We start from the raw sequence: 71,194 nt of genomic DNA on the forward strand, positions 1-71,194 counted from the left end.
TGAATTCCCATGTTTTTTTGGGACATTCTGTAGTATAAATTAGATATTAATGTTTGTAATTTTGAAAACTAATTATTTTCAACTCATGTTTCTCTGTTGGAAACTTGGAGGAATTATCAGAAGTAAACACTTTCAAGCTTAAAAAAACGAAAATATCTTCCACATCATATATTAGATAAAGCTTTCGAGAGTACCGTTATGAATTGAGCAATGTCATCTTAACACATCTTAAAGTTATGCTTACAATACCATGAAGTACACAACGTACTTTATCATTAATAATTTCAGGTTATTTAATAAATGCAATTAAAGTATTATAGTCACAGTTCTACAATAAGAAAAAGTGTGCTCAGGTTTTCTACATGGACAATGAATTTGATGAGGACATGAACTAATGTATTTATTATCACAAGAATAAATATGATAAAGATAAACAAATTATGATAAAACATTTTAATATAAACTTTGTACTTTACGAATGAAAATAGCAAGCCAACGTACGAGTACTTTAAAATAATGAACTTAGTAAAAGTTCGAATTTACAGGGATAGATTTACATAAAATTACTGGGATAGATTTACATAAAATTACTGGGATAGATTTACATAAAATTACAAGAATTAGATCTTTGAGAAAATAATTTTAGCACTGGTAGTTAACTAAAAAAACTAATTCTGAAAACGTATCCACCCCCAAAGTAGGAGTTTTGAACGTCGAATTTGCGCTCAAACTCAGGATTTACAGATCTTTAAAAATTTTAATATGTCTCAAATGAATCCGAAAGAAGTTTTCCACAACACTGCATACTCAGTTCAACTACCTTACATAGCCGGTCAATCCATTTAAAGCTATTTTTTTTTCAAACAATTAAAAAGAAAAATCGAATTGCAATAAAAATAGATACAATGACAGAAAAAATTAAGCATGATCACAATGCTACCACACTTCCAAAATTCAACATTCCTTGGTTTGATTCTACGAATTGGACACTTTATATAAGAAAATTACTGAATAGTTTCTGACCAAGATCTGGACAGTTTAAATAATTTCTGCCAAGCTTCAGTTATATTGTCTATGTATTTCACCATTTTCTCGACTGCTCCCTTATAAAAGTTTGTAAATTGTTGAAGAAGGGTTCAAGTCTTTTTTTCAGGTATCTGTAATATTCGTAGTCTCACTGTTTATTACAGTGGTCGGTGATTATATCAATACAATGAAGACGAATTTACATTAATAATGCTTTGATATATATAACACGCATTTTTAGAATTGCATAGTTTACAAGTAAACAAAAAGAAGCTGTTAATTGACAACTTTTCTTTGTTTAAATGTTGAAGTGTTTAGATGTTTGAAAACTTGGAATAAATCAAAATTAAAATAGAAAGTTGTCTTTATTGTATTGATATATACGACGACAACTGTGTAAAAAAACTAATTCCTTAATTCCTTATACAAAATCAGGATGGTAAGGAGGATTGTATCAGGATGGTAAGAAGGATTGTATCAGGAGGGTAAGGAGGATTGTATCAGGATGGTAAGGAGGATTGTATCAGGATGGTAAGGAGGATTGACTGATTGTCTGGTGCTGATTAAAGGACCCGGAGCTGGTTCTGCTAAGAGATGTTACGCTATCCTTCTCCTCACTCAATCTTAGAATCAACAATTAATAATCTTATTAATTTAGGAATTATATATGATACAAAAATTTTGATCAATTTAATTAAATTAAGAATGATGACATTGAAAGCAAAAAATAAGAATATTTGTATTTAAAATGTCCAAAAATTAAATATAACTCCTATCTTTAAAAAAAAGTTTTTTACCTATTTAAAAATACACATTATATATAATTATAGATAAACTCATTATTTTTAGTAATCAAATCGTTTTTGCCAGAAAACCGAATTCATTGATTTTGTGGATTTTGAATAACTTACATATTTAACAGATTTAAAACATGGATTTATCACCTTGTTAGTTATATAATCTCATATTGGACTGCCCAAAATGCAGAATTATTCATGAAATTCAACGTGATTACAAGAAATCCGGTTTTTCATGGGAAAAAAACAGCTTTATTGATTAGAAAGGGTCGATCTCAGGACTAAGCTGAGTCTCTTTGAGCTGTAAAATTGGCTAAACTGTGTTCCTATTTGATGAACTTGAGAATTAGTGAGTTCGTTCCTAAATATATTATAAATTGATCCAACCTGAAGGGTGTCCAAAGTGTAAGAGAGGGTTGAGACTGTAGACTAGATAGGTTCAGAAGACTCCGCCCTAGGGTTATACTCTTACTCATCACAGTTTTACGGGAACTCAGGATAATCTGAAACAGTTTCATCTTAAATATTTATTCAAACCTGAACTATTAAAAGCCCTTACTCCCAGGATTTTAAAAATGTGGTCTACCCTGCTTGAGAGTCGTAAAATAACATTTAGCTACATAATATTGAAAATAACTGTTTTCCTATGTTTTTACCATTTTGCTTAATTTCTCTTGGAATTTTGGAAGGAATCAGCCATGGTAAGATAATGGGATAGGATGAATATGGATCTAACAATTTTGATTAAGAGTGATTTTAATAATTATGTTTTTTTTGGGGCGTAGGGGAGGTAGTTGTTTAGGAAGATTTTTAAAAAGAAAATGGAATGTCGTCTTCGAAGAGAGACCATTTACCTCTACTTTCTGGGTTTTGAGATGGAAGTGTGGGACACAGTACTCCAGGGTTTCCTCGTAGACAGGGTTCACGGTGTTCTTCTTCACCTTTGTCTTCTTCTTGGAGTAGTTATCCCTCCTGTTCCTACCGAAGGAGGACTCCACGAGGTAACACTTGAGGTAGGGGCTGGGTAGGGGAACTTGGGATATCTCCTGAATAATTTTTTCTTATTTAGTTGCTTCTTTTTCTTTTAAGTCATGATAGCTCTTTCCCACCCTCCATCCATGTAACCTGGAGGAGCTCACCCTCCCTAGCCCCCCACCCGCCATCCATGTACCTGGAGGAGCTCACCCTCCCTAGCCCACCCCCCATCCATGTACCTGGAGGTTAACAGCCTTGTGTATAACAATGGATAGAACTGAAGTTGCCTTGTTGAACTTAAGAGTTAACAGAACCTTTGCTCCAGTAATCACTTTGGTCGTCTTCCTTTTCATAACAGACGGTAACCTTTCTAAACCTTTAACTCCAGATACCTAGAAGAATAAGATGTTAGGTACTTTTCTAAAGCCATTTTCCCAAGCGGCAACTGCCCAAGAGTATTTTCCCAAGTGGCAACTGGAAATGAAAGTTATGAAAGTTAAATCTTCTTAATTTCAGAAGCAGATGTTTAATGAGAATTTTTTTAATCTGGTAAATTTCAAGTTTTTAAGTTAAAGTTTAAGTTTAAAGTTAAAATAATATTTATAAACTAATTCTAGCCCTTACATCTTAAATTGGGCCCCGAAACAATAATTTGAAAATTTTACCAAACCTAAAAATTGCGTATGGCCCAACTAGTCGTCTTTCCTTTGTATGTTACTTAGTATTTATTAACTTTGCCCTGGCCGCAGATCTCAGCCCTTTTTGCAGCCTAATCTTAATTGTGCATTTGGGAAGTTGTCGCTTTGGGAATTGTACATTTGGGAAGTGGCCCTTTGGAAAAGGCCATTGGGAAAGTACCTAACACCATGGATAATGTCAATAAAACCATAATATTTATTTTAGTGGTTGTTTAAATATTTAAAATGTAACAGAAAAAGTCTAAGATAATAAAAACAAAAGTATCAAATAAGAGTGTTTGAAATCTGAGAACTAAATATGCTTGACTTTCTTAATATTATCAAAATTTTAGACTTTGTGGAACAGGGGTGGATACAGGATTTAAGTGAGGGGGGGGGGGCAAGATTTTTTAGGAACAAAAAAAATTCATAATTAGGAACAAAAAATCGCGCCGTCGGCGAAAATTTTTTTGACTTAAAAGACTCAAAAAGAGTCAAAATTAATGACTAAAGACTAAAAAACTAGATTTTTAACTTTTTACACATTATAGTTTATTAAGACAGATATTTTTCCTGTTTTGCACTAGGGTTTCTATATTATTTTTATTGCCTTCTGTAATGGAAGAGTGTTAGATCTACGGAAAGGTTGAAAATCTTCGTTATATTTTTTCTCTTCTTCAAGACTGATGTTTCGTTCTGATAAAGAATTCCCCCTTAGAGCTGGTTCAGAGCTTCCAGAGGTAATATCATTAGTCCCGTTGATCTTTCTCCAGTCTTGCTCCGATCCTTCGTCTATAAACCCTATTTGTTCAGGCTGTGACAAGTCCTCTATGATCTCTATTGATCCTAATGAAGGATGGGTTTCAAATACATGCCCCTCCTCCAGTGATTTATCCATGAGATGGTTTTCAGGAAGGATGAATTGCTCCGACTGTAGAAACCGGAGTGCCAGGGATAATCTCAACCTTATCCCATGAATCCTGGAGGAGTTCAGAGTAAACTCTTTGTTGTCCAGGATCAAGTTTTCCTGGCTCAATATCTGTGTTAACTCTATCATAATTGAACCTAGAAGAGAATCATCCTTGGCATCAAGAAGCTCAAACAAAATGTCGTCGTTGGTTGGATTATTTGAGAAAATGATTAGTCTCTCGTCATAAATAGGGTTTTTACAACTAAACACAGTCTGACTAACACAACTTTGGGGCCCAATGGAGATTTTTATTTTTGTGTCTGGTTTTCGTGTTTCAGTTCCAAATATATTTCGACATGAGTCAAGATAGACCACAACCACTGCCTGATCATCTGTATTCCTAGGTGGAGAGATATCAAACCTAGACCAGGAGACACGAACCCTGACAGAACCTTGATCCGTCTTCTCCAGCATCTTCCAATAGTCGTATGTAGTTTCACGTCTGATGACCTGAGAAACAACATCCTTGTAAACACAACTTACTCCAAGCAGATCGTCTGCCCCGTAGGTATCTTTATCACGAATACAAATATTTATCTCGGAAAAAGTCTTCGGATCATCGACGAAGAAAAGTTTATGAAAATTCCATTTTGGATCCAAACAGTTTTTTATAATTTCCGTCCTGAAATTGTGCTCTTTTCCATCTACGGAAAAGGATAGGGTTCCATACGGATCTGAAACGCCTTTCTTAAGGAAGGTTAAATCCGTGTTTCTCAGATCTTTAGCTTCAACCAAGCAGAGAGAAAAAACCCCATTGGGAAGTTCAAATTTGTCTGTCTTCGGGAAATGTTTCTTCTTCTCACTACTTGGGACGGGTAGGGTTATTCCACGTGGAAACATTAGATACTCCTGGATTTGATTAGTTATCCTGGAGTGGATAAAATGTCTTAATCCTGGTAAATCTAGGACGGAGAGTAAACCAATAGGTTCGAAATCTATCTCCGGGATGTTAAGGAAACTGAACCTTACTCCACCCACGAACGGAGTATGGTTCAACAACGGTTTACAAATTATTCTAAACTTTCCTGACAAGGTAAAATTTTCTACTGCGAGAGCAATACTTTGAGAAAATTTGTTGATTCCCAGAGTAAATTCAATCCTGGAGTTTCCGATATAGCTTAAATCTGAATCCAGGATAAGTTCGTCTAAACTTACACCTTGAATCTTTACTCCTCCGAGGCGAGGTGGAATATCTCCAAGTTGGAACTTTATTAACTTTATCTCACCAACACCAAGAACATTAAGGTTGGATTTACTCTCTTCTCCAGCCAGAACATTTTCAATCTCAGCTAATATCCGCTTCTCAGTGCCAGGCCAAACTTTAAGAATGATTTCGTTGATCCACTCCGTTCTCTCTACTCCAGGTTGGGTTGTCCACTCTGATTGCTCTTCATCCTCGATTTCAAAATCCTCATGTTTCTCCTCTGGACGGGATGGAACCTCGTCTCCAGGATTAAAATATAACCATGATAAGTATCCGATCAGTCCTAATATTGGAACTAAAATACTAAAACCGAGCAATCCCAAAAAGTACAAAACTGAAGCCACAAATAATTTTTTTGCATGAGCTCTCAACATTTCTGGTATTTGGATATTAGAAAAGGTCATGGTTATTGTTTAGGTTAGGATGCGGACTGATATATTCTCCAGTAGCAGCTTTAAACAGTATCCTCGGCTCACACCTGTATTCACTTCTCCTCACACCTGACCAAATGTTTTCTACATGTTATCTTATTTTAGACAATACTGAAGGATCGATACTCAGGGCTCAACTAGACCTGGAGAGATACTCAGGACTGTACTAACCTGGGGAGATAAGCCAATACTGTTTTAGTTCTAAAAACTCGCAAGTTCACACAAATAAACATTTAGAAATAACAAATAGTGTATTTTCATACATCATGCATTTTCAATAATAAAAAAAGTTGTTTTGTAGGACGTAGGTACATTATACTATATAGTTAACAAATAAACCTGAAAGGACTGACCCTATACACTTATATCTGATCAATAATGTGAAAGATACTTTTATTTTCTAGCTTTTAAAGTATTTCCTTTATTTTGTAGCAGATATCACTTTTGTAGAGAATACGCAATTAAAAATATTCAATCTTTAAAGTTAAAAACATGGATATCTCTTTAATTCATAGTAATCCGCTAGACATTGTAGTTGAGTTGAGAGTACAGTATAAAAGAGAAAAATGTTATGCTAATAACACGTTTTTACGGTGTATAACTGCTGAGTAAGAGAGAAAAATGTTATGCTAATAAGAAATTTTTACGGTGTATAACTGCTGAGTAAGAGAGAAAAATGTTATGCTAATAAGACAATTTTACGGTGTATAACTGCAGAGTGAGAGAGCAAAATGTTATGCTAATAACACGTTTTTACGGTGTACAACTGCTGAGTGAGAAAACAAAATGTTATGCTAATAACACGTTTTTACGGTGTATAACTGCTGAGTAAGAGAGAAGAATGTTATGCTAATAAGACATTTTTACGGTGCATAACTGCAGAGTAAGAGAGCAAAATGTTATGCTAATAACACGTTTTTACGGTGTATAACAGCAGAGTGAGAGAGCAAAATGTTATGCTAATAAAACATTTTTACGGTGTATAACTGCAGAGTAAGAGAGAAAAATGTTATACTAATAAGAAGTTTTTACAGTGTATAACTGCTGAGTAAGAGAGAAAATGTTAGGCCAATAAGAAGTTTTTACAGTGTATAACTGCTGAGTAAGAGAGAAAAATGTTATGCTAATAAGAAGTTTTTACGGTGTATAACTGCAGAGTAAGAGAGAAAAATGTTATGCTAATAAGAAGTTTTTACGGTGTATAACTGCTGAGTAAGAGCGCATAATCGACCGTTGAAATTATCCCCGATTGTCCATACATTTCGGAGGTTTGATTGGTAACAAATGAATCCTAAAATTTGTCTCTATAATATAATACTGCACTTTCAGCTCAATTACCATGTCAAGCCGGTCACTCCCTTTAACCCTGTTTTAATCAATAGCATTAATGTACAAAGTACATTGCACAGCTTATTTAAACTGAATTGGTGAAAAAGGGGTTAAAATAGATGTTTTTAAATACTAAATCGTTTTAAAAATAAGAAAGAAAAAAGTTTATTTAACAATAAGAATGTATTTTAACAATTTCATAATCTTTATAATCTTACTATTTTGACATTTTATTATAAATTGTCTAATGCGATAAAAAGAAATTCGTACTTATACCAGGTGTACTCAAAGTTAAATATTGATATCATAAATAATATATTTTCCACCTTTGTTTTTATATAATACTAAATTGCCCGACGTTTCCCAGGTTACTCAATACTTATAGCTACTTCCGCCGTTTATCCGCACTTGGTCTTAAATCTTGATTTTTAGTAGTGACCAGGGTTGCCCGTGGAGTTAAAAAATATAATTGTCACCCCTGGGGTACCCAAGGATTTCATAAAAAAATTGTCAGCCAATTTGGTTCAAAAATGAAAATAAATATTTTTATAAAAGAAAATATTTTTAAATTGTATTTATTACTAGGGTGAAATGTTGGATGTGCTACTGGGCTGCTATACAGTATTCATGAATTATTTTTATTGTAAAATTTTTTATTTTATTTTATTTTTAAAGCTAAATATGTTTGTAAATTAACACGTTTCACTTTTATTCTATCCTATTATAAAGCTTGGTAACTAACCACCACTACCCTAGGATGATCATTTTAGGTATTCTATCCGATAGTTATTTAAGGTTTTTTGGGAGGATTTTTCTTGTCTGATTCATTGGATCCATAGTTTACCAGATTCTTAATTCAAAATAGAACTGGGATGTATAAGTATAGCAGTATAAACTTCCACAGTCTGATGATGAAGAAATCTTCTATGGCCATGCTACGCAAGTAGAACATATTCATTTAATATTTTTGAAATACACAATTGACGCGCTGTTCGAGAGTTCAGAGGAACAATTGAGGAAAACTACAAAAATAAGAAAAGTAATGGAAAAGAAAGATTCTAATAAAAAGAAAGTAAGAAAAGAAAGTAACTAAATTGAGAAAGTAAATAGTAAAGTATATTTAAGCGGAAAGGAAAGTTAATAATAGTAACTAACTAACTTGAGAAAGAAAAAAGTAAAGTATATTTAAGCGGAAAGGAAAGTTAAAAATAGTAACCAACTTGAGAAAGTAAATAGTATAATATATTTAAGCGGAAAGGAAAGTTAAAAATAGTAACCAACTTGAGAAAGTAAATAGTATAATATATTTAAGCGGAAAGGAAAGTTAAAAACAGTAACCAACTTGCGAAAGTAAATAGTATAATATATTTAAGCGGAAAGGAAAGTTAATAATAGTAACTACATTGAGAAAGTAATTAAAAAGTAAACTATATTTAAGCGGAAAGGAAAGTTAAAAATAGTAACCAACTTGAGAAAGTAAATAGTATAATATATTTAAGCGGAAAGGAAAGCTAAAAACAGTAACCAACTTGAGAAAGTAAATAGTGTAATATATTTAAGCGGAAAGTAAAGTTAATAATAGTAACTACATTGAGAAAGTAATTAAAAAGTAAACTATATTTAAGCGGAAAGGAAAGTTAAAAACAGTAACTAACTTGGGAAAGTAAATAGTATAATATATTTAAGCGGAAAGGAAAGTTAATAATAGTAACTAACTAACTTGAGAAAGAAAATAGTATAATATATTTAAGCGGAAAGGAAAGTTAATAATAGTAACTAAGTTGAGAAAGTAAATAGTATAATATATTTAAGCGGAAAGGAAAGTTAATAATAGTAACTAACTTGAGAAAGTAAATAATATAATATATTTAAGCGGAAAGGAAAGTTAAAAACAGTAACTAACTTGCGAAAGTAAATAGTATAATATATTTAAGCGGAAAGGAAAGTTAAAAACAGTAACTAACTTGAGAAAGTAATTAGTATAATATATTTAAGTGNTTTTCTATCTACTCTATCTTTTCTATCTATTCTATTTATTCTATTTATACTATCTATTCTATCTATACTATCTATATTATCTATTCTATCTATTCTATCTATACTATCTATTATATCTATTCATCTATTCTATCTATTCTATCTATTCTATCTATTATATCTATTCTATCTATTCTATCTATTATATCTACACTATCTATTCTATCTATTCTATCTATTCTATCTATACTATCTATTCTATCTCTTCTATCTATTCTATCTCTTCTATCTATTCTATCTATTATATATAAATCGAGGTAAACAGATTCATTAATAGTAGAAGATAAGAAATTGTGAAAACATACAACGGAAACATTTATTTACTGAAAAATATTTAATAGATAAATCAGAATCCATATAAGATACATTACTTTTATTGGGTGTTCTAAATATATAGAATTAGAATTAAACATTAAAAATACCAAATATCTACTCATCGTTTCTATTCAATATTACAGTAGTTACAATGTAAGTACTTATTGTTTGAAGAAATCAACCCAAAATATTTTTTATTTAACTCGTTTTTTATAAATACAGACTTCAGTTGACTACCTGTGACTAGTATTTTATTACTATTAAAATGATTAAATATATTTAGATTTTCAATTATGTCTTGATATCTCAGACGGTATCTAGACGTGTTCAGATTCATATTATATTTTCTTTACTTTATTGTAAGACAAGGAGAGGTTTTAGACTTTCTCCGGGAGCTTTCTCTGGTAGAGGATACAGGCATGACGCATGGTTTAGTATTGAGTACAGAATCTCTGCTTACTCTTCCAGTTCATCCTGCATCTTTTCTCTTCCAGTTAATTCTTCATCCTTTCTCTTCAAGTCATCCTTTCTCTTCCAGTTCATCCTACATCCTTTCTCTTCCAGTTCATCCTACATCCTTTCTCTTCCAGTTTATCCTACATCCTTTCTCTTCCAGTTCATCCTACATCCTTTTTCTTCCAGTTCATCCTTCATCCTTTCTCTTCCAGTTTATCCTACATCCTTTCTCTTCCAGTTTATCCTTTCTCTTTCAGTTTATCCTACATCCTTTTTCTTCCAGTTCATCCTGCATCCTTTCTCTTCAAGTTCATCCTTTCTCTTCCAGTTTATCCTACATTCTTTCTCTTCCAGTTCATCCTGCATTCTTTCTCTTCAAGTGCATTCTTCATCTTTTCTCTTCCAGTTCATCCTTTATCCTTTCTCTTCCAGTTCATTCTTCATCCTTTCTCTTCCAGTTCATCCTTAATCCTTTCTCTACCAGTTCATCTTACATCCTTTCTCTTCCAGCTCATCCTTTATCCTTNGTATAACTTAAAATGGACAGGGTATTAGATTGCAAGGGGTTCTGTAATGTCTATTTAATGCATTAAAAAATTACTCAGCTTTTGTTTTAAAAAAGTTTATCTTATTGGCAAAAAAAAGAAATAAAATTTTTTTTATAATTTTCTCTTTTTCCTGATCTCTTTCATATCCCCCCCTCCCACAGTGCATCCCACAGTTCATCCTGCATCTTTTCTCTTCCAGTTAATTCTTCATCCTTTCTCTTCAAGTCATCCTTTCTCTTCCAGTTCATCCTGCATCCTTTCTCTTCCAGTTCATCCTTTTTCCTTTCTCTTCAAGTTCATCCTACATCCTTTCTCTTATAGGTCATTCTCCATTTACTTAAATTTTCTTCTTTTTTCTCTTACTCTTTTTTCATACTTTATCCTGTTACACGCTATCTTTTGTTCTGTATTATTGAGTATAGTTTTCAATCTTGAAAATATCTTTTATCATCTATCTTTTTTCAGATAAAATTCATCTACACAATCAGAGAACGCTTTAAGGTGGATTTATGTTTTACCGGGTTCTCCAGGTTCTTTTCTGTCTCCAGGTTGTGTGCTTAATACCAGGTAAGAAGAATATTGTCCCCGCGTGATTTATTCTGGTTATCCTGGAATTACTGTTCACGATATAAACTTATATAAAATATTTAATATTTTGATAGTTTCCTGGAACTAATATTCTAATATTTTGTGATTTGACACAGGCTGGCTGATCCAGCTTTCTTCCTTACTATTAAATTTTTAAGTCAAAAGTTTAACTGGTTAGGTCTATTTAAACATGAAAAGGTTTGAACTTTCCATCCTATACAAGGGAGGAGGGTATACTATACAAGGGAGGAGGGTATACTGTACAAGGGAGGAGGGTAAACTATACAAGGGAGGAGGGTATACTGTACAAGGGAGGAGGGTATAAAGAGAACAAAGAATTTTAAATTTTCCAGACCGTTGCAAAGACCTAGTGAGAAGGGGAGGGGTGAGAGTGGGGGGATATCATTGTGAACTGTTGAGAAGAAAAAGAGAAGCGCGGTTTATTTGAGATTAGGTCTCCGGGTGCACACAATACTAGGACGCATAATCAGGGAAGAAGATGGGACGAACCTCTCATAATCTTAAACCTTGTCAAACGACAAAACTATCTCAATATTTACAAATCTTTTTATCTTTAAATCTAAATTTGTTCCCATGGATTATGAATATTAGTAGTATTTCACTCCTTCATGATTTATTTCCGTATAAATAGAAATATTTGAGTAAAATTAAACCAATAATAAAGTGCAGTTTACCAAGACTACTTGAGGGTTTAGATTATAAATCTTGAGATTAACCTGAGAACAATAAGATAATAAACTTTACACTTAAGTATCTGTTACTTAACAAATACTTATTAGGATTGGCCTAGTTAGATTGCAAGGGGTTCTGTAATGTCTATTTAATGCATTAAAAAATTACTCAGCTTTTGTTTTAAAAAAGTTTAGCTTATTGGCAAAAAAAAAATAAAAAGATTTTTATAATTTTCTCTTTTTCCTGATCTCTTTCATATCCCACCCTCCCACAGTGCATCCCACAGATGACACAATAGTTCTTCCCCTTCCCCCTTCCTCTATCCTTCCCCCTCCCCATTCTACCCCTAACTACCCTCCTCCCCCCCCGTATACAGCTGGAGTCAGACCTAACCCTGGAGTTTAACCCAGCTCAGGATCCGCTTTCACCAACCCGGAGCTAAACCATTCAACCTTCAAATCAAACTTTTCATCCTTTCCCTTTATCCCACCCTTCCTTCTTCTCTTCACGTCATCCTTCCAGTACTCCTTTCCTTCTCTTCCTTTCTTTACTCATCCTATTTATTGTCGCCATTTATTCCTGAATTCTTTCCACCCTTCCTTCTACTTCTCATGTTACATTTCCTTTCTTCTTTCATGCTCCCCTTAACCTCCTCTTTCGTTTCCCTTTATGTTTATCCTGTTTTCCCGTTCTTCATTTTCCCTTTATTTGTTTTCTTCTTTCTAATCTTCCTTTTAACTTTCCTTGCGCCCTTCCCTTTTCCCTTTCTACCTGATTTCTCCTAACCTTCTTGTTTTTCTTCCTTCCAACCTTCCTTCGTCCTTACCCCATAACCTTTTTCCTTTCCTCCTAACCTTCCTTCTTCTATTCCTCTCTTACAACCTTCCTTCTTCCTTCCTTCCCACCCTAGCTTATTCTCTTCCTCTCTAACAACCTTCCTTCTTTCCTCTCTCCCTCCTTACCTTTTCTCGTCATCCCTTAACACCTTCCTTTTCCCTGTCTTCCACCCTAAATGCCACCTTTCTTTCTTCCCTTTATCCCACCAATTCTCCTTCTCTACATGGTAACAAAGACCGTGAGAAAATTGAGAAAGAAAAGACAAAAACATATAAAAGGTTGCGTCAAGAAGGAAAAGAATTGATAAAAATATAAAAGTTGGAGAAATTTCCTTTCTCACCTTCCAAAAAATGTAAATGAAAGGGGCCGGGAGGGAGGGAGAGGGGAGAACTTGGTGAAAGTTTGACCCTGACTTTAGTTTCAATGTACTTTAAATTATATCTTGTATCTCGAACCTGCAGCGCGGAGTTTCCAAAGTTGGATCGTGGATGATAGTTGACGCTTGGATCTATCATTATTAGAACTATGCACACAGAGAGGGTTTAAATTGAAACAGGACAAATATTCATGAGACTTACAATGATCAAGACAGATATATATATTAATGTTATTTTTTACAAACCTTAGTAATGAGATTTGGTTCATGCTCTAGCTACAGGTTGGGAGCAAGGAGAAACCATTTCTCTCTCTGGGTATACTAGTCAGCAGATGGTTTGGTTCACATCAAAAAGTTATGTAAATTTTGTTTACGCCAGGACACAAGGCCAAGGGTGGCGGGAAAGGCTGACAAGGGGGGGGAGGATAATCGAGTTTGGTTTGTTAGAATATTTAGTTAGAGATGATGTAAATACTGTTATTTGAGGATAAGGCACTGTGTGACCATATCTACGTATCAAAGATTCTTTGTAGTTTCTATATATGTTTTTATGTACTATCTGTATGCCATAAAAATATCACTTTTGGTTGATATTCTTTAAACAAGAAAATAAACTGATAAAAAGAATAGAGAGAAAAAGAGAATTTAAGCGAAGAAACAGGATAAGAGAAAAAATATTTAGAGAATTTACAGAGAAGAAACAGGATAAGAGAGAAAATATTTAGAGAATATACAGAAAATAAACAGGATGAAGAGAGAAAATATTTAGAGAATTTACAGGGAAGAAACAGGATAAAGAGAGAAAAGATTTAGAGAAAATCACAGAAAAAAATAATAGAGAGAGAGAAGAGAATAAGAGAATTTAAAGATAGAAATAATAGAGAGAGAGAAGAGATTAAGAGAATTTAAAGATAGAAATAATAGAGAGAGAGAAGAGATTAAGATAATTTAAAGATAGAAATAATAGAGAGAGAGAAGAGATTAAGAGAATTTACAGAAAAAAATAATAGAGAGAGAGAAGAGATTAAGAGAATTTACAGAAAAAAAATAATAGAGAGAGAGTAAAGATTAAGAGAATTTACAGAAAGAAATAATAGAGAGAGAGAAGAGATAAAGAGAATTTACAGAAAAAAATAATAGAGAGAGAGAGAAAAGATTAAGAGAATTTAAAGAAAGAAATAATAGAGAGAGAGAGAAGAGATTAAGAGAATTCACATAAAGAAATAATAGAGAGAGAGAAGAGATTAAGAGAATTTAAAGAAAGAAATAATAGAGAGAGAGAAGAGATTAAGAGAATTTACAGAAAGAAATAATAGAGAGAGAGAAGAGATTAAGAGAATTTACAGAGAAGAAAAAGATGAAGAGAGAAGAGATTTAGAGAATTTACAGAAAAAAAGAATAGAGAGAGAAAACAGATTAAGAGAATTTACAGAAAAAAGAGAGAGAGAGAGTAAAGAAATTTAGAGAATTCACAAAGAAGAGGAAAACGGAAGAGAGAGAAAAGCTGAAGAGAGAAGAGTAAGGTTTAGAACGAGGAGGTATGTAAGAGGAACTGAGAGAGAAAGAAAAACAGGAAGAAAAGTAAGAACAAAAGAACAAAATTTAAAGATGAACACAAATTAAACAAAGAAAAAAAGCAAGACAGAGGAGGAGCGGGATCAAATTTAATCAAAATGTTAAAAAAATTAATTCGATTTGCGGCTTTTTCAAGAACTATGTGATCCCTGGATTTATGGGAATTTTGGATATAGTATTTGAGCCCATGAGATAATCCATCCTAGAGTTTAAACATAATCCCTGAAAACTCAGCTCTACCCGAACTCTGCACATTTAAAAAAATAAACGTTGGATTTTGCATCAGTTTGCTTTATTCTTGATATGTCCCCTCTCTAACCCCCCCCCCCTAGGTCCCTTCTTCCCCCTCACACCCCCCTTCCCATATTCTATACCAAGCTAATGCAGTTATGCAGTCCACCTCCCCTCGCCCCTCCTCATCCCTCCCCCGTCTCATTCCTCTCCCTCCCTTCCTTTCTTCAACCTAGTCTTGAATTGATACGCGAGTTAAAGCAGAGAAGTTTTAAACGTAACGAAGCTCGAAATCAAACCCTAGCATATTCAAATAAGTTGCAAACTGTCGTCTTTATATATACTTTGCTCGTCTGTTTGTTTGTTTTTAACCGATAAAAGTGAAAACGGTTGAACCGATCGGGCCCAAATATTGTGTGGGACCTCACACGACCCCAAATGATTTAAAATTGCCAAATTTCAGAGTAACAGTTAAAAGCTCAAATTATTTACAAGACAATGGGCGCGAAGCGCCCTATAAGCTTTTTATATCAAAATTAGTGAATAGTTGTATATTGAACCCTAATGAATAGTTGTATATTAAACCCTAGTAAATAGTTGTATATTGAACCTCTGAATAGTTGTATATTGAATCTAGTGAATAGTTGTATATTGAACCTAGTGAATAGTTGTATATTGAACCTAGTGAATAGTTGTATATTGAACCTAGTGAATAATTGTNGTTGGATATCTAAGTTTAAGGTTCTATGACTAAGTTTTAGTATATTAAAGTTTCTGTGAGTTAGCATGTTAGTATATTAAAGTTTCTGTGAGTTAGCATGTTAGTATATTAAAGTTGGGGGTATGAGGAAACCCCGGGAAACCTAGACCATATCAAATGCACTAGGTCCAATGTTGAACCGAATTCAACCTGGGGGGAAATGTACGTAAATTACTGAAATTATAAATGTGTAAATATTTGATCAATGATATTATCACAAAGTTCGATAGTTATTTTTTCCTAAAATATTATAAGTCAGCTTTAATATTTTTAATTGATATTTCAACCCGAAAACTAAGCAAAATTATAAAAATTGCTTCTTTAAGATCTTCATCCGAGTTTCAAGTTTATTATCTCTCTGTAATTGGGTTCAATTTGCACTTGGTTGGAGAAATTAGTTTTATCTGAACTCTCTGAACCCGAATAAACTAGAATAGAGATAAACTAGAACCTCGTATCTGATATTAACATATATTGTAGAAATCATAAGAAGTATTGAGCTAATAATTCTTTATCGTGCTAATCCCGTTCATCAGTGTACATGGTACAGTAAAAAAGTACACTGTACAATTAAAAGTGTACTGGGTACCGTAAAAGAGTACACTGCGCGGTACATTCCAGCTCATTTCATGAACCAGGCCGAATTTCTATTAGCAGGGCATTCAGTTCATACAAATACAGACTTTATCAGGCAAAACGGGACCATAGGCCAAATGAATATTCCCCTCTACAGTTTAAAGGGACAGGGTATAGTTTAAAGTGGACAGGGTATAGTTTAAAGTGTACAGGGTATAGCTTAAAGTGTACAGGGTATAAATTGAAGTGGACAGGGTATAGTTTAAAGTGGACAGGGTATAGCTTACAGTGGACAGGGTATAGCTTAAAGTGTACAGGGTATAACTTAAAGTGGACAAGGTATAGTTTAAAGTGGACAGGGTATAGTTTAAAGTGGACAGGATATAGTTCAAAGTGGACAAGGTACAGTTTTAAGTGGACAGGGTATAGTTTAAAGTGGACAGGATATAGTTTAAAGTGGACAAGGTACAGTTTAAAGTGGACAGGGTATAGTTTAAAGTGTACAGTGTACAGTTAAAGTGTACGGGTAGTTTTTATCCTTCGTTTTATTAAAGTGAGTTAGCATGTTAGTATATTAAAGTTTCTGTGAGTTAGCATGTTAGTATATTAAAGTTTCTGTGAGTTAGCATGTTAGTGTATTAAAGTTTCTGTAAATTGACATGCTAGTATATTAAAGTTTCTGTGGGTTAGTATATTTCTATGAGTTAAAGTGTCCGTGAGTTAGTGTGTCCGTGAGTTAGAGTGTCAGTATGTCAGTTTTCATATGAGTGTTTGTGAGTTATTGTGTCCGTGTGTCGGTTTGTTATAGTGTCTGGTTAAATAGTTTAAACCCTGGGCTAGTGTGAGGTGAATGGGTTCAATGTTTACCGTACTCCGTGTGAGATATCTGGCAGGAAAATTCCCGTAGGAGAAAATCTGTCCTAGTCAACCCAACCTAGGTTTCACAACCTAACCTTGAGCCAGCATCTCGAGCTCCTGGAGCACAGAACTACCAGTTTTACGCCAAGGTTCAAATCTCACATACAAAAATTCATTATAAAAACTAGCAAAGTATTACTTTTCATCACAAAAATACTATTTATTCTTTTAAATTATCTATGTATTATGACTAATTGTACCAATACAATTATATAAAAAGTAAAAATGTTATAGTTTAAAATGCCGTTAAAATCAGGTCCAAAGTTAGTTTCTATCCAGCTAGTCATATTTATTTTTAAAAATCATAATCCTTATTTTAATTCTAATAATCCAGCAGAATACTTTTAAGCTATAAGATTATAAAGCAACCTTATCATTTGTATAAAAAAAATATTACATTTGACCGGCCCATTATAATATTAACATTAGCAGATTACTATATTATTAAAAAAATTATTATATCCTCAAAAACAGATTGTTTTTTCACAAACAGATTAATTCATAAAACAGAACTATCAAAGAAACAGATGATGAGGTAACAATGTAATTAATTTATTATCAAGAAAGTATTTAATCTAATGATCAAACATGATTTCTCAATCAGACACTGGACAGTGGACAGTGCCCTATACTGTATTAGAAATAATAATAATAATATTCACTTTTGATTTGATTAGGTCGTACAAACCGGATTGGAAGAAGGGGAGGGGGGGGGGGGGGTTAATGGAAATTTAATAGAGGGGTTGGAAAAAGGGAGAGTCGTAGGGGGACGAAACATAGAGAGTGGAGGGGGTAAAGGGTTAAATGGAGGTAGAAGTGTGGTAGGGGGATTAATGGAGGAAGAAGGGGTAGCCGGTAGGGAGGTTAAATGGAGGTAGAAGGGGGTAGGGAGGTTAAATGGAGGTAGAAGTAGGTAGCTGGTAGGGAGATAAATGAAAGTAGAAGGGTGGTAAGGGGATAAATAGAGGTAGAAGGGTGAAAGGGGTTAAATGGAGATAGAAGGGTGGTAAGGGGTTAAATGGAGGAAGAAGGTGGTAGGGGAAAAATGGAGGTAGAAGGGTGGTAAGGGGTTAAATGGAGGTAGAAGGGGGGTTAGGGGTTAAATGGACGTAGAAGGGGGTAAGAGGTTAAATGGACGTTGAAGGGTGGTAAGGGGATAAATGGAGGTAGAAGGGGGTAAGGAGTTAAAAAACGTTGAAGAATGGTATGGGGAAAAATGGAGGTAGAAGGGGGGTAGGGAGGTTAAATGAAGGAAGAAGGGGGGTAGGGAGGTTAATTGAAGGTATAAGAGGGGTAGGGAGGTTAAATAGAGGTAGAAGTGGGTATCTGGTCGGGAAATAAATGGAGGTAGAATGGTGGTGGTGGGTTAAACAGAGGAAGACGGATGGTAAATAGACAAATTGAGGAAGAAGGGGGTAGCCGGTAGTGGAGACAAATGGAGGTAGAAGGGTGGTAGGGGGTAAAATGGAGAAAGAAGGGTGGTAAGGAGATAAATGGAAGAAGAAGAGGGTAGCCGGTAGGGGGATAAATGGAGGTAGAAGGATGGTAGGGGGTAAAATGGAGGTAGAAGAGTGGTAGGGGATAAATGGAGGGTGGTAGGGGGATAAATTGAGTGAGGAGGTTAGCGGAGGGTTAAATGGAGGGAGGAGTGTGGTATGGGGTTTAATTGAGTGAGAAGGGTAGCGGGGGGTAGAATGGTTGAATGACAATTATTATGAAGGTTTCCACATGTTCCAGAAGCCTGGAGCAGAGTTATTATTCTTCATATAATCGTTCTCCAAGAATCCTGCGTCCTGGGTCCTGCAAGGTCTCGCTTCTATCAAAATTATGCAATACTTCTAGATAAGCGGAGAGAAATATGTGTCAATCCTGAACCTACAGGAGACAAAGAGACGTTTAAACTTATTTTCTTGGGTTTTAAGGACTGTCATTAAAATATTTTTTACACCACAAATGTTAATAATGTTAGGGCATAAAACCTCTTTGTTTTAGTTCTCTCTTTCTACGTTTAAAGTTCTATTATCTGGAGATCTGAGTATTCTAGTGTAAAGTTTTGCATCTAGGTTTTAAGATATCATCTAGGATAAGGGTATCCATAAATATAAGGTTTTGTATCTAGATTTTAAGATATCATCTATGATACGGGTATCCATATATATAAGGTTTGATAGCTAAGTTTAAGGTTCGATATCTAAGTTTAATGTTCTATATCTCTAAGTTTATGGTTGGATATCTAAGTTTAAGGTTGGAAATCTAAGTTTATGGTTGGATATCTAAGTTTAAGGTTGGATATCTAAGTTTATGGTTGGATATCTAAGTTTAAGGTTCTATGACTAAGTTTAAGGTTCTATATCTAAGTTTAAAGTTGGATATCTAAGTTTAAGGTTCTATATCTAAGTTCAGGGTTCTAATATCTAAGTTTAAGGTTGGATATCTAAGTTTAAAGTTAGATATCTAAGTTTAAGGTTCTAAATCTAAGTTCAGGGTTCTAATATCCAAGTTTAAGGTTGGATATCTAAGTTTAAGGTTCTATATCTAAGTTTAAGGTTCTTATATCAATGTTTAAGCTGTTGGATATCTAAGATTAAGGTTGGATAGCTAAATTTAAGGTTCGATAACTAAGTTTAAGGTTTAGGGTTCTCTGTCCAGGTTTATGGCTTTGCAGGTTTATAATGATAAGACATGAAGTGTATCCATGTTAAAAGTTAAATATAAAAACTTGAATATATAAGGAATAAGTTCTAATTGTAGTATATCCTGTTCTAACGTCCTTGAATCTTGCTTTCTCTCCTTCTCTCGTTCAAATTCCTTTAGGACAGAAGAAACCCGTTAGAATTTGACAAGTTTTACAAAAATAGAAACCCCCCCTTTCCAGCAACCTACCCAGCTTTGCTATGCATAACCTCCGGGTCCCCTGCTTTCAAAAAGAGAGGGGGGGGGTGGAGGAGGTGGAGAGGGGTCCTGCAGGGCCAGGTGGTCCCCTCACCAAACTAGGGACCAGCTGCCTCAAATATGCAGCTGCCATTTTCAATACAAGCAGTAACAGAAAACTTTTTATTTATTTATTTATTATTCATAAGTAGAATTGTGTATTTTTGGATTAAATGAAGTTTGTGTTCATAAACTTTTATAATGTTAGCCATATCATATTTTCCAGATTTTTGCCACAATTATCAACTTTCACGCGATTAGTTGAACTACTGATCATTGAATTATCATAATGGAAAATCAAGGACGTTTTGAACAAGGATGCAGGAAATATTTTACATCTATTCCACTGAATCCACTCTCCCCCCCGGGGTCAGATCGCTGGCGGGTCCTTCTTTCTCTTCCCGCCAGAATTCAGTTGGATGGATCCTGGAGCTTGCAGAGTAAACCTCTCCAAGCGCTCAGTTCAAATCCAGATCTCACGGTGTCCACGTCTCTAGATTTTATCCCGCATTTTCCGAACTTGTATCTTTTCCCTTCACCGCGATTAAATTTACTTTTTTGGACAAAATGTTTATTTTCTTTTGTGAGCAAACTGCCTGCACAAAAATCAATTCTAGTTTTTCCTTCTCCAAGCTTGACGATGAAACAGGATATATTTTTAAAAATAACTTGGATAAAAAATCAACCAAACTTTCATCTCTAATTATTAATGATCCCCCTCCCTTCTCATCTAAATATGCCTCCTAACCCTGAAAATGCATGGCATATATCCTTATTGCACCCCGAGCCTAGAAACAGCTGATGAACCTTGCCGTAGGCTGGTGAAAGTTTGAGGTATGAGAAATCTCGCAATTCTGTCGTAATAGAGTACAGCCTGGATCCTAATCCTCCAACTTGCACTGTAATAATTAGAATGCGTACAGTGTTAACTCCTGTTACACTTTCTAACCTTAGCGCTTACACAATGAGAGATTCTTGTTGACACTTATTACAGTCTGCAAATTGACCTTAGTCTATAATATTTATCCTAAATACAATCCTTGTTCGTAGAGTTCGTATCATAGTTTGTATGTACACATAAACATTTCTGGAACCTTACGCTCAATGTCAACCAAAATACTGATGTCGTTTTAAACTAAAATTTTTTAAAATTTGTTATACTTCTATTACTCATATACACAAATATTTATTTATAAAATATATATTTAAGTTTATATAATTGTTTTGATGAAACCATCTCCAACCATCCTTCCAATCATTTCTACTCCACCTTCCATTTTCTTATTCGTCTCTTCTCCTCCTTCCATTTTCTTATTAGTCTCTTCTCCTCCTTCCATTCTCTTATTCTTCTCTTCTCCTCCTTCCATTCTCTTTTTCTTTATTCTCCTCTCCTATTTCCATTCTCTTATTCTTTATTCTTCTCTGCTCTTTCTTCCATTCTTTTAATATTCGTCGCTCGGCATTCCATTCTCCGAATCTTCTCTTCTCCTCATTCAATTCTCTTATTCTTCTCTGCACCTCTTTCCATTCCCTTATTCTTCTTATCTCCTCCTTCCATTCTCTTATCATTCTTATCTCCTCCTTCCATTCTCTTATTCTCCTCTCCTCCTTTCATTTTCTTATTCTTCTCATCTTCTCCTCTTTCCATTATATTATTCTCCTCTCCTCCTCCTTCTATTCTCTTATTCTGCCCATATCCTCCTTCCATTCTGTTATTCTCCTCTACTCCTCTTTCCATTCCCTTATTCTTCTTTTCTCCTTCTTCCATTTTCTCACTCCTCTTTTCTCCTCCTTCCGTTATCCTAACCTTCTCTTCTCCTCCTTCAGTTCTCCTAACCTTCTCTTCTCCTAAGCTTCTCTGTTCTCCTTCACTTCTCGTATTCCTTCTTGAATTCTACATTATTTTCCTAGTTTTGACAAGTTTTCTCAACTTCTTATATCTCGTATATATCCTTTCCCCGCCCAGACTCCAAAAGTGTTCATGTTTTGTCATGCTCCAATCCTCCTTCCCTTTTCTTCAATTCTTTGTCCGTCACATTCTTAATTTACAGATTTTCCCCGTTCTCTTTCCCTCCCTTCTCCCATCCTTCCTGTTTATTGAGGGATTAGATGTACAACATCCGTCCCAACCCAACAAATATTTTCATCCTGGTGTTGTTTGTCTATAAACCATTGCATCCTGGTTTTTTATTACAAAACAAATAGATTTTTAATCATTTAAACCAGTTACATTCGGATATTCATCCCAATACAAGTTACTTTGATTGATTTTTCTTGAATATTATCCTTGTTCATCTTTTCTCCCTCTATCTCTGTCCATCCCGTCCTCCTACTCTATTCCGTGTCCCTACTTTCACCGGATGTAGGTTCTATATCTCTCTGGTCTTTGTCTGGGTACCCTATACAGACTTCTCCACCCTCTGGGTCAAGTTGGGGGGGGGGGGCGGTATACCCCCAGCCAGTATCCACCTTCCCACCTCCCGACCTCATTTAAAATTTTGAAACGGTGAAGTTTCCTTTTTTACTCCAATAATTAGGGGTTTTCAAGGTTAAGCTGAGTTTTAGTTTGATAAAATTAGGAATTATAAAACTTGTATAAAACTAGATTTTATTAACAACGTTCATAAAAAGTGGTTTATAGATTTTGGCAAATCAATACTTGATAATAACGATGTAATTAAGGGCGGCCACACTTTATAATTCTATGAAAATTATAATAATCGAGTCCAACCAGTCCCCAGGCACTATTTAATAATTCATCTATGTATATCGATAGAAAGCTCCCCTTGTTCCCCATAACTTTAATATTTCACCCAGTTTTTATTAATGAAATATAGGGGGGGGGGGATTTATAAAACAGAAAATATTTTCATTTCAGCAAGCCGCTGAATTAAAGGTTCCTTGGTCTATATCTTATTTGTGAGTGTGTGAATACGTTAAACCCTGTAAACCTGGGGTTGATAATATCTAGGTTATGTTTGTTTAGGAAGCAAGGACAAAGTACTTGTAAAAGGATGTGTGTACGTATATATGTATGTAAGGGTGTATGTATATTGTATGTCAGTATGTAAAAGGATGTGTGTACGTATATATGTATGTAAGGGTGTATGTATATTGTATGTCAGTATGTAAAAGGATGTGTGTACGTATATATGTATGTAAGGGTGTATGTATATTGTATGTCAGAATGTAAAAGGATGTGTGTACGTATATATGTATGTAAGGGTGTATGTATATTGTATGTCAGTATGTAAAAGGATGTGTGTATGTATATATGTATGTAAGGGTGTATGTATATTGTATGTCAGTATGTAAAAGGATGTGTGTACGTATATGTGTATGTAAGGGTGTATGTATATTGTATGTAAGTATGTAAAATCTAAGACAAATTTAAGAGTTCTCTTTCTTTCTTTGAAAAATCTTAATAGTTACAGGTTTGTTTATCATGACAAAGTATCAGTGTGGGTGCACTTTATTCATTAATGAATAATTGCACGAGAATACTTGAGGGGATGGGGGGGGAGGGCAGGCGGTCTCCACAAATACTAATTGGTCTTTTCTCTAATTTCACTTACCAAAACCTTGGTGTATAAAGAGAAAGAACAGGGTTGGGCGAATTAAGGACAGTTAAAGATATGAGAGAGAAGTAGAGAAGTAATAGAAGGAGAAAAGGAAAGGAGAAATGGGTAGAGAGGAAAAGAAGTAAGAAAGTAGAATGAGATATTGAACCAAAGTTAGAGAAAGTATATGAAAAGCTTGGATATATATATAAATTCTAAAGTTGTCTGTGCATTTATCCACTTCAGAAACCTCCTGTCTTGCTTATTTCAATTTAATTCTTAGTTTTGTGTTTAATATTAAAGAAATTACTATTTTGACGTCATGAAGGACAGGGTCTATTTTTATCTCAAGTTCTGTCCCATTGTCTAACTGTCTCTCCGAAGGAGAATCTGAAGAGCCTAAAAACCTCGGAAAAGATGAGAATAAAGATTTAGCCTTTCAACAAACTGAGCAACCATATTTCCGAGTGTCCGTCGTTTCCGGTCCATGAAACATAGGGTTCCTAGAGCAGGGGGGGNATTAATGTGATATATGTAGAGGGGTAGGTTTGTCCGTCTTTTCCTGGTGTGTGTCTGTGTGCGGAGGATTGGTTACCTAGATACTTACATTCACAACATACACATCCATTCACAGGGATCAATATTCTCTCTTCAAATATTCCCGTGTTCCTAGACCTACCTGGAGCAACAAGGGGGGTGGAGGGTCGTCAAAACTAATTATATTTTGTTTAGAGTTGGTTGTAATGGTTTCCCCTGACGTTGGCTTCTCTGTGACCAGGTGTGTTAAACTCAGTTTGATTGGACAAACCATCGGAGAAACACACTAGGAGAAGGGTCCCGGAGAACCCGGAGTAAGAACTCAATCCTCGCTGTCACAAAAACCGAAGACAAAGAAACGTTCTAAGAAACATAGAACACTTTTCCCTGGATGAAGATGAAGGCAGGACGGAGTAGGATGGTTTCAGAAACCCTTGAAATACTCTAATTTCGGAGACAGGTAAAACTTGCTAAATTCTTGTAAAATTACACACTGACATTTCGATTTTTATTTGATAAACTTTGTCCTTCTTCTTACTAGTTTTCGATCATTGTACTAAACTCTTGATATTTAAATATTTCTGGAGTTTGACACAATTAAAACTTATTAAAAAATGTTACATCGTGACATTATGCAACATTAATTTATATTGTTAACATGAAAATTCATTATTTTCACTAATATTACATGGTTGTTAAAGTATTTTGTAGTAGCATGCTATATAATACTTTGGTCGACGATAAAAATTAGTCTTTGTGGTTAACCCTGTATTTATGGTGCCATTGAGTACATAAAAAACTGTTGTACTCATGTATTGTAAAGTATTATGTCCAGTCGTACTCAATGGGACCACAGGATTAGTTCTTATTGTAAGCGTAATTTTTGAGAGTCCAACAATCTTTTTTTTGCTGATTTTATTAAACTTGACTTTTTTATAAAATGATTATTCTAACATATCCTACTGGCTTACGTAATAGATCTTTATTTAAATCCTTTAGTCAAAATCATTATTTTATGTGAAAGCTATAATTTCTTATCAAAACCTTGTTATCATATTACAATCCATTTTTCTTATCCTTGTATACATCTCAAGATGTGCCAATGATCTATATAATAATCAATATAATATTATAATGCTTTTTAATATTTTTTAATTTAAACCCATGGGTCTTTCCAGAATCCTATCCCCAGCTTAGTGCTTTCTTATCAAAATTACGGAAATATTAATGCTGTTTAAATTAATGTAATTATTTTTCCTCAAAGACTTATCACGAAATTAATTTGGAATTCTGAAGGACTCATTTATTGTGCGTTATATCCCGGGGGTATGATACGTTTCCCTAGGGGAGGGGTGGGGGGGGGGAATTCTGACTTTTATATGGAAGACTAGTGATTTTGTTGTTATTTAAACAATGAATCTCTTGTCTCCTTATAACGGCCAGTTAATCATCTAAATCAGAGAGTATTTTAAACAAGAAGAAACTCCACACAGAACGAAGGATAAGTCCAGAATAAAGAAAACCTTGGAATGAATCCCAACAGCTAGAGAAACAAAAACTGGAAATCCAATCATGGTAAAAAAAATCCAAACTATCTTCTCCTGCATGACCTTACACAAGTGTGAAATGAATTGTCAAGTTAGGGAGTAAAATATAAAATGGTAGAATGGATTGGTAAAATCTGAACAGCCAGCTTGCTCAGTACTGGAACTCCAGTATGGAAAAGAACACCAAGGAATAACTACTCAAAATTTACTTCAGAGCCTAATACAGCTAGAGAAGAACTTATCTACATCTACGACGATTTCTCCAGTATTGGTCTAGTATTGCTCTAGTTCTGATTGCTCCAGTATGGAAGACTAGTGATATTGTTGTGTTCTTTAAATCGAACAACGTGTCTCTAGCTTCCGTACTGTGGTTTTCACATCATCTCCTAGAGGAGTTAAATTTACACCCGGAGCTTACACGTAACTAACTCAACCTGTTAAAAATCTACCCTGAGATAAGGACCTGAATAGCAAGGTTGGGATTGGGTTTGCCCAGTTCTCACACTTTCTCCTGAAACCTTGAATTACTTTCAGAATTCGTTTTCATTAAAATCAAGTTACTAATAATACATGTTTAATCCAGTGCAATTTTTATTATAAAATCTGTAAATCCTGTTTTTCTCCGTTTATATAAGATATATTTTTTTAGAAACTTGACGAGACCGTGTTGAATCCTGATCCAAGATGGAGGACGGAACTGATCCTTCTGCTGAACTAATCCAGCTCTCTTCCTCCTCCTCCCCCTACGGCAGCCTAGATGGGTTCACCATCGACCGGAAGATCGGGAAGGGACAGTTTAGCGTGGTGTACAGAGCCAAAGCTGTACACAACCACGAGACGGTGGCGCTGAAGAAGGTTCAGATATTTGAGATGATGGATAGTAAAGCTCGACTAGACTGCATGAAAGAGATTCAGCTGCTGCAGGTCAGAAAATCACGCGGCATATTATTGCCATTATAAATTTCAAGGAGATTTATATCCGCGTCATGCGGGTGAATTCTACTACGCAAGTTGGATTGGGATTGCGTTATTCCGGTTCGCTTCGTACCATTGAGGAATGTTGTGTGGTAATCATGAAATTTTGAAATCACTATTCACCTTCATATATTTCCACATTCTTCAATTATTTATTCTCGGTCCTGCGTGCACCAATAATTACCTATTGATTATAGCGGTATACCATGATATATATTAAAACAATTATTACATGAAATGTATGTAGAAAATGTTTCAGTTAAAACTTCCAATAAGGCGGTTTGCAATAAAAGAAAAACTTCTGATTATTTATTATTTTGGCAATTCTATAAAATCATTATTTTCTCGTGCCTTTAAAAGTATATTAAGAAGATTTTGTATTAATAACTATATTTTCAGCAATTGGACCATCCTAACGTTATCAAGTACCTGGCGTCCTTTATACAGGACAACGAGCTCAACATCGTCCTTGAGCTGGCAGACGCTGGGGACCTCTCCAGGATGATCAAGCACTTCAAGAAACAGAAGCGACTTATCCCGGAGAGGACGATTTGGAAATATTTCGTCCAGCTCTGCTCGGCATTAGGACACATGCATTCGAAACGAGTTATGCACAGAGGTAGGAAAGACGACATTTATAATGAATAAATTTGTATTGTTATTATCATCGACTACTTAATCCAACCCGTTTTATAAATCCTTTTCTATTTAGATATAAAACCTGCAAATGTTTTTATCACCGCTGAGGGAGTAGTTAAACTTGGAGATCTGGGACTAGGACGTTTTTTCTCCTCTAAAACCACAGCTGCTCACTCCCTGGTTGGGACACCCTACTACATGTCTCCGGAGCGGATTCATGAACACGGATACAATTTCAAGTCGGATATCTGGTCCCTGGGATGTCTCCTATATGAGATGGCTGCTCTGCAATCTCCGTTCTATGGAGACAAAATGAATCTTTACTCCCTTTGCAAAAAGATTGAACAGGTATTATCTCAAAACCTGGAGATATTCTTTAAAAACATGGAAAATAATTTTTTATCGATTCTAATAAATCATTTGTTTAGTGCGACTACCCTCCTCTGCCATCAGACGAATATAGCGAGGAGCTGAGAGACCTTGTTGCTGCTTGTATCAACCCGGAGCCAGATAAACGTCCCGATATCGAGTATGTTCACAGTATTGCCAGAGAAATGCATTCAAAGTAGGTTTATTAATTTAAAGGTTGTATATAATGTTAGATACTCTGGATGCGCTCTAATGTAGGTAAAGACGACTTTTATAACAGGATACTCTAATACCAAATATGACGTCTCTGATACTTAACTACATTTAATCACATTTAACAAATATTGATTATACTCACAAGTTTGAAGCTGAAAAATGCAATTCTAATTCAAATGTTCAATTGTTTTAGTTCGTTTAAATTAACTGAGCCGAAAAATTTATTATTCTTTCAAATAAGCAGTGACGTCATGTGAGGTATATAGAGTGTCTATTACTTTAAAAGTCGTCTTCATCTACAACGGAGCGCATCTAGAGTATCTGACCTTATTATATAACCATGATTATTATACAAAAGTCACAATCTCTAGTTTACGTTTCCCTAATTTTCTATTCTTAATCTGGATTGTTGTTTAGAACCCAACCCCCCGCTAGTGCTGTTAGTACCTACAGCTATGATCCGTCCCTCCAGGATTCAAATGCCGCGCTGTCGGAGAACTTTAAGAAGATCAGCTTGGAGGAGAAATAGGACAGTGCACAGACTAGGAGCCGGAGACCCCGCGTAGAGAAAGTAGCTCAGGAAGCTTGGAATCTATTCCAGTTCACATCCAATACATCCAATACTAAGAGAAGAATTTCCTTTAGCTCTGAGAATAGTTCTAGAAAATCCTCCGGAGATAGAGATTCATCTAGAATCCGAAAGAAGGATCGTTCAAGGAGACGTACGCTTAAACAAACCTCCAGTGCTCCGAGTATAGGAAAACATTCCGAAGAACCTGGACGGAGGATATCAAGTACTCCGACCTCGGCAGTAAACTGGTATTCAGGAGATCTTGAAGCCTCACATAGTCTCAGGGGAGGAATAGCCTTCCAGTAACCTGAGCCTAATCCTTGAATCCTAATCCTAGTCTCTCTTCCTCCTAGTCTGTGCAGAAGAACAAGAAGGCTGTGTTTAAATATGTAACCCTGTGATTTTTCCGTCCTCCGTCATATATTACAATTTTCACGGAGAATTATTTTTTTCTCGTTATCCGCTTTATTTCAGCCACCAACGGCCTTCCTCCTATACTACTACTATACCTAGAGCTGCTGGTTGCTGAGATACTCGGATTATTCTAAAACAATAATAAAAGTTAACTATTGATGATTTCATGCATTTTTATAATTCTTAAAATCATTTTCAAAATCTATATTTAAACAAAAACATCTAATTTGTAGATGAAAATTGTATTTTTATGGAACTGCAATTTACAACAAATATTTAAAGAAGTGTGCAAAAACGGCCAAATTATGCGAATCAATTTTTAAGCTTAGAACTATTGATAAATCAGACTCTTCAAATATTTCTGAAATTCTGATGGAATTCAGAGGATAACTGAAGGAAAAGTAAATAGAACTTAATACATATAAAGAGAAACCTAATAAAAAAGTGGTAAAATTAAATTTCATAAAAAGGTTGGGACAGAACAAAGAGAGATTGGAGGAGAAAGAGCCGAAAAGAAATGTGTTTGAAACGACGACGAAAATTATAAGTGAACTGAAGAAAAAGGGTGGAAGAGACCAGAATGACAGATAAAGAGATAAATGCAAAATAAATAAAAAGATTGGGAGATAACATAAAAGAAATTAATTTAAAAAAAAAGATTGGGAGAGAATTAAAGAGAGAGATTAGGAGAGAACAAAACAGAAATATTTGGAGAGAACAGAAGAGAAATATTAGGACAGAATTGAAGAGAAAGATTGGGAGAGAATTGTAGTGAAATATGGGGGGAGAATTGAAGAGACAGACTTGGAGAGAACTGAAGAGAAAGATTATGAGAGAACTGAAGAGAAAGATTGGTAGAGAACAGAAGAGAAAGATTATGAAAGAAATGAAGAGAAGGATTAGGAGAGAATTGAACTTAAAAGAAAGATTAGGGGATAACTGAAGAGAAAGATTAGGAGAGTACTAAAGAGAAATATTAGAAGAGAACTGAATAGAACGATTAGAGAAGAACTAAAGAGAAAGATTAAGAGAGAATTGAAGAGAAAGATTAGAAGAGAACGGAAGAGAAAGATTAGAAGAGAACTTAAGATAAAGATAAGTAGAGATCTAAAGAGAAAGATTAGAGAAGAAATGTATAGAAACATTAGAAGAGAACGGAAGAGAACTAAAGAGAAAGATTAGGAGAGAACTGAAGATAAATATTAGAAGAGAACTGAAGAGAAAGGTTAGAAGAGAACTGAAGAGAAAGATTTGAAGAGAACTGAATAGAACGATTAGAAGAGAACTGAAGAGAAATATTAGAAGAGAACTGAAGAGAAAGATTAGAAGAGAACTGAAGAGAAAGATTAGAAGAGAACTGAAGAGAAAGATTAGAAGAGAACTGAAGAGAAAGATTAGAAGAGAACTGAAGAGAAAGATTAGAAGAGAACTGAAGAGAAAGATTAGAAGAGAACTGAAGAGAAAGATTAGAAGAGAACTGAAGAGAAAGATTAGAAGAGAACTGAAGAGAAAGATTAGAAGAGAACTGAAGAGAAAGATTAGAAGAGAACTGAAGAGAANGATATATATATATATATATATATATATACATGTTAGTTTTAGCTACTTTAGCTAGTACAGTACCAAGTGTAATGGGTAGTAGAAGTTAGAACTAGTGCTCCGGGTTCAAGAGATCAGCTGAGAAGAGGTGTTGGAGCCGGGACGGTTTAGGTTTACTTTACTCTCTCCAGTTCCTCTAGACTGCAGAACTCACAGAACACTGTTTACATCTTGGTGAACACTTATCGTTATCAGTTTGTAGAAACATAAAATAGTGATTTGATCATTTGTTCACATTATTTGTAGTTCTGCAATATAAGCTAGACAGAAGATTTAAAGGAGTGAATAGACTTAAACAACTGTGATTTACTCACCTTGAATCGGTTTATTAATTTGACTAAATATCTAGTAATATGTATTTTTCTTACGACGAAATAACGAAATATTTTCATTAATTTTATAAAACCTTGATTTTTTAATGTTAACATACAGCATGCAATTTATCCTTAGATACATGTAATTTTTGTAAATATGTAATGTATATACATTTATACAAAAGTATGTTCACATATATATGTATATTGATTTATTTAATACAATATAGATTCCCCAGTAAATACTTTTTTTGGGGGTGTTAAACAATTTTAATTGAATTTTGCTTATAAAAAAACTTATGCCTACAGGTCCTACAGGTCCATGTTAAAACCAGCTGTTTACAAAGGAATGTCATTTACTCTCAGAAAAATCAGAACTAATGGAAATTTATAACACCTCCCCCCCCCCCCAGGAATTCAAAGATAAACCCGATTGAATCCCGATAAATAATTAGTGTGTAGCTGTGAATAAAAAAATAAAAATATAGTTTATATTTATACTTTTTAATGAGTCACTTCTTTCTTAAAACTTGTGATATTACTCAGAGCTTTCAGCTGGTCCAATTACTTACAACCCTTGTTCCAAGTTTCAGTTGGTTTTACAGTCTACTCGGAATAGAGAGCTCAAAAAATATTTAAATTCCGAGAAAAATATGTATCTATATATAAATTTGGCTTGTCTGTCAGTTTGTCTGTTTGTCTGTCTGTTTGTATCCAATAAACGTCAAAACGGCTGAACCGATCGGGCCCAAATTTTTTGTGGGACCTCACATGACCCCAGGGAAGGTTATGAATGATAAAAAAATTTAAAAATGTGTTTTAAAGGTTTTAAATTTTGTAAAAAAACTGAAATTCTTGAAAATCCGCGAATTATTTTTTAAAAATCCGCAAAAATTTTTTCTTCTTTGTTTTAAAATGTAAACAAAAAGAACATGTTCAAAATTTAAATAGAAGATATAAAAAGTTATACATATTAACAGAGGCGTAAACAGAAACTTCCTCATTGCTATACTGAGATAAAGGTTTTAAGGTCGGGTACCATTGTGAATAAAGCATGTAACTATTCTACTGCTAGATCAAGTTTTACGTTTTTATTTTCAGGATTAAAGCTGATACAATATGTCTAAGTTTAAACCCCGGCGTCCTGCTCCACCTCCACCAAATATGCCTTCTAGCACACTACTTAAACAGTATTTTGACAGGTTGGATTTATTCATATTAATGCTATTTGCCTATATATATATATATATATATTAGCTGGCCTTTAGGAGACCCTGAATGGGTAACATAGACTAATTTCTTATTGAAAATCATGAAATTCCACAGGCAACGCCGGGCACTTCAGGAAGTTTACATTTTATATGTAAATATTTGGCTTGTCTGTGTTGTTGGTTTAATTTTGCTAGATTTAAATAATTTTGTCTAGAAAAAAATTTCGGTTTAAAGGGCAATATTTGGATCTAAAATTGTAACTGTAGAAAAAGGGGCGCTCAGCGCCATAATATACTAGTGTGATAAATTACAAATTCATTTAACAAATTAACACTTCTTTATCGCTTATAGTTATTCGTACAACACACAGTTTTAAATACATATGTGTAATATTTATGTTGTATATTGTATGTTATTAAATTATGTTTTATCTACAAAAGTAGTAGACATACAGTGATTACCAGAAAACTCTGGAATAAGGAGACGACTTTCAGACTCAATTCATGACTCTAAATAGTGCAATGAACATGAGAAAACACAATTGTTCGGTGTAAAAAGGCCCAAATGACTTAAAAACTGATTTTATAATGTTCTCGAAAAACTGTTTACTCTTTAACCGCATCAAATACTGTTTATTTTTGCTATAATGTCGTCTTCCTATTCTACAGTTTTCTGGTTATCACTGTATTATTACAAACTAACTTAATAACTTAGTACTATGGTACATACTGTTTTTTCCTTTGATATGCCAATCTGCCAGATTTGATAAATGTGATTTATCAGCAAGGCTTAAGAATAGGAATAAAAATATTAATCATTATTTACCCATTTTCCGCCTTTACCAGTTTCCAAGCACTGTTCAAATCATACAGAGAGAATCGGAAAACTCTGGAATAGGAAGAGACCTTTTAGTATCAAGTTATGACTTTAAATAGCCAAATATTGGACATGAGACACAGAATAGTGCAGTGTAATCAGACCCATTTATCTTAATAACTTAATTTATATGTTACTGGTAAAACTATTTGCTTTGTAAAAACGTGAAATACACTTTAAGTATTGCTATAATGTCGTCTTCCTATTCCAAAGTTTTCTGGTTCTCACTAAAGACTTATTCAACCTAAGGTCTGATTTAAAGAATAGCAAGAATTAGTTGAACTAGGTACGAATAGTTTAACTAATTCTTCAGTGTGGTAAGGAATGTATTAGGAAAGGAGTAGCTATACCTAGTTTAACTGTTTCTAACTATACATAAAATCCTACCTGTGGTTTCTTTTCCTTTCTAGTTGCAGTATAGTTAATTACTAACTAGTGTTCAAAGAAACTGATTACTCTCCTTATTATCGATCTAGTTTTCTAAGCCTTATATCTTTGCAACTTGTTATCTTATCTTTGAAATTTGAATTCTGCCATATCAATTGGTCAAAGTCTTAAAATAAATCGACATATCATATTTAGGGTAGATAGTGATAAATCAGGAACTATTACTCCGTTATAACTATCTGTATTTAGGGTAGATAGTGATAAATCAGGAACTATATTGTTATAACTATCTGTATTTAGGGTAGATAGTGATAAATCAGGAACTATATTACTCCGTTATAACTATCAGTATTTAGGTTAGATAGTGATAAATCAGGAACTTTTACTCCGTTATAACTATCTGTATTTAGGGTAGATAGTAATAAATCAGGAACTATAACTCCATCAGAACTACAAGCAGCGCTATCTAATGGAAACAATACAGAGTTCAACATTGGGACTGTTAACTTAATGATTGGTTAGTTTCATTATTCATTATTTCATTCACCATTCATCCATCTTCATCCATCCGTAAATCTTCATCCATCCGTAAATCTTCATCCATACTTAAATCTTCATCCATACTTAAATCTTCATCCATCCTTAAATTTTCATCCATCATTCATTCATCCATCCTCATCCGTTTATCCTCTTCATCCTTTCATCCATCTTCATTCATTCATTTGTTCATCATCCTTTCATGAGACTTTCATCCATTCTCTAAAGACTACTTTAATTCTCTACTCTAGTTGTTTAAGTTTCTAATTTGCTAATTCTCTAACATCCTGTTTTCTAGTTCTCGAGTTCTCTAGATCTTAAATTCTCTAGGTCTTAAGTTCTCTAGTTCTCTAGTTCTCTAGTTCTCTAGTTCTCTAGTTCTCTAGTTCTCTTGTTCTTTAGTTTTGTAGTTCTCTAGTTCTCTAGTTCTCTAATTCTCAAAGTTCTCTAGTTCTCTAGTTCTCTAGTTCTCTAGTTCTTTGGTTCTCTAATTCTTTGGTTCTCTAGTTCTTTGGTTCTCTAGTTCTCTAATTATCTCTACTATCTCTACTATCTCTATTATCTCTATTATCTCTATTATCTCTAATATCTCTATTATCTCTAATATCTCTATTATCTCTAATACCTCTATTATCTCTATTATCTCTATTATCTCTAATATCTCTATTATCTCTAATATCTCTATTATCTCTAATACCTCTATTATCTCTATTATCTCTATTGTCTCTATTATCTCTATTATCTCTATTATCTCTATTATCTCTATTATCTCTATTATCTCTATAATCTCTATTATCTCTGATATCTAGGATTGTTTGATACTGAGAAGACTGGTGAGATAGATTTCAAGGATTTTGGTTCTCTGTGGAGATATATTGTAGATTGGCAGAACTGCTTTAAAAACTTTGACAAGTAAATAGTTTATTTTGAAACTCGCGATAAAATTTCTTATAGGAAACGTCTTACAAAAGGAGTTGAGTCTTTGCCACAAATTCAATTTTTTTATTCCTTTATCTTTGGAACCTGATCATGTATACCTTTGATATTTAAAACTTAATTATCTGATCTAACAGCATTCATAGTTTGAAATGTCTAAGGTCTACGACATTGTGTTGCAAAGATATCGAGATAAGAAAACAAGAGTTTGTGGCAAAGACTCAATTCCTTTAATTAAAGATTTTTTAATTAGAACTGATTTATTAATTAAGAAGTGCACTAAATATTTTTAAAGATATTTCAGTTACATAATTTTACAGTTATAAAATCCGTACTAACATTTTACAATTAAAAGAGATAATGAAGACGACAATTCAAATCTACCGTTTTCTGTTTTTCACCGTATATCCCGTAACCACCAAAAAAACAACGTACATATATAATCTTTTTTCATGAACGAATTTTTTTGGTATATTTAAATTCCTTACCGTATTCATTTCGGATATTTTTAGATAAAACCCCAAAAAAATACTCTTTCTGAAATTCTACTGATAAGAATAAGATGTTTTAAAATTTTCAGTTGCAACCAAATAAAGGAATTAAGTCTTTGTCACAAACTCTGAGTTTCTTATCCCTATATCTTTGCAACCCAATATCGTAGACCACAGATTTTTCAAACTATGATTTCTGTTAGATTAAATAATCTCAGTTTGAAATTTCAAAATATAAAAGGGATGAAAGTTTTAAGTTTATCACTAAGACTCAATTCCATTTATAAAATCTTGCTTGCATGGAAAACAAAAACTATAGGAGGTTGCAAAGTCAGATATAACCAAATAGGTTGACAAGTACAATAGATGGCAACACAAAAATCGACCAACTGCGCACAACGTCATATGTGGCAAATGAAAAAAGAAAGGACATGTCCTCTAATTAGTTGGTAGGATTTCCAAGATTTGGTGGAGATAAATGTCGTCTTTGTAGGAATACGTAAAAAATAAATACAACTCAAAATTAGATAGAGTATTTTTTCACTCATTCGAGATATAACTATGTGTAGGGATAAATCTGGAAGTATAAACCTGGTTGAGCTGGAGGAAGCCCTCACTAGCTTCGGCTACACCCTCTCCAGGGACGTGATGCAGCTCCTTCTCCGCAGATTTGACCGAACCAACTCACATGCTGTCAAATTCGACGATTTTATTCAGTGCTGTCTAGTACTGCATGTTAGTATATTTGATAATCTATGTACAATGGTCGGCATTTAAATCAATACAATGAAGACGACTTTTCTATTAAAGTTTTCATTTCTATCAAGCTTTTTATTGACAGTTTTTTTCATGTTTATGTGTCTCTGCTGTTTGACGGATTGATAGAAATCAAAATTAAAATAGAAAGCCGTTTTTATTGTATTGATATTAACGATGACGACTGTATTTCATTTGCTTTGTGTTTAGGGAATGACAGATATATTCCGAGCGGAGGATACGGATCAGGACGGAGTTATTCAAATCACATACGAACGTTTTCTCGTCCTACTACTCAACTCAAACCTTCTTAACCTGTAAACACCACCTGGATCACATACATGCGTATTCTTGTCCTACTACGCAACTCAGACCTTCTCAACCTGTAAACATGACCTGGATTACATACAGGCGTATTCTTGTCCTACTACTCAACTCAAACCTTCTCAACCTGTAAACATGACCTGGATTACTACATGCATATTCTCGTCCTACTACTTAACTCAAACCTTCTCAATATGTAAACATGACAGCTGGATTACTTTATGTGTATTCTTGTCCAACTACTCAACTCAACCCTTCTCAACCTGTAAACATGACCTGGATTACATACAGGCGTATTCTTGTCCTACTACTCAACTCAAACCTTCTCAATATGTAAACATGACTTTGATTGTAATTGTAATACAGGCGTTTTCTCGTCCTAATTCTCAACTCAAACCTTCTCAATATGTAAACATGACCTGGATCACATGCATGCGTATTCTCGTCCTATTACTTAACTCAACCCCTTCTCAATATGTAAACATGACCTGGATTACTACATGGGTATTCTCGTCCTACTACTCAACTCAAACCCTTCTCAATATGTAAACATGACCTGGATTACATACATGCGTATTCTCGTCCTACTACTCAACTCAAACCTTCTTAACCTGTAAACACCATCTGGATCACATACACGCGTATTCTCCTCCTATTACTCAACTCAAACCTTCTCAACCTGTAAACATGACCTGGATTACTACATGCGTATTCTTGTCCTATTTCTCAACTCAAACCTTCTCAACCTGTAAACATGACCTGGATTACTACATGCGTATTCTTGTCCTACTACTCAACTCAAACCTTCTCAATATGTAAACATGAATTGGATTACATACGAGGGGTTTCTCGCCCTAATACTCAATATTTGAAGCATTAAACCTGTAAACAGAAGTTATGGATCTAATTCGAGCGTTTTCTCATCCTACTCTTCAACTCAAACCTACTAAACCTGTAAGCATGACCTGGATTACGGTTCAAACAAGACAGAACTTCAAAAGGACGACTTTCACAGCTTTATATTCACAAAGAACAGAAAGGAAAAGAGTCAGTGCTGTGATTTTGAAAAAAGTATCCTATGGGAGGGATGATGGCCTTCCCCCCCCCCCCTTCACTAAGATTCTCATTTTCCCCTTTTTAAACTTAGAGCCATAAAATTTTGCTATTTATGGTTAAATTTATATTCAAAAACTTTATTCTTTTTTTACCCAATCCCAGCCCCCACCCTCTCTTCATTTTGCTTGCTACAAAAGCAAAATTAAAATTCACAATTAAAATCACCTCCTGTTTTCAGAGAATCAATGGATAAAATTATACCTCATATGTAGTATTATCTTAAGCTGCTTATTATAAATCACAAATGTTTTATTCTCTATTTTAACAAAGTCAATAAATAGTAAACAGCTTCAGTGCAAAAATACATAAAACAATAAATTTCCATTATTTGTATTTTTATGCTATTATTTATGTAAATGATAATTGCTCCAAAGGAATTGAGTTTTTGCCACAAGCTCAAATTTTCTAATCCCCAATCTTAGAAACTTGACGGTGTAAACCTTTTATATTTAAAACTTAGACTATTTAATATAACAGAATTTATGGTCTGAAATATCAGAGGTCTACAACAAGATATAGTGATTATAAAATTAGAGTTGGTGGCAGAAACTCAATTCCTTCGAATAAACTTTTTCATTACACTTTTACGTTCTCTTATACGTTAGAAAAGGCCCAAGTAAGGGGTTTAGGACACACCTATTTAAAACTCTAAAGGGAAGTGAGGATGTATGAAAGAGACGGCTGGGATTGATAAAGGAAGATAGTTGGGATGCATTAAAAGAGAAGGTTGGTATATGTAAAAGAGACGGTTGGGATTGATAAAGAATATAGTTGGTATGAATAAAAGGAATGAAAGAGAGGGTTGGGATGCATAAAAGGAGAAGGTTGGTATAAATGAAAAAGGAGATAGTTGGGATGCATAAAAAGAGAAGTTGGGATAAATGTAAGAGACCTTTGGGATGCATAAAGGTAGAAGGTCGGAAAAATGAGAGAGACGGTTTGGATTAATAAAAAGAGAAGTAGGGATAAATAGTAGAGAAGATTAGGGTTCATAAAACAGAATGTTGTATTACATATAAGATAATGCTGTAATATATATACAAACCTAAAATTGTATCAGGTACGATTGAGCTGAGTAGGTTAGGTTGTCGATTTAAATCCGTATATAGACGCCCAGGGAGTTGAAACTACTCGAGATAGAGATCGATTAGAGCAGTATGAGAAATCTTTTGAATGAATTTCCGCACATTTATGGAAAAGGTGGGAAAGAAATTATACATAAATATTTTTATTGATTCAAAAAAGAATTCGGAAAAACAAAGGATAATGTTGGGAAGGATGGAAGAAAAGGTTGGGATGGATGAAAAAGAAGGTTTGGATGGATAGAAGAAAGTAATGGGATGGTTAAGGAGAAGGATGGGATGAATGGTGGACAAAGGTAGAATGGATTTAAGAAAAGGTTGGGATGGATAAAGGAGAAGATCTGTGGTTGAAGGAAAATGTTAGGACTGATAGAAGAAAAGGATGGATAGGAAATATAATAGGAAAGGATGGGGATGGATAGAAGGGAGGTCAAAGGAATAAAGGAGGCGGTTAGACTCAGGTAACCGATAAGCCCCCCCCCCTGAATACGCCTCTGGTTAGAATGGATAAAGGAACTATAAGATTGCGATGGATTTATAAAGTAATGATAGCGTCAACTTTCTAAAGATCGCGGGTCAATAATAGGGATAAAATCAAATGTGGAGGGACGGAAAGGAACGGCCGGTTGAGATTATGAAGGAGAATGTTAAGGAATTATAAGATAAGATAAGATAAGATAAAGTTTATTGCTAAAATACATGTATCTGTGAACAGAATTACAAATTGATGATTATATTAACAGTACAAGTATAAAGCAATTAGGTGGAAAATAGCTCTTGGCTGTTTTGATTATTTTTTCCACCTAATTTTAATAATGATAACAAAACATTTCAATTAAATAGATTTAAGGAGAACTATTAGAGATCAGGGTGCGAATTTATCTTATGCAAAATATATTATACATTAATATTAGAATAACTAGAGTTTAAAGTAATTTTCTGACATGTACACAACAAATATCAAAGCATATTAAAACATATCTAATTAGTTTTACATGAATAGCAATTCGGTTGTTAGAGTTAGTTAGTTCTGGAAGACGTTTCTTATAGAATAGGGTATGTTACATCGTCTATAATAGTCTACACGTAACATCCCCCCTACTGAACTTCTAACCTACTAGCTTTCCGACCTGCTACAATATCGGACCTACGCCAGCTGTTTAATTTTGTATTATTTGATTGTTATGTTAGGTTAAGACAATTTCTGAGCCGAGCGCTGCGGCTAGGGCGGCTAGGGGGCTGAGCGCCGCGGCTAGGACAGGCTAGGGGCCGGGCGCTGCGGCCACAAGTCAATAAAGCAGCTGTAAAACCATTTGCTAGTAGGTCGGATGTGTAGTATAGCGGATTTGGCGTAGGTAAGAAGTGGAGTATAGCGAATTTGCGTAGGTCGAAAGATACAGAAAAGCACGAATTAAACAATTTTCCTGTAGAATTTGAGAAAATTTCCCCAGAAAATCAATGTTGTAATTAAGTCACTTATTCGATATATCTCCCGCGTTAAATCCAACTTTTAATAAATATCGGTTATTCCAGGGCCCAAATCCCGCGTCTATACAAAGACGACTAACTCAATTTACTTATTACTGGGGCAACTACAAGAAGCCGCCCCTGTAAAAATAGTTTATCAAAAATGAATGACAAACTGCTAGTAGAGGTCCAGGGACAAAACGGAGCCTACTATAAAGCCTATGTAACCGATATATTTGAAGATGAGATTAAACTCGAGTTTGAACTTGATTGGCAGCCAGAAAGCCGGTTCCCATTCTCTAGAGTTCGGCTACCCCCTCCCACACCGTCCATACCGGCCGAATTTACCATAGGACAAGAAATAGAGGTAAAACTACTTTAATTTATCATTAATACATGTTTTATTGTTTTTGTTTAGAAAAATGATTTTGAAATTTCTTTAAACTATTCAACAAAACAATGTAAGGTACTGAAGATAATACTAAATCGTATTTTTTCAGGTTTTCTCTAGAGCTAGTGATCAAGAATCATGTGGATGGTGGAAAGCTGTTGTAAAGATGATCAAAGGAGATTTCCATGTTGTGGAATATCTAGGTGAGCATTTACATTCATAAGGAATCCAGTTCTTGTCATAAACTCTGCTGACAATTTCTTGATTGACTATCATGATTGACTATCTGAATATAACTCTGTTTCAACATGTTAGAATGGGGTTTTAAGGTTGTGAAATAACCTCTTAATAATTGAATATCTTATAATAACGATATTTTGAGGATGGGAAACTACATACACAGAGATAGTCCCCTCTGATCGGCTGAGAACCAAGAGTACGGAACCTCCCATCACCAATCGGACGTTCTTCTCCTTTAAGCTAGATGTACCCCACGAACTACAGGTTAACAGAATTTAATGCATTGTAATTGTTGATATTGTGTCACATTGTGTCATATTGTGTTACATTGTTTGTATTTTGAAATTTTCAGTATTTTAAATGGTGTATTTTTTAAAAACGGGCTTATTTTTAGCTGTTCAGTGATATTAATATTCATAGAGGTGCGCTGCATGCTAAAGAAAAATTAGAATGAAATCTTAGAATTTTTAATCTTTCTTGACTTAATCTCTCCTTGTTATTTACCCTATTTTTAGTCTGAAAATTCCCTTTTTTAAATTTTAATTCAGTCGGAAGTTGCGCCTAGATGTTTCCGGCCATCTTTTTTCTCACCTTTTGATTCGAATTCTGAGGGAATAAAAAAGTATGAAGTTCAAAATATTGTGTTTTGGTGTATAAGTTAATGAGTTTTCGTGTTATCTTAAATCCTGTTTTACCATTTAACTAGTTTTGAAAAGTAATGCTTAATAGTTAATAGGAAATGAGCACAACCAATAGGCAGTGATTTTAATGTTCTGCTTTAAAACTTTATAATTCAAAGATGCAGATTTCTTCTTTTTATTATTTTAAGTAAATAATCATTAACCAATGAATATATTGAATAATAAAATCATAATTTCAGGAGTTCTCTAAAGATGAGAAGGCAGAAGATATTCATCAGGAGTTTAAGAAAGCTATTGATGCTTCTCTAGTTAAATATCTTCCAGATCAGGTTTGTATTAATTGTTAATGAATTAACCCCCCCCCCCCCCCTTGGTACCCCTCTTCTATCTAAATAGGTCTACAATCTATATGTAATCAATCAGACTAATCCAGAACTAACTTTATTTCAGTGTTTTCTATCTTTGATCAATAAAACTAAATATTTTTCAGGTTGTTATATCTTGATCAACGGAACTAATTATTTTTCAGGTTGTTTTATACGTGATCATCTAAACTAATTATTTTTCAGGGTGTTCTATTTTTGATCTATTGAACTAAATTATAATTAGGGTGATATATCTGGAATCAACTAAATATTTATGTTTCAGGGCGTTCTATCTGAGTGATCAACCAAACTAATTATATCTTAGGGTGTTCTATCCGTGATCAACTTAACTAATCATATTTCAGGGAGTTCTTTATGTGATCAACTGAACTAATTATGATTCAGAGTGTTCTATCTGTGATCATCTCAAATAATTATATTTCAAGGTGTTATCAAGTGAACTAATTATAATTCAGGGTGTGATCAACTAAACTAATTATATTTCAGGGTGTTCTATCTGTGATCAACTAAACTAATTATATTTAAAGATGCGATCAACTGAACTATTTATATTTCAGGGTGTTCTATCTGTGATCAACTAAACTAATTATATTTCAAGATGCGATCAACTGAACTATTTATATTTGAGGGTGTTCTATCTGTGATTACCCGGTACGAGGGTTCTCAGAAGAGAGCTGGTATATTGCAGGAAATGCATTACCGGAATATATCTCAGCGACTAATGCTCCTAAGGAAGTAAGTATGTTTGAGTATGGGGATCCGGGCATTCCATTTTTTGGGTCAGATTTAGATTTTACGCTCAAGTTTTAGATAAAAAAGTTAATTGAATGATGGGGTTTCATTTAATCGTAAATCCAAGAAAGAAGTAAACAAATATTTTAATCATTAAGTAAATCTAACAGGCAAAGTTCTTGGGAAAATAAATTTTTTTTATTTTGGGCAAATTTTTTATTCTTTAAATTGTTATATACAGACGGACGATTGTTTGAATGAGACTTTTCCCATTTTTGAGTACTAAAGAATCAAAATCCTTATCTAGCTATGGGCCCCTTGTCAGACCTAATTTAGTATAGTTACTACGGGGTTGGGGAGTGGACGTAGGGCACCCATAGAGTCTCATCTGATTTTTTTTTCTTCAGCTTTTAAGATGAGACCAAACTCAATTCCATCTGATATACTTTTAAATCAGCTTACAAGCATCAGGGGTGTATATTTTCCTAAAAATAATCATCCCCCTTTTAGAAAATATCTTCTTCCCCGTAAGTTCTATTAGATTTTTTAGGGATTTTCGCTGAATCAGGGGAAAATGAATGATTTTTTAGGGAAAGTAAATGATTTTTCAGGGAAAATGAATGACTTTTCAGGGAAAATAAATGTTTTTTTTCAGGGAAAGTATATGATTTTTCAGGGAAAATGAATAATTTTTCAGGGAAAATGAATGACTTTTCAGGGAAAATGAATGATTTTTCAGGGAAAATAAATGTTTTTTTCAGGGAAAGTAAATGATTTTTCAGGGAAAATGAATGATTTTTCAGGGAAAGTAAATGTTTTTTTTCAGGGAAAGTAAATGTTTTTTTCAGGGAAAGTAAATGATTTTTCAGGGAAAATGAATGATTTTTCAGGGAAAATTAATGATTTTTCTTGGGAAAATAAATGATTTTTCTTGGGAAAATAAATGATTTTTTGGGTAAAAAGTATTAAATAGACTGAAAATCTTGCATTTTGATGTCCCATTTGTTCATTTTTCTACCCCAATCCATTAAATATATATATCCATGTTAAACTTGCAGTTGTATTTTTAACTAATTTTTCTGTTATTTTTCTTTTTTTATCTCAATCTTTATTTTTCTCCCTATTCTAGAACAGAAGAAGCTGCGAAGTGTCTTGAAGCTACTAAACTCCAATCTTCTACTCAGTTTACTCAGGAGTTTACAGTCATGGAATCCTTAATGGGGTGAGAGTTAATACATTTTTATTCATTAAAGCGACTGCAATTCTCCACAACGGTAATTTTAAAACCTAAATATCGGAGCATTGACGGCAAAGAAATCTGAGTTTTTATCTCATAAACTTAACCGGAGATCTGGCATTCACTAGCACGCATACAGTTAGACCTCAACACAGCTGACTTATTTCACAAAAATCTCGAATAATCTATGACAACCGCGGGTTTGAAAATTTAAATGATTATAACCGTTTTCTGAAACTTCCGGAAAATATAATAACAATAACTAGCGTTTCTTTGGATTAAATAAGGACAAGTCCGTCAGCCTGGATCATTCAACGTTTAAAAGTTACTAATGTGAATCGGCCATGCCACTCTTCGAAAAGGGGGGGGGGGGTTCTGCTTCTGCAGTAAAGTGAGAAAAGAACCAATTCAAATTTCATCTGCAAGGATGGTGGTTTTTTTTTTTATAAAAATAGGACTGAAATTTTGTTCTATTGTTTTGTATAAATAAATATTGTTAAGTATTTCTAAATTATTTAGATTAGCGATTGGTGCACACGGACAGAATATCCAGCAAGCAAGGAAAGTTGAAGGAATACTAAATGTTGAAATAATAGAAGATTCGTGTACATTCAAGGTAAACCTTTTAATCAACCCTCTTGCCATCCTATTCTTAATTCTTAGAAAATTCCGGAAACGCCATTCCTGTAAGATAGTTTCCGGAATTTTAGACGCATTTTAGACGCACCGTAGCCTATCCAAGCCGCAGCGCCGCCCTCTGTCTATCCGATTCGCAACCCTCGGCGCCTTCTAACTAAAATAAATTGGAATTTAATTTGATCATTTTCCGTAATATTGGTCTATTCCGGATATAGCCGACTTTTATTACGCCTTTCTTACATCTCCTTGGTTCAGGTGGTCGGTGAGACGAAGGAGAGTGTGGATAAGGCCAGGTTGATGTTGGAGTACTCCGAGGATGCTCATCAGGTTCCCAGGAACCTTGTCGGGAAGGTTATAGGGAAGAACGGTCGGTTTATTCAAGAGATCGTCGATAAATCTGGTGTTATCAGGTAAAAATCTAGTTCTATTATTTATTACATTTGAATTTTAATATATATTTAAAAGTTCCCCATTAATAGCATCTGATCAGCTGTGAAGTATGTACTGTGTTCTAAGACCTTTTTCTTATTCCCAAACCATTGAAAATCACGCGTATGTATTGTACCCGCCCCCCTTTTTTAAAATCATTTTTGCCACCTCGATTTTAGGTATGTTTGCGTAAAGCGGCAAATTTTTTTAGGGGTTTATTGGCTGAATTGGGGGGAAAAAATTTAAAGTAAGAAATTAAAGTATTTGTGGGTTAAAAGCAGTGCTTAGGATCCAATTAATTTTGATGCGGATCCGGATCCTGGATCCGCACTGGAAAAAAATGGATCCGGATCCAGGTCATTTCTTTAAGATTTACTGAAATTTTTTAACAAAAATAATTTTCAAATTTTTGTTTTATTTTTTTCGGTTAATTTTATCCTTAAACTTGATGAACCATTCAAAAATGAGGAAATTTTAATAATCTCTCTATTTTCAAAAGTTCAGATTTGGGGTTTAGGAATAAAAAAGGTTTTTTTTTGCAGTTTTTGGTTGATTTTTTACCCCTCCGGGATCCGGATCTAGGAAGCTAAAATCTTGAGGATCCAACGGATCCTAAGCACTGGTTAATGTATTTAGAAGTTAAAAAAAAATTTCCCCAAGAGCATCGAAATTAAAAAATTCTTGCAAAAATATCCCCCTGTTAGAAATTTTCCCGAAGCTTTTTTTTCTTTTTTTTCCCGTTCAATATTGTAAATTATTTCAGATTTAATTCCCGCTCCTGATACACTCAGAGGAATGCATTTTGTTGAAAGTATCAACCCCCTCCCCTCCTCCCTACCAACCCACGTCTACAAGCTTAATTTTTCCCCAGTATGTGTTTACTTGGATCGTATTCTTATTTTTTGTTTTTCCAAGTGGGAAAATAATGAATTTCTGGGTTAAAAGTATAGAAGAAAGAAGAAAAACATGGTAGTTCATATTAAATTTTAATTCCTAACCCCCCCCCCCCCCCCTTCCATCGTCGAAAATCATTTCACCCTCACTGATGGGATTTCATTCTATAAAACACGCTCCTAACTGAACCCCGTTTAGCTGGTACTGACTGCTCTCTAATATTGTAGATTGAAGATAGAAGGGGATAATATAATTTATATATCTAGAGTGAAGATAGAAGGGGATAATATAATATTGTTTTTATACCTAGAGTGAAGATAGAAGGCGATAATGAACCTGAACCCTCTGTACCCAGACTTGAAGGAAATGTACCGTTTATATTTGTAGGAACTAAGGTAATAACATTTTTTGGGATTTGCATACGATAAATACAGGGTGTCCATTTTGTATAGAATTATCTCCATTGCATGGGGGGGGGGGTAATTTAAAGAACTTTTTTTATGGAATTAAGTAAAATGTAATTAGCTTTGAAATCTTGTTTCCAATTCTTCAGTGCAACGGAAGGATCGTTGGCTTCTTAATTTCTTAATAAAAATATCAACTGAGCTTAGAACTCTTAGGTTGGTTACTCATAATCCTATTGCTTGATCTCGATATCCACTGTGGGCATTTATATTTTGAGGATCAGTGCCCTTAATTCATATCAGTTATCCCTTTAGGGTACAATTATAATACGGTTATCGAATAAAGATTAAATTAATCTGCAGATTACCGAAAGCATTGTGGATAGGTACCTATCCACAATTCTAGAGTTCCCAGCTCTGAACATAACTAAAAAGATATCAGTTATAACAATTGTAAGGTTTAGAATCCTTGAAGACAGTAATCATTCCACAGTTGTTTTCTGATTGTACTATTTTAGAAAGTTTAGTTCGATAAGAAAAGCATTGATTCAAGGAATAATTATTTTCAAATTTAATTAATAAACCTGAAATTTTACGAAACCACTTTAACCGAAAGTTTGTTCAATGGATAAAAACTTAATTTTAAAATTAAAATTCTGATTTTTAAGAAAAGTAAAGGTATCCAAGTAGTGACTTAAAACTTATAATACAGTAATGATTGTTTTAACATTAGCATTACTTTAAAATTAGCTTTAAAGCAATATTTATCATTTAATTATTATTTAATGCTTTCAGGACGCTATAGAGAATGCAAATCTTCTTCTAGAATATCACATTAGTCATCTAAAGCAGGTAGAATATTGGGGTTTTATGGGTATTTTTAAAAATTGTAAAAATGGAATTTACTTGACGAAAACTAGTAAAATTTTGGTGAAAATGACATATTTCTCAATGGGATAATACTATTACCACTAAATCTTCGTATCATATCACACTTCCATCTATCTAACTATTAATCTATCCATCTATCTATCTATCTATAAATATATCTTGCAACCTATCGTTATCAATTTTATTTTAATCCATCTCATCAATCTATCTTTTTATCTATTTATCTATCATCTATCGTTATATCTATCATCTTTCTATCAATCTATTTATCTGAAGGTTGAACAGCTGAGGCAGGAGAAGCTAGAGATTGATCAGCAGCTTAGAAGCGCGGTGCGCACACAATATCAACATTCCAGCACACAATCATACGAGGTAAATATTAGATAATTAATACATTGATCCTACACTTACAGGGGGCATTGGAAATTTGGCCCCCCTCACCTGGCAGTGGTCGGGGACGGGGGGGGGGTCTATTCGATTCACTAAAAATTAATCTATTATTTTTAAGGAAAATGTAAGAATTTTTGTGTAAAAAATAACAAAGGGATGGAAAATCCTTCTCTGTTCTCCCAGAGTATCATGAAAATCATAATTCTTGTAAATATATACCCCAAAATCAAAAATGTAATCTGTCTTATTATTCTTGTATATACCGTAATGTTTTAGTTACATGAATTGTGAATTTCTTTACTCAAATCCATGTTTTTTTCAGAACGAATCTTCCAGGGGCTATAGAGGAGACAGGGGGCGTGGTCGAGGACGAGGGAGGGGGCGAGGTGGATTTGACCGGGGTGACCGGGAGGGTAGTGAGATGAGTGAACGAGGTCGAGGAGGATATCGAGGTAGATACTACAGAGGAGGGGGTAGCGGATACAGAGGTAACAGAGGTCGGGGGGATTTCAACAGAGAGGAGACCAGAGGACGAGGACGGGGTGCTCCGGATAGGAAGGACGATAAGGACAGGCGAGGAGACGACAGACGGGACGAAAGACGCGGAGATGATAGACGGGACGACAGACGTGGCTCTGAACCCAGAGTAGATAGGCGGGAGAACGGGAGAGATGAGAGACGGGAGAATGGTCGTGATGAAAGATGGGAGAATGTGAGAGAGGAGAGGCGGGAAGAAGATAAAAGACCCGCCGGCAGCGGCGGCGGCTTGAACAAGAAGAAGGAAACGGCACCGCGGAAGTGACTTAACTCATTTTTCCTGTACAATTTTTCATATTAATGCACGCTGTAGTAGCGGCAAACTTATTTGTACTAGTCCTAATTTCTTTTATGTGTAAATTACCCATTTTCAAATGATACATGAAGAAAAGTTAAAATTTCCCGCACCCAACACATCATATTCATACACGGGTTTTTACTATAGTACATGTTGCATACTCCCGTATTTGCTTACTCTCTTGACTCCATTTAAGTATTGTTTAAATCAAATATAACTGCCATTTATTAAATTCTTTTAATTCGGAGGCAATGAAGAAATCATATTCCAGTTTAAGAAAATATATGTCGTGATTTTCCTATGTGACATAATTGTAATTATTTCAGAAAAGGAATTCCAGGGCCCACGAATTTAGCTCAGATTAAAGACGACATTTTGTCAACTGCAGAATCTTTCTTCTCTAACTTCCGGTGAGAGAGTTGTTGGAACTTGTCTGGAGTGGACACAACACAATTGGAGCAATGTCGGGACAAAATGAAATTTTGTCGAAGGCCGAAGATGTTGCCGACAAGGTGATTGTTTTATCTTATCCTATTAAAGTTTATATTTACAGTGACGTGTGAATCTAGAATGAAGATCTAGGAAATCTTGTGAATACGTGTTGTAAGATTTCTTCTACAGATGGTTTCCAACTTTTTCTCTCCTTTTTCTTAAACATTTTAAAAATATTTTTCTTTTGTTTTTTAGCAGCTTAATAAAAATGACTTTTTGTGTACAGCTTTAAATTGTTAACTGGTATTTTGGGGTTTCGATATATTCAAATGTGAAATGTGTAATAATCATTATTTAGAACAAATTTGCTGTTTTTCGTTTTCTAACTTTCGAAAATCGATTTGTTCAATGGGGTCTGTCCTAGAGAACATTGAATTTTATTTCTTAGTATTTTAGGGTATAGTTAGGTTAAGACAATATTTGGGCAGAGCGCTGCGGCCAGGACGGGCCTTCCATTTGTTGAATTTTAAATTAAAATTAGTATATATTTAGGGTTAGGTTAGATTAAGACACTTGCTGGGCCTAATATTTCTCAATGCGCCAACTTGTTTTTAACTGAGCTGCAATTTTCATTTTAATTGATTTAAATGTTAAGATTTATTTATTTATATGTTTTTACATCTTTTAGTGCAATCGCTATTAAATTATGGACATTATGGACAGACGTCATCGTTCTCTCTTATTATTTACCTATATTTTTTTTTGAGTTTTCTTCGTGCCCCAGTTTCCATTAACGGTTTCAAATATCTCAAATTTAATTTGTCCCAAAATTTTCATAATTGGCGTTTTTTATCAATAATAAAAAAATTGGACCTAATCGGTTCAGTCCTTCTGACTTGAATTGGATCCAGAAGAACAAACAGACAAACAAATATAATGGATAAAGCTGTTTTGTACGTAGGTTTCTTCACTGGTGCGTCTATCCATAGTAGTGCGTCCACCTGTGAGCACGTAATTCTTAGTAAATAATACATTTCCTCCGGATTAAATCAGACTATTTATTTAAATCTGATATGTTTAGGTCACCCGGAGCTCTAAACACATCCTACCCCACTTGGCCAGGTTTTGTCTCGTCTCAACCTTCTTCGAGGACGGAGTAAGAATGTGGGTTCAGTGGTCAGAGCAGAGGGAGTACATGGATATATCTTGGGGATGTGGTTGGTAAGATTTTAACCCTTAAAGGGGGGGGGGTTATCATTAAAAATGATGATAACTTCTCATTGTTTTAAGCACACACTGCCCCTGTTATTGTACTGTGTCTTAATCAAATAGTTGCTTGTTAAAACTTCAGAAGTTATTTTTATCAGAAGCCCAAAATGCCTCAAAAGTTCGGAAATATCCGAAGAATCTTGCATTTTCTGAATGAAAATTTGTATACTTGATACTCCTCATTTTGTTATTGATCAGAAAGCATTCTGTTATGATTAACAATTCCAGTGTAGAGCTGTTAAAATTCCAATTTATGACACCATACATTTACGAACCATTTTGATTTATTTATTCTAAGGTTTTGGTTAATTTTTGGCGCTACCCGTAACATTTTTATTCTTTTTTTCTAGTTATTTCCTTTTTTTGCGCAACAAGATGCTTTGTGGTGGGGGGGGGGGGGGGAGAATAGGAATTAAATATTCAGGTCCATGCCCACCCTGTTTTCCTGTAATATTTGAGTTTATCACCTCCCTGTTTATCTTCAATATTTAGGTTTATTGTCACCCTGTATTTCTAAAATATTTAGGTTTATCGCCACCCTGTTCGTGTGTATCAACCTGGTGGGTCAACTGGGTGCTGTAGCGATGGTTCTAACCAGATACAAGGTTGATATCGCCTGCGGGGTTCTTTTCTTCATCGTTGTACTCCAGGTATACGTTATTCTTGTACTCTAGGTACACTTTATCCTTGTACTCCTGCTACTCTTTATCCCTATACTTCCGGTATACTTTATCCTTGTACTCGAGGTACACTTTAGTCTTGTACTTTAGGAACACTTTTCCTTGTACTCCTTTTACACTTCTTCCTTGTACTCCAGGTACACTTTATTCTTGTACTCAAGGTACACTTTATTCTTGTACTCTAGGTACACTTTATTCTTGTACTCCAGGTACACTTTATCCTTGTTCTCCAGGTACGTACTCCAGGTACACTTTATCCTTGTGCCCTAGGTACACTTTATCCTTGTACTCGAGGTACACTTTATCCTTGTACTCCAGGTATACTCTAACCTTGTACTCCAGGTACACTTTATCCTTGTTCTCCAGGTACACGTGACTTTATCCTTGTACTCGAGGTACGTACTCCAGGTACACTTTATCCTTGTGCTCTAGGTACACTTTATCCTTGTACTCCAGGTACACTTTATCCTTGTACTCCAGGTGGTACACTTTATCCTTGTACTCCAGGTAAACTTTATCCTTGTACTCCAGGTAAACTTTATCCTTGTATTCCAGGTAAACTTTATCCTTGTACTCCAGGTAAACTTAATCCGACAGGTATACTTCAACCTTGTTCTCCAGGTATACTTTATACTACTCCAGATGCACTTTATCCTTGTACTTCAGGTACACTTTATCCATGTACTCTAGGTATACTTTATCATTATCATTGTACTCAGGTATACTTTATCCTTGTACTCCAGGTATATTTTATACTACTCTAGGTACACTTTATCCTTGTACACTAGGTACACTTTATCCTTGTACTCAAGCACTGGCTTGCACTCCTGGTGCTACGAAATACTTTAAGAATTCTAAAAACTGTCTCAAATTACAAATTTAATTGTATATCATTCTTTTTATTTGTATTCTCGTCGATTAATCCTGTCATATAAGATAAGGGTTAATATGATAATAGAAACTTTAAATTATAGAATTTATATCTAGTTCTACTGTTTCGTTAAAGAACTGAAACTCTGATGTTGTTTGCAAATCCCCACATTTTTATCTGTTTTTTTTTCGAAAAAGCTGATAAGGATTTACTTTTTCAAGAATCCCCTCCCTTGTTTAAATAATAAGGTTTGGGTCATCAAAGAACTTTACCGTTCATCTCAATATTTACTACTGCGGTATCTCCATCTCATGCAGACATACGAATCCATTTATCCAATGTGGGTCATTATCCTATGAGTCGAAATCCAGGTTTCACGACTAACTATACTTCACTGACAGTTCCGATCTCCGGAACAATAAACCCGCCCATGTTGAAAAATTAAAAACAAGAAATTTTAATTAATTATTAATTGTATGTGTTTAGACTATAGCGTACAGTATCCTATGGGATATCCAGTTCCTGTTCCGAAACCTTGCTCTGATCGGGGCACTGCTCCTAGTCCTGGCGGAGTCTAGGGTTGAAGGGAAATCTCTGTTTGCCGGAGTTCCATCCCTAGGAGAGAACAAACCCAAGATGTATCTCCAGGTAAGAGTTAAACCCAGCTCTAGGTGTGAACTCAAATGCAAATAATCTCAGCTTAAAACTTTTAATTACAGTTCTTTCAAGTGAATAATAGAATGAAAGTCGTCTTTTGTTTGTTTTATTTATATTTAAAGTTATATGGCACTGTTAAGAGTTGTGAGGGGGGGATTCAGTTTTTGGGTTGCTACAGATAATTTATTCAAATTTTTTATCCTTGCAAGGCCTCAAATTAACATAAAGTTTACTGTTATTCACTTCAAAAAATGCGTAAGCAAACGCTTTCGTAGAAAGTTTCGAAATTCTAAGTTTTCATTCTAACAACAAATATTTCATGCAAAAAAGAGCAGTTGTGCTCTGTTATTTACAATTTATTTAATTTAGTTGGCTGGTCGTGTTCTACTAGTCTTCATGTTCCTTACTCTTCTACGCTTCGAGGCTTCAGCAATGCAGGTTTTCAAGTTTTTAATTTAAAATTTACAAGTTATGCTATCGAAAACATCGTGACATAAATTTCAGGGGTGTATAATTTCTTTAAAAATCATTTCTGGACGCAACATTTTGTACGGCTTTCTTCTCTGAATGGGGGAAAGTGTTTCGGATCCATATCATTTTGATTCGGATTCGGATCCGGATCCGCGGATCCGCATCCTTGATGATGGATCCGGATCCGGATCCTGATACAGACCGGATCCGGATCCGAAACACTGAGGGGAACATAAATTATTTTAGTTAGAAATTAATGAATTTTCGAAAAGGATGGAGAAAAACTTACTTTTGAATTTCAAATTTTTTATTTTTCCCTCAATTTACCAAACTCCATTTGTAATTCTTAAAATTATACACCCTTGATGTTTTTCGGAATGAATCCTAAAATCATTTGACTTAACCTCGCAATCTAATTTAAAGCTGAAAAGTTTCAAGGATTCAATAATTCTTTCGCAGATTTTACGTTAGTCAAGCTAAACAAAATTTATGATTCGTAAAACTAGAAAGCTTTTTCAACATTTCCTATTTGGGCATTAATCCAAGCATCTTTCATTTACATAAATCTACAAACAAACAAAACTGTTGGATTTTTGAATCAGCATTTTACCAATTTAGATGTTCTTTTTTCTAATTTTTTTATTATATTCAGCCACTCATTCACTCGTAATTATTTTATAACTTTACAACAATTCAATATTTGTTTTTCTGGAAACAAATAACATTTTTTATCCTAAAACCTTTGTATTTGAAATCTTGGGATCAAGTATTGATCTTGATCTTATGCATACTTACGGATAAATTTAACTCCTTTGTTTTCCCGTCTTGGGCATTATCTTGTTAATTGAGGGAAATTCATCCCGAAATTTGTACGTGCCCACATTGGATATCGATATCAAGCATCATTCAAGATTAATGATACGTTTTTATAATCTTAATCTAGGATAAACTAACGAAACAAAAGATAATTTTTGACGGAAATATTACTTCTAAGGTAAATACGCCTGCACCAAAAAAACGCACAAAAATTATGTTACAATAGTTCGAACTTTTGCCTTTTAATTCTCCGGATCATCTTATTCGTATTCGGACTTGGTGATTAATTTAAGAACTCTTCGTTTTCCTGTGTTAGTCGATGGTCCTACCCCTCACTTTACGTTTTTTTAATCTATAGCGAATTGGAAATATTTAAGATTTTGTTGTTTAGATTGTGCAAAACCTGGTTGGATCTCTCCTGATGGTTCTGGTAGCTGTAGGATACAAGACGAAGCTGAGTGCCCTGGTCCTGGTCACCAAAAATGTACGGATCTTTAAAAAAATGTACGGATTGGTTTAAAAAAATGTACGGATTGTACGGATTTTTTAAAAAAAAATTGTACGGATTGTTTTTCGAAAATTGTACGGATTGTACGGATTTCTTCTGAAAATGTACGGATTTTTGTACGGATGGGTTCAAAAAAGTTTTGGCCACCCTGAAAATTTGATTTTTGAAAATTACAAAATCCACGAAATTTTTTGTTCGTTTTTGTTTACAATGTATTCTAAGAGAACATGTTCAAAATTGAAATGGAAGATGGTTGCGAAGCGCCGTAAAAGCCTAGTCTATACATATGCTTTGCTTGTTTGTCCGTAAATGTCAAAAATGGCTGAACCGATCGGGCCTAAATTTTGTGTGGTACCTCACATATCCCTAGGGAAGGTTTATAGATGATCAAAATTTTAAAATTTTGCCTCAACAAAATTCGATTTGCATTAGACTTTAAAAATCCACGACATTTTTTCATAAAATCCGCAAAAAAGAATTGTTTTTGTTTTGCAATGTATACAAAGAGAAAAAAATGTTCAGTTGAATTAGAAGACGGGTGCAGCCTAGTAGATATATATTTTAAAAAAATAAAAATATCAGAAAATCACTTACGTTCAGAAATAATTAACAGTAAAATGGCAATCTGTTTCTGAAATTGATTTTGATTAATGATTGTTTAGACCCTCTCTGTGATTGGAGGCCTACTGATGGTGGTATCCCTGGGTCCAGGAGGAGTATCTATGGATGAATCTAAGAAGAAATGGTAAAATCTCAAGTCCTGCGTCACAAAGCATTTATCTCCTTCAATGACTGTTCCTGAGTGTTGTGAAACATATCTCAGATCCTTCTCATCCAACCTTTCTCAGCTCCGGGGTCCATGTTAGAATAATTCAAGGATCATACATAGCTTCCTCTTCTACCCGGAGTAAGGTTTCAAGATTTCTAATGAATCAGCTTTCTCTCTTTATAAAAATCAAAAATTAATTAATGTTAAATCAATGTCCTTATTTTAATTAAAAACGTGGTTCCTTTTTTGAAATAATCTTCTCTTCATTCCTTAATTCCTACTTTACCCTTCACCGCCGTCAGAGCTTAACCCAGTTGGACGGTGTTGTCCTTGTAAGTACAGTTGCCAATGTGATTTATATGTTTACGAGCTGTGAAAAGTAAATTTTACCAGATGTTCTTTTATTTTTAGGGTTTGGGTTAACTTCCAACAGATTTATCTTTATTATTTAATAAATGTTTTATTGTGTGCTGACAGCCGTTTGTTATGAAACTTGTAATATGTATTTATTAAATGTGTTTTTATATTAAAACTGGTTTCTCTTTTATTGTATTTTTTTAAAGTGAGTTTGCTACTTCTGAAAGTAGATTTGTTATTTGAAGTGAGTTTGCTACTTATTTAGCAAGTTTCCTACTTCTAGTTTACTACTCACAAAAGCTAGTTCGTTACTTTTTCAAAGAGAGTTTGCTAGTTTTTATAGAGAGCATCTATTTAACAGAGTTTGCTATCCAATGACCGGAAGTAGGTTTAAATATAGATTTAGTCTGGTAAAGGTAAAATAAGGCATTTAAGCAGTGCGGCTGAGGACTCGGGCAGTATGTTTAAAAGCCCCGATTTGAGCCGAAAGTTAGGGGCTAGTGTCAGTCAAAAAACTTGGAACAGCCTCAGACCAATACTTTTAGAGTCGTCTTTAAAAACGTAAGGGGGGGGTCCAAGGCTCCCCCCTCCAAAAAAGTAGAAAGAGGAGGGTAAGTTGTCTTGTATCAAAAAAGTAGAAAGAGGAGGGTTAGTTGTCTTGTATCAAAAAAGTAGAAAGAGGAGGGTAAGTTGTCTTGTATCAAAAAAGTAGAAAGAGGAGGGTNATTGCAAAAATAAAACTAAACCTTTGCACAAAGAAGTGAGAGGAATTATTAAAATCAATCAAAAAAGTAGAAAGAGGAGGGTAAGTTGTCTTGTATCAAAAAAGTAGAAAGAGGAGGGTTAGTTGTCTTGTATCAAAAAAGTAGAAAGAGGAGGGTAAGTTGTCTTGTATCAAAAAAGTAGAAAGAGGAGGGTAAGTTGTCTTGTATCAAAAGTTAATTTCCTAGCTCTAGTCTCTAAGATCAAGGAAATCATTTTGAATTTCTAGTTGATCTAATAAAGATTTATGATATTCCATTCAAGATTGACTCCCTATGTTTTATTTCCATTAGATAACAAGCAAATACATCAAGGGAGGTAAAGGAAAATGAACATATAGTCTCCTTGAGAACAATAGAAGGTTAAGAGAGGGATATATGGTAAAGGAAAATGAATACAAGGATATTAATAAATAACATATATTATTTTTAAAATTTACAAGCTTTGTAAACTTTTTCCTGTTTTTTTTTGGTATCTACATTATATATGGATTTTATTAACCTTTTGCACTCGTAACTAATGGCAAGAAATTTTTTTACGATTTTTACGAGAAGATTGTACTGATGTTATTGGTCAGAAAATTCAGGAATCGCTAGAAAACTTTTTTGGCGGAAAATTTTCCAAAATTTCCAGCTTCCGGCGGAAATTTCCGTTACGGAAAATTACCGGAATTCCGTTTTCAGACTCATCTTTTCCGGTAGTAAAAATTTCCGCTGGACAAATTCTGGCGGAAAAATTGACTTTTAAGAATTAGCTCCTTAGACCATTCAAGCTATCCCCAAAATCTTCAGAAGGCGTGTCCTCCGCCTTCGCCTATGCTCTTTCCCTAGCAAAATAATATTTAAACAACTTCTGGCAATTTTTGTAGATTATTATAAATGTCGTCTTCGTAATTTTCCACCTAAATATTTTAGCGAACTATCGATTAAATTGATCGATGATTATTTTTTTGTATTACTGCAGAGCCGTACTAAGGCGTCAATGGGGGATCAGCCCCCCCGTTGTCTTGTATCAAAAAAGTAGAAAGAGGAGGGTTAGTTGTCTTGTATCAAAAAAGTAGAAAGACGCTTTCGTAGAAAGTTTCGAAATTCTAAGTTTTCATTCTAACAACAAATATTTCATGCAAAAAAGAGCAGTTGCGTTCTGTTATTTACCATTTATATAATTTAGTTGGCTGGTCGTGTTCTACTAGTCTTCATGTTCCTTACTCTTCTACGCTTCGAGGCTTCAGCAATGCAGGTTTTCAAGTTTTTAATTAGGGGGGGGGAGGAGGGACGTAGTCCTCTTGTTCCCTCAGTATTTCAAAGAGTAATACAGAACTATACAGAGGGATATATTATAATAAATATAGGATCCTTGAATTGAGACTACAATGGGCTACATAGGGGACATGTAGTAGCTACTTAATATAGAATAACAGCATTTTTAAGGAAAGGGGGGAGGGATAAAAAAATTCCGCGCTTCGCACGAAAACTGAAAATTCTGTGTACGCGACTGAATATAGCATCATGTGATAATACGCAGAGACATCAGACAGTTTATAGGGGGGGGGGGGGGGTTCCCCCCTAAAACCAGAAATATCTTCCCTATAGCTCTGTTATAATTGAATAATCCCACTCTGTCAATTTAGTAAACCATAAAGGGGGAGGGGGAGTTATACATGGTTTTTTTAATGTCAAAGAAAAAATACTAAATATTTCGGCTCAACACTTAAACATTGTGTCTTTGCCACAAACTCTGATTTTCTAATCCTATAGCCTTGCATCTCAATTTCGTAGACCTTTGATATTTCAAACTATGAATTCTTTTAGATCAAATAATCTAAATTTGAAATATCAAAGGTTCACAATCACACCATCAGGTGCAAAGATACATGGCTAAGAATAAGCGAGTTGTTTGTGGCAAAGGCTTAATTCCTTAACAAATAGTTTATTTAGAGAATACGAGATTAATAAAACACTGTATATGATATTGCATCTAAAACTTGTTCAAACAAATGTTGAAAAAAAGCATTTTGCAAACACGTTATGGTGTAAATAACGCTGAGTTTTTGGTGGCTGTCAAATTTTGGGTCTTAAGCAATTTTTGATCTCAAATTTGTTAAGTTTAAATATCAACCGATTTTTACGACTTAAAATTTCTGAATTTAGTGTTTCAATATACAGCTCTTTTGATAATTTGATTATTCAATCTTAAAGGAATTAGATGTCTTTGGACACAAACTTGATTTTCTATCCCTTTAAAGTTTGAGATATCGATGTTTAACACCTTCAGGTTGCAAAAATAAAACTAAACCTTTGCACAAAGAAGTGAGAGGAATTATTAAAATCAATCAAAAGATTCTCCGGTTTCTGCATGTTTAAGGTATCTCTATTAACAAATCGTTAAATCTTTTTTATAAATACTTTTTATTATTAATTATATATATATATATGACTAATAATGGTTTGGTATAAACATATTGGGTTTTCCAGCTATATTGGTGTATTCCAATTTTAAGCTGCAGCCTGAGCCTAGAGCTAGGCAAGTTCCGACTTTTAAACCGTTCATTTACAGTTCGTTAAAATAACAGAACCAACTCTTCGTTCTTTAACTAAGAATTAAATGTTTCATTCTGTTAACAGTTTTTAAGGTTCTTTATTAAGGATCTCAGTAATATAAACAGCGTTAATGGTCGATATTTTAAAAATTGGCGAGTAATTCATGTATTAAAAAAAGAGTTTTCACAGATTTTTATCATCGATAATAATAATAAAATTGATTACATTTTATTCGGGAATGAAAAACTTATTTTTAAGGTTTTTTGTTCCGAGATAAAAAGTAATCTGAACGGAACGGAACGAAAAGTTTCAGGTCTGATTGTTTGGAGCAGAGGAGGAAGAAAGGAAGAAACTGAACAATTGCTCAAACTCCAAATATATAAGGATATAAATTTAGTGAAACCAATCCAATAAGGCAATGGAAGAACCGGGTTTAAAGTTGTAGCTAATGATTATCATTGCCACAAACTCAGATTTTTTAATCTTTGCAGCTAGTGCAACCCGAATCCTGCAATGTCCACCTTAGATATTTTAAACTATAAATTCTAAATAATCTAATTTCAAATATCATAGGTCTATTCACCATCATGTTGCAAAGATATAGGGCCGGATTAGAAAATTTAAAGCAATCAGGATACAGTAATTTAAATTAAATTCTATGGGATTCTTATTTCACTCGGGGGCAAACTAAAAAAACTTCGGAAGAAGTAATTAGTAACCTTTGTGTTTTAGGAATTTGTCCTTTCTACAGTTTGTGTTTTAGGAGTTTGTGCTCTCTACAGTTTGTGTTTTAGGAGTTTGTTTTCTACGCAGTTTGTGTTTTAGGAGTTTGTGCTCTCTACAACTTGTGTTTTAGGAGTTTGTCCTCTCTACAGTTTGTGTATTAGAAGTTTGTGCTCTCTACAGTTTGTTTTTAGGAGTTGGTCCTCTCTACAGTTTGTGTTTTAGGAGGTCGTGCTCTCTACAGTTTGTGTATTAGGACTTTGTGCTCTCTACAGTTTGTGTTTTAGGAGTTTGTCCTCTCTGCAGTTTGTGTTTTAGGAGTTTGTCCTTATTCAAAAGCTTGTCATGACAGCTAAGCATAACCCAGATCCAATCATCCGACTAAAACCAAGTTGTAACCCAGCTCCACGTGTTGGTGTTATTAAATAGAGAGTTGAGGTTAGGTCTAGTTGATGATTCATGTTATTGATCAATCCGTCCTAGTCTGTTGTTAGAACATTGAGGTCGCTCCTCCGTTCACCACGGCGGGGCCAGGGAGGCGGGGGGTGGTAGGAGGGTCCGAGGGAGGGGGTGAGGCCGGTTGTTAAATATTTAATATTGAACTGTAAGGTGCTGCTAGGGAGTCTAATTTAAGATTGGATTAAAGTTAAAAGTATTTAGTTTCTTCTATTTCAAAATAATGCATTTAATTCGTGAAAATGGAAAATTGAAGATTTGAGCAGCAGGGTTTAAGAACATGATTTTTGCACAATTTACATGAATCCTGGATGAATTATTTTATAATTATAGGAAACTTATTTGGTTCTAGCTACGTATACACGATACGCAATACATTATTACATCTACATTTGTCTGGTATTGTGGGAAGAGAGTAGAGAGAATGATGTAGAATGTAGAATGCAAAAGGACAGGGAAGAGAAGGATTGAGAAAAAAAGTGTAAAAATGTGAATGGAAAGAGATGGGATTGAGGGAGGATTAAGAATGGATTGAGGGAGAATTGAGAGAGAATTAAGAATGGATTGACGGAGAATTGAGAGAGGATTAAGAACGGATTGAGGGAGAATTGAGAGAGGATTAAGAATGGATTGAGGGAGAATTAAGAATGGATTGAGGGAGAATTGAGAGAGTATTAAGAATGGATTGAGGGAGAATTGAGAGAGGATTAAGAACGGATTGAGGGTGAATTGAGAGAGGATTAAAAATGGATTGAGGAAGAATTAAAAATGGATTGAGGGAGAATTGAGAGAGGATTAAGAATGGATTTAGGGAGAATTAAGAATGGATTGAGGGAGAATTGAGAGGATTAAGCATGGATTGAGAGAGGATTGGGAATGGACTGAGGGAGAATTGAGAGAAGATTAAGAATGGATTGAGGGAGAATTAAGAGAGGATTGAAGTAGATTGAGAAAGTATTGAGGGGGGATTAAGTCAGAATTAAAGGAAGTATTGAGGAGGGATTAAAAAAGGATTTAAAGAGGATTAAGAAAGAATTGAAGATGGATGGAGAGAGGATTCAGGATGGATTGCGGTAGAGTTGAGGGAGGATAAAGTGCGGATTGAGAGAGAGTTATGAGAGAATTAAGGGTATATTGAGGACGGAGTGATGAATGGTTTTGAGAAAAATTAAGAAGAATTGGAAGAAGTTTAAGGGAGGAGGAGGTTTGAGGACGGATTGCGTGCATGTGAAGTTGAAGTAAAGTTTGATATTGAAGGAGGAGTAAGGTTGAAGAGAAAGCTCCAAGGTTGGGTTAGTGCTAAATCCCAGTGGATTCTCCAGGTATGAATCATACCAGGACATTACTCTAAGTTAAACCAACAAACTTTCCCAGAATAGAAATATAATAAAACATTTCTGGTCCCGTTTATAATTATATTCAAACCATTATTGAATCAAAATTAGAACAGTCCGTAGTCCTTAGTCTTTTATTATAAATATGAAGAATAGTCATAAATTTTAAATAGAATAGATCTGAATTCTAAACAGAATAGTCCCGAATTCTAAAGAGAATAGAATGAATAGAATAGTCCTAAATTCTAAATATACAGAATAGTCCTGAATTCTAAATAGGATAGTCCAAAATTCTAAATAGGATAGTCCTGAATTCTAAATAAGATAGTCCTAAATTCTAAATAGAATAGTCCTAAATTCTAAATAGAATAGTCCTGAATTCTAAATAGGATAGTCCTAAATTCTTAATAAAATAGTCCTGAATTCTAAATAGGATAGTCCTAAATTCTTAATAGAATAGTCCTAAATTCTAAATAGAATAGTCCTGAATTCTAAATAGAATAGTCCTGAATTCTAAATAGGATAGTCCTAAATTCTAAATAGAATAGTCCTAAATTCTAAATAGATATTCCGAAGTTAGAAAACCCCATATTATTTTATTTCGAAAACTTATAATTTTACTTTTATGATGATTGACGAACCTTTTTTACAGAAGAAAGGAAAAAGAAAATCTTATATACCATGGGATCCCTTTTGGTTCATTTAATAATTTTTAGGTTAGAGTTGATTAAATTTTTAACATTTTGTGTTGATAACGGTCTAAATCCCACTTTTGCAAGCAAAGTTTATGTTATTTTCACATATTTTAAATGATATATTTCGCGCTGAGTTTAGCATCAAACATTCTAATGTAAAAGCTAAAAATCAATTAATTAAGATGTTAAACTATCCTTTAGTTAAATTATTTAAATTTCAAAGAGTAAATGGAACTTTTTTTTTAATTGGGGGAAATACTCTCAGAAGCTTTTTTTTAGAGGTTTTAAATATTCCTCAACTTATCTCAACTCAACTCAACTCAACTCAACTCAACTCAACTCAACTCAACTCAACTCAACTCAACTCAACTCAACTCAACTCAACTCAGCTCAACTCAACTCAACTCAACTCAACTCAAACACAATTTGTAATTTTGTTACGAATAAATTACTTACTTACCAATATTTATTAAGATCATAATAGAACCAATATTCTTTCTACAATTCTATGCATGATCTATTTTCTACATTTCTAACTCTTTGTAATACAAATTGTGCTTGCAACTATTCTCAAATACAGTTGTACAATTTCGAAGACGCTTATTGATTGTTAATTAAAGTAAATATCTAAAAATTCTTTTATATGATTTATTATTTTTAATCTTAAATATTGTTAAATAATAAAATAAAATAGGTGCAGAGCTGAGTAAATAGTAAAAAAGTAAATATTATTAACTGCAGGGACAGCTGAAATCAGTTATTGGGTTTTCTTATCTAAGAAAAGTTTCATAAATACTTGAAAAAAGAGATAATATTGCATTTTTGTGAATAAAGTTTATCAAAATATTTGTGACCTGCTAAAATAAGAATAAAAAATTAACAGGAGGAACAAACACAAATTTTCTAATCCTTTAATCTTTACAACCTGATGGTGTAAACCTTAAATATTTCAAGCCTAGATTATCATCTGATATATGAGAATTCTTATGTCCAAGGTCTTCGACATCAGGTTGTTAAGATATAGGGATTAGAAAATCAGAGATTTTTACAAATACTCTGTTCCACTGTTATTGAGCTTAAACAATAGGATCAGTTCATTAATGTTTAGAATAAATGCATATTATATTTAACCCTTAAAATTAGATTTATAAATAATAGGAACAGGGTGTCATAAAAATACATCAAGAGTTGCAGAGGACTAGATAATATGCTTGTATTTTGTACCACCCTGTATCCATTTACTCGTCTTCATAGTCTTCACCCTCTCCTTCTTCATAATCATCCTCAGCAGTTGCCTCCTGGTACTGCTGGTACTCGGAGACAAGATCATTCATGTTGGATTCAGCTTCAGTGAACTCCATCTCGTCCATACCCTCACCTAGATACAATACAGAGGGTTTTAAGATGGACATATCTGATATCGTATCCACCCCCAAAGTAGGAGTTTTGAGAGTCGAATTTGCGCTCAAACTCAGGATTTACAGATCTTTAAAAAGTTTAATATGTCTCAAATAAATCCGAAAGAAGTTTTCCACAACTCTGCATACTCAGTTCAACTACCTTACATAGCCGGTCACTCCCTTTAACAAAGGTACCCTTTGACCCTGAACAATGATGTGGAAGATAGCATCGTTGTTATAACTTAAATAGTGTTAAATGTTAAAGGTAATTTTATAGAAAAACCATTTAAAAAAAAACAAGATGGATAAATTATTTATTCTAGATCAGATAAAGCTTTTAAGGGTACCGCACCCAACCGTATCATACCATTCTAAAACTGAAGGGTCCCTTGAAATTTCGTTGACAGTCCCTTTAACAAGATATAATACATTATTTAAAATATCCAGAATACCTTGATATCCGTATCAATATAATATCAAAGGTATGTATTCAAATCAAAAGATATGTATTGTACGAAAAATCTCGAGTTCAAAAACATCCTATGTATCCATTAAAGGTAGATCCAAAGTATTGAAAATTCAAAGATATCTATGATATCTCATTTATCCAAGAATACTGTTCCTCTTCTTTGTAGACAAAGGAGAGATATGCATTTTGAAACATATTTTTGCTTTTGTTTCTCCCTAATATTCCGCATATTTCTAAGAGCTGCATACTTTTCTTTAATTTGATATCTTGGCGCCAGAAATATCAAATCAAGTATAATAGAAACAGTCGGATAAAAAAAATTCACTGCTCTTTTTCTTGAATTTGTTAAAAAATATTTAATTTCAAAATAAATTGTTAGGAAAAAAAATAAGAATTATATTTCATGCGTTTAAGGTATCCCATGTGACGTCCTTTTTGTCTATTGAAGGCAGCTGGATATCTAAGTTGCCAAGAATCCATTTTTCTAAGGAATTTTATCTAGGATATCCAAAGTCATCCTAGATTACCAGAGTATCAAAGTATTCATATATATAGTATCCATAGTATCTAGGAAATCTAAGGTACTCAGTATATCCAAGATATGCATAGTATAAAAGGATATCCAAGATATGCAGAGTATTAAAGGATATCCCAGGTATGCAGTGTATTAATGGATATCCAAGATATGCAGAGTATTAATGGATATCCAAGATATGCTGTGTATTAAAGGATATCCAAGATATGCAGTGTATCAAAGGTATCCATAATATGCAGAGTATCAAAGGTATCCAAGATATGCATAATATAAAAGGATATCCAAGATATGCAAAGTATTAAAGGTATCCAAGATATGCATAGTATAAAAGGATATCCAAGATATGCAGAGTATTAAAGGTATCCAAGATATGCAAAGTATAAAAGGATATCCAAGATATGCATAGTATAAAAGGTATCCAAGATATGCATAGTATTAAAGGATATCCCAGATATGCAGAGTATAAAAGGTATCAAAGATATGCATAATATAAAAGGATATCCAAGAAATGCAGAGTATTAAAGGTATCCAAGATATGCAGAGTATTAAAGGTATCCAAGATATGCATAGTATTAAAGGATATCCAAGATATGCAGAGTATTGAAGGTGTCCAAGATATGCAGAGTATTAAGGGATATCCAAGATATATGCAGAGTATTAAAGGTATCCAAGATATGCATAGTATTAAAGAATATCCAAGATATGCATAGTATTAAAGGTATCCAAGATATGCATAGTATCAAAGGTATCTATAAGAGTATCCAGGTGCTGTAAAGACAGAGTATATAGATATAACCTTGCATCCATGTATGCGTCACCTTTGTATAGAAATACAGGATTTCAACCCCCTCCAGTATTATCTATAATTACCCTGTTTTGTACATTTCATTCCTCCAATAGTTTTGTCTTTTAATTCTTTCTGTATTTAGAACTTAACCCATAAAACTATAGAAGGGGTTCTATAAACCTGTAAACATCCTTTGTTTATCTAAATTAACAAATATTTTGGATAAATAAAACATGTCCAGGACCAAGGTTATAATGCAAGGAAATTTTTATTTCAGAGGTGTATGCATCTTTTGTACTGAAGTGTACTGTCTCTGGGCGGTAATGTAAATACAAGACGGATGTCACAGCCTGACATGGGATCCATCTTTCACATAAAAAATCAATGAAATGTTCTGGTCATAGGAAACTATTATGTGAATTATCAAAATTATTTTAATGCTTTAAACCTCCTTGGATACTAGAGTAACATTGATGTATCTATTCTTGTTTACAAATTTCGCCCAGAGAGAACTGGTTTCAATATGTACGTAGAGAATGCGCAACAGCAATTAATTTTCCTTGCATTATTACCTTGTCTAGGACTAACTTGGGAACCACCTTTGCCTGGAAACTAAACTTTCGTTTGACAGTCAACCCACTACACATTGTTATAATGTTAAAATCAAGCTAAGAACAATCCAGTGCAGTTCTACCAGAGCTCCATTATCCAAATTTAAGGCAAATCGATCCAGGGCTTCAAGAGTTATGATTGGGACATCCAAACAAACAGAGTACTATTTTATACATGTAGATGAGATTGAGAACATCTAGGAGATATAGGATTATCCAAGCGAATGAGACTCAGGGTTGTCATAAAATAACAGCCCAAAAAAACACTTAAAAACAACACCTGTAAGTGGGCTTTTGGGTTTTATTGGGTTTTCTAATTCTTTTTTTTAATTGTCTTTTCTTCACTCTTAAAATGAGTTTTCAAGAAATAAGATCCACTATCAACTGTATTGATTTTTAGGAGTTCACAGCACTAAAACTAACACATTTATTCATTTCCTAAAACTTTAACCAATGATCTTAACAAAATGAATATTTTTCGAATATTAAGTTATTTAGAGAAAATATTGAAATAATCAAGGAAGTCAACCTTGTCACTCTGGACTTCAAGATGGTTTCTGGTTTAACATCAAACAAATCAAATTGTAGACAACTTTTGAAGCAATCGATCATCTGCAGTGCTCGTTATTTTTAAAAATAACAAGAATCAAAGATATTAAAAAAAACCAAGAAGATACACAGAACTACAACAGAGCAGTCGAAAGGAATTGAGTCGTTGTCGCACTATGATTTTCTATTCCCTATAACTTTGCCAATAACTTTAGATATTTCACTCTTAATTCTGTTAGATCAAAGGTTTCCACCATCTCTGGTTGTTGAGACATAGAGCTTAGAAAATGTAAGCTTGTGGTAAAGACTCAATTTCTTTGTTACGATGGAACAAGGATATAAAATTCCTTCGTCATTTTTTCGGTATTTAACAGTGGTCTTCCTTCTTGAGCTGATCAATATAAACTATCTACCGATTATTCTGAGTAGTCCCACCCCAATCAGAAATATGTATCCAAGTGAGAAAACAGAATTAGTCTGAAAGGAATCGAGTCTTTGTCACAAACTCAAATGTTCTAATCCGTATATCTTAGCAACCTGATGATGTAAACCTTTGATTTCAAATTATAATTTTTTGATCCAATAGAATTCATAGTTTGATATAGCTAAGGTCTACAACATTCGGTTGCAAAGATATAAGGATTATATCATCAGAGTTTGTGGCAAAGACTCAATTCCTTTATACTCAATTCCTTTATAGAACTATAATATGAAAAAATTTCAGTATGGGAGGTGATATTATATTAATTTGAAGAGTATTTATATTTATATTTATCATCACAACATAATTATTTTTCATAACTATAATGTTCAACTATTGATTAAAAAGTAGGTTTAACTACTTTTAAATTAAAAAACCCAATAAACCCACTGGGCTAGAAGGATAAATTAAGTCTTCTGACTACTTTTGCCTTTAAACAGTCTATTTATCGACATGGCAACGAAAAAAAACAGTTTACAGTTGCAGAGAACCCTAAATATACAGAAATCGACAGTATTAATTCTGTAAAGTCGTCTCTGAAATCTCATTCTTTGTGGGTAACCCTGTATATTGAAATATCTAGAATGTCGTGGTAACACGTCAAGATATGAGTGAACATGTCGTAGAGATGAGTAGACATATCCCAGAAATATGAGTGAACACGTCAAAATATGAGCGAACATGTCCATAGTATAATAATTGAACATGATTTGAGTAAGAAGCGCCAGATTTTAGCCCTGGCGTAATCAACTCTTCATCCTACAACATTCTAACTTAGTCTCCAAAGCTGAAACCGAACACAAGAACGATCTTATCCACGATTTAACTAACTGAAAATCATCAAGTATTGGGTTGATCTAACTGGTATACGTAATGTCAAAACTGTAATGCCAGATTTTTTCAGAGCCAACTTTAAAAAGAATAGTAGACGTCATACATATCATTAATTAATCCTTAATGTTATGAGACCCATAATTTAGGTCGATACCCTTTAAACCTTTCTCTGATACAGTTTAAATGAAGTTTAATTGTGGCTTTGTCTGTGAGTTCATCCTGAATATCCATGTAAGTACGCGCAACCAACAGTAAATATCGAGCGAACAGGATTAAGAGAATTTCTTGATAAATGCTGTTCAAATCTATTTTCTTTGTTTAACCTAGATATATTCGTCCTTGTTTCACCCTTGTTTAATCGATCTGTTAGGTTTAATCAATACTTAAATTGTTCAAGGTATCACGAAACCAGGGGGTTGGAGAAATAAATAAACACATGCAATTGGGGTCCATTGAGAAGATTATACAAATGCTTAAACTGGCATTTAAATGGCTTAATTACAGCTTCCTAATTCAATCAAATGCTCCTATCTAAAAGTTTTAACAAACCAGTAATACTGGATATCCTATATTGATAAATGGAATAAAATTGACAAAACCTGCATCCAAAAATATTCAGGGACAACTTGCCGACTCGAAAATCTTTCAATGAACAGAACGGACTGAATTTCAAAGACCATAAAAAAAGTAGCAGACCTGATTCACAACTGTACCCTTGAAGCATTGTATGTTCTAGAGTGGAGAAGAAATCCATGTTTTTGACTTAATTGTTTGTTTTTCACTTGTGAATTCTTTAGGACAGACTTGCGGATTTCTCATCCTCGTGACCTATCATATACAGGATTGGAAGAAACCGTTGTGAATCAGGCAAGTCTCTTTTTTAATTGGTGAGTCCCAACTAGAAGATAAGCTAATAGTCCTGTCTAAAATAAAGTACCCTAGGTTAGACTACCTGTATACCAATGCAAGAAAGCTTTCCTACGGAACATGGCAGTAAATGAAGTTCCAATCCTTTTGAAGAGTTCCTGAATAGCAGTAGAGTTCCCGATAAACGTTCCTGCCATGGTTAACCCTCTTGGGGGGATGTCACAGACAGCAGTCTTGATGTTATTCGGAATCCATTCAACGAAGTAACTGCTGTTCTTGTTCTGGATGTTCAAGAGCTGTTCATCCACCTCCTTCATGGACATGCGTCCTCTGAAGACGACAGCTACGGTGAGATATCGTCCGTGGCGAGGATCACAGGCGGCCATCATGTTCTTACCCTCAAACATCTGCTGTGTGAGCTCCGGGACGGTAAGGGATCTAGAGAACCATATACATAAATCCTGGTATAAAACCAATAGTGCACATCTAGATAAAAACAAAAACAGGCAAGCTTGCGTCCTACCTTTTGCAGTGAAAGGAGAAAGTAAACCTTAAAAGTTTAGAATAAAGATTTATTGGTGAAATAAAATACGAATCATGGTCATGTCTGGCTTAAAAGTAATTATGCTTCCTCCTCCTCCTCTTCGTCAAATTCTCCTTCATCCTCAGCAGTCGCCTCCTGGTATTGCTGGTACTCGGAGACAAGATCATTCATGTTGGATTCAGCTTCAGTGAACTCCATCTCGTCCATACCCTCACCTGAACAAGCCATTCAGTCATTTTTAAAATTCCAACAAAAATGTCATTAAAATTAAAATATCCCAGGAGATCACAGAAGGTTAAATCAAATAAAGAATTTGCAGCTTTTTAAACTTTAAAAACGGTAAGTGTATTTATTCACCTGTATACCAATGGAGGAAAGCCTTCCTTCTGAACATAGCAGTGAACTGCTCTGAGATTCTCTTGAAAAGTTCCTGGATAGCGGTGGAGTTTCCAATGAAAGTGGCGGCCATCTTTAATCCTCTGGGAGGGATGTCGCACACGGCAACCTTCACGTTGTTAGGGATCCATTCAACGAAGTAGCTGCTGTTCTTGTTCTGGATGTTAAGGAGCTGTTCATCGACCTCCTTCATGGACATGCGTCCTCTGAAGACAGCGGCAACGGTGAGGTAACGTCCGTGACGAGGATCACAGGCGGCCATCATGTTCTTGGCGTCGAACATCTGCTGGGTGAGCTCGGGAACGGTAAGTGCTCTAAAGGAAAAACGTGCAAATAAAATCCTGGCAAGATATGTGCTAAATATTCAAGTGCGGGTTCAATTTGATAAAAGTGAATAATTTCAGACCCTAGGTTTTATTAAACAAAGCAAATATGACATATTTAAAACTAACCCTGTCATTTTGTTTAAAAAAACAAGTTTTCATGCTCCAAAAATAGCATTGTCGGTTCAATATCAATCTATGTGTAACATCAAACGTGAAAAATTCATATCATCCTTCCTAGATACCAGTAAACTCGCAAATCATACTTGTAAATACTCTGGACATTTTGAAGGGCTTCCATATTAGCATTGAAGATGAGAAAGCTTTAATAAATTGCGAGAATACCGGAGTCAGGACTAGAGTAAGAACTCACCTATATTGTTGAGAGCCACGGGAAGTGAGAGGAGCAAACCCAGGCATAAAGAAATGAAGACGAGGGAAGGGAACCATGTTAACTGCAAGCTTCCTGAGATCAGCGTTCAACTGACCAGGGAATCTAAGGCAGGTGGTCACACCTAGACAAAACAAAATCAATATTTTAAATGATATTAAAACAAAATTAATTCATCAAAAGTTCCGTGAAGGAAAAGACTTGTACCTGACATGGTAAGAGAAACCAAATGATTAAGATCTCCGTAGGTGGGGGTGGTAAGTTTCAAAGTTCTGAAGCAGATGTCATAAAGAGCTTCGTTGTCAATACAATAGGTTTCATCGGTATTCTCAACCAACTGGTGAACGGAGAGGGTGGCATTGTAGGGTTCGACAACGGTGTCTGATACCTTAGGGGAGGGGACAACGGAGTAGGTGTTCATAATCCTGTCAGGGTATTCTTCTCTGATCTTGGAGATAAGGAGTGTTCCCATCCCGGACCCGGTTCCTCCACCGAGGGAGTGTGTAAGCTGGAATCCCTGAAACACAACTTTGGATTAAATCTTGAAATTTTCTAAAAAAAAATAAATTAATACTGCAATATATAAATAAATTAATAATGCAAAATATTACAAGGAGTAAATACCTGGAGACAATCACAGCTCTCGGCTTCCTTCCTCACAACATCTAGTACAGAGTCAACCAGCTCAGCGCCTAAATACAGATATTTAGCTTAGAGAATTTGTAGAATGGTATTTTGCAACCGGTTTAATCTAAACCAATCCGGTTCTATCACGATAGGTCACAATTTTACAGGAAAACGTCTTTTCTCTTCCATCCTCTTCCTGTCGCCTGTCATGTAATCAGGTTTCGTTCCGTCAGTACTACTCTAGGCTATGTCTTATGTACTCCTAACTCCAGGATGACAGGACTAAAAGGTCGATGCATTTATGTCTCTTATGTCCCTGTCCTAGTTGAGTTTAAAGTAGTGCATAAGTTATCGATCTGAGGTCCCAGGACTGGAGTAGGAAAGTTTAACTTTCTACTCACAATACTTTTTCATTATTCTCAGACACGACATTATTCATTGATATTCCAGGGGGAGAGTGTTTTAAAAGGTAAAGGGGGGGGGCCTCTATTGTAGATTTAAAAGGAAGGTGTATTCTTCTGTCAAAGCGTGAGTGTATAATAAGCTCTAACATCTTGCAGTCAATAAACCCGTTTATTTCCTGAGTGACTCACCCGTCCCCCTGTAACCCTTATTTAAAATACCAGCCCCCCCCCCCTCACAACTGCTCCAGTATATAATATATATAGAAATAATTTACCTTCTGTGTAATGACCCTTGGCCCAGTTGTTCCCTGCTCCGCTCTGCCCGAACACAAAATTATCTGGTCTAAAGATC

General features: G+C 34.4%; 6 protein-coding genes across 9 annotated transcripts in view; 4 read left to right on the forward strand and 2 right to left on the reverse strand.

Annotated features, from left to right (window-relative positions):
• Positions 1–1,365: 1,365 nt before the first annotated feature.
• On the reverse strand, positions 1,366–6,348 carry LOC111704892 (extended synaptotagmin-2-A). The gene is made up of 5 exons (XM_023477278.1): positions 4,086–6,348; positions 3,038–3,190; positions 2,678–2,869; positions 2,211–2,326; positions 1,366–1,649 (listed from the first exon to the last, which is right to left on the reverse strand). The coding sequence occupies exons 1-5, from the start codon at positions 6,051–6,053 to the stop codon at positions 1,550–1,552; spliced, it is 2,529 nt and encodes an 842-aa protein (XP_023333046.1). The 5' UTR covers positions 6,054–6,348; the 3' UTR covers positions 1,366–1,549.
• Positions 6,349–11,230: 4,882 nt separating this feature from the next.
• On the forward strand, positions 11,231–29,240 carry LOC111704893 (serine/threonine-protein kinase Nek7). Of its 3 annotated transcripts, none has more exons than XM_023477281.1 (7): positions 11,231–11,332; positions 24,543–24,807; positions 26,544–26,818; positions 27,269–27,488; positions 27,582–27,856; positions 27,937–28,073; positions 28,511–29,240. In XM_023477281.1, exons 3-7 carry the CDS (start codon positions 26,579–26,581, stop codon positions 28,620–28,622), a joined length of 984 nt encoding a protein of 327 aa, XP_023333049.1. In that variant the 5' UTR covers positions 11,231–11,332; positions 24,543–24,807; positions 26,544–26,578; the 3' UTR covers positions 28,623–29,240. The 3 variants fall into 3 exon arrangements, with proteins under 3 accessions (XP_023333049.1, XP_023333047.1, XP_023333050.1); XM_023477279.1 differs by lacking the exon at positions 11,231–11,332 and adding an exon at positions 20,714–21,084; XM_023477282.1 differs by lacking the exons at positions 11,231–11,332; positions 24,543–24,807 and adding an exon at positions 25,165–25,217.
• A 1,522-nt stretch (positions 29,241–30,762) lies between these two features.
• Positions 30,763–37,959, forward strand: LOC111704894 (programmed cell death protein 6). The gene is made up of 6 exons (XM_023477283.1): positions 30,763–30,851; positions 32,093–32,193; positions 33,877–33,983; positions 34,813–34,915; positions 36,000–36,165; positions 36,397–37,959. The coding sequence occupies exons 2-6, from the start codon at positions 32,111–32,113 to the stop codon at positions 36,505–36,507; spliced, it is 570 nt and encodes a 189-aa protein (XP_023333051.1). The 5' UTR covers positions 30,763–30,851; positions 32,093–32,110; the 3' UTR covers positions 36,508–37,959.
• Positions 37,960–40,261: 2,302 nt separating this feature from the next.
• Positions 40,262–48,614, forward strand: LOC111704895 (synaptic functional regulator FMR1). The gene is made up of 12 exons (XM_023477284.1): positions 40,262–40,542; positions 40,676–40,769; positions 40,949–41,070; positions 41,687–41,776; positions 42,462–42,568; positions 43,695–43,787; positions 44,322–44,418; positions 44,697–44,851; positions 46,075–46,159; positions 46,964–47,020; positions 47,336–47,431; positions 47,772–48,614. Exons 1-12 carry the CDS (start codon positions 40,339–40,341, stop codon positions 48,249–48,251), a joined length of 1,680 nt encoding a protein of 559 aa, XP_023333052.1. The 5' UTR covers positions 40,262–40,338; the 3' UTR covers positions 48,252–48,614.
• Positions 48,615–48,619: 5 nt separating this feature from the next.
• Positions 48,620–55,304, forward strand: LOC111704896 (surfeit locus protein 4 homolog). The gene is given in 7 exon segments (XM_023477285.1): positions 48,620–48,796; positions 49,798–49,937; positions 50,512–50,635; positions 52,023–52,184; positions 52,563–52,631; positions 53,872–54,048; positions 54,651–55,304. Coding segments are annotated over 7 exon segments (810 nt in total). The 5' UTR covers positions 48,620–48,745; the 3' UTR covers positions 54,738–55,304.
• A 7,423-nt stretch (positions 55,305–62,727) lies between these two features.
• The window catches only part of LOC111704885 (tubulin beta-4B chain), an 11,539-nt gene continuing 3,072 nt past the window's right edge, over positions 62,728–71,194 (reverse strand). The window contains exons 2-7 of one of the 2 annotated variants that reach the window (XM_023477264.1): positions 71,118–71,194; positions 70,436–70,503; positions 70,019–70,328; positions 69,794–69,935; positions 68,243–68,595; positions 62,728–63,002 (exon numbers count right to left, since the gene is read on the reverse strand). The exon at positions 71,118–71,194 is cut by the window's right edge and continues 191 nt beyond it. In XM_023477264.1, the coding sequence (XP_023333032.1) occupies positions 62,863–63,002; positions 68,243–68,595; positions 69,794–69,935; positions 70,019–70,328; positions 70,436–70,503; positions 71,118–71,194 (1,090 nt within the window). In that variant the 3' untranslated portion in view covers positions 62,728–62,862. Of the gene's footprint in view, positions 63,003–68,242; positions 68,596–68,708; positions 68,917–69,058; positions 69,412–69,793; positions 69,936–70,018; positions 70,329–70,435; positions 70,504–71,117 lie in introns of those variants that run through there. The other variant, XM_023477265.1, reaches the window with a different exon arrangement.

The sequence above is a fragment of the Eurytemora carolleeae genome, unplaced genomic scaffold (assembly GCF_000591075.1).
Source record: "Eurytemora carolleeae unplaced genomic scaffold, Eaff_2.0 scaffold608, whole genome shotgun sequence".
Lineage (NCBI taxonomy): Eukaryota > Metazoa > Arthropoda > Copepoda > Calanoida > Temoridae > Eurytemora > Eurytemora carolleeae.

Excerpts from the sequence above, each read along its gene's own strand:
- LOC111704892 (XM_023477278.1), bottom strand. The coding sequence starts at position 6,053 with ATGACCTTTTCTAATATCCAAATACCAGAAATGTTGAGAGCTCATGCA. Across the intron at positions 2,327-2,677 it reads TCAAAACCCAGAAAGTAGAG|ATTATCCTGAGTTCCCGTAA; the intron begins GTAAATGGTCTC and ends AAACTGTTTCAG. Across the intron at positions 1,650-2,210 it reads ACACTTTGGACACCCTTCAG|ATTGAGTGAGGAGAAGGATA; the intron begins GTTGGATCAATT and ends GTTGATTCTAAG.
- LOC111704893 (XM_023477281.1), top strand. The coding sequence starts at position 26,579 with ATGGAGGACGGAACTGATCCTTCTGCTGAACTAATCCAGCTCTCTTCC. Across the intron at positions 26,819-27,268 it reads AAGAGATTCAGCTGCTGCAG|CAATTGGACCATCCTAACGT; the intron begins GTCAGAAAATCA and ends CTATATTTTCAG. Across the intron at positions 27,857-27,936 it reads TTTGCAAAAAGATTGAACAG|TGCGACTACCCTCCTCTGCC; the intron begins GTATTATCTCAA and ends TCATTTGTTTAG.
- LOC111704894 (XM_023477283.1), top strand. The coding sequence starts at position 32,111 with ATGTCTAAGTTTAAACCCCGGCGTCCTGCTCCACCTCCACCAAATATG. Across the intron at positions 32,194-33,876 it reads CTTAAACAGTATTTTGACAG|GGTAGATAGTAATAAATCAG; the intron begins GTTGGATTTATT and ends ATCTGTATTTAG. Across the intron at positions 36,166-36,396 it reads AGTGCTGTCTAGTACTGCAT|GGAATGACAGATATATTCCG; the intron begins GTTAGTATATTT and ends CTTTGTGTTTAG.
- LOC111704895 (XM_023477284.1), top strand. The coding sequence starts at position 40,339 with ATGAATGACAAACTGCTAGTAGAGGTCCAGGGACAAAACGGAGCCTAC. Across the intron at positions 41,071-41,686 it reads ATGTACCCCACGAACTACAG|GAGTTCTCTAAAGATGAGAA; the intron begins GTTAACAGAATT and ends TCATAATTTCAG. Across the intron at positions 44,852-46,074 it reads GATAAATCTGGTGTTATCAG|AGTGAAGATAGAAGGCGATA; the intron begins GTAAAAATCTAG and ends TTTTATACCTAG.